The 72,089-nt window shown below is 46.4% G+C and overlaps 1 protein-coding gene across 1 annotated transcript; it reads right to left on the bottom strand.

Moving 5' to 3' along the window:
• Positions 1-5,618: 5,618 nt before the first annotated feature.
• LOC145353712 (uncharacterized) lies at positions 5,619-44,030 on the bottom strand. The gene is made up of 21 exons (XM_080204480.1): positions 43,903-44,030; positions 43,164-43,280; positions 42,367-42,504; positions 41,987-42,130; positions 40,714-40,854; positions 40,529-40,633; positions 37,297-37,434; positions 35,343-35,474; positions 35,073-35,195; positions 24,553-24,610; positions 21,968-22,041; positions 20,773-20,812; positions 19,757-19,880; positions 18,535-18,623; positions 17,434-17,534; positions 16,561-16,640; positions 15,793-15,930; positions 11,755-11,824; positions 11,468-11,553; positions 8,863-8,918; positions 5,619-5,622 (listed from the first exon to the last, which is right to left on the bottom strand). Exons 1-21 carry the CDS (start codon positions 43,976-43,978, stop codon positions 5,619-5,621), a joined length of 2,034 nt encoding a protein of 677 aa, XP_080060606.1. The 5' UTR covers positions 43,979-44,030.
• Positions 44,031-72,089: the final 28,059 nt, after the last annotated feature.

Here is a 72,089-nt window from a genome sequence, read left to right on the forward strand (position 1 = left end):
TGCCCCTGTCAGCAGCTGAGGGATGGGGCATTAATTGCCCTGAAAGGCTGAAGCTGGGGGAGGGGTGGGCAGGCTGCCCACATGCCAACCCATCATTGCATTCATCAAGGCATCTCCCCCATCCCTCCCAAACCCAACCAGCCATCGGGAAGGGAATTAGATTCTACCCCAGGAGTCAGTATAATCCACATGGTGAGGGTGATGGGGGGGAAATGTAACAAGGAGGTACGAGGCACGTGGCACGTCAGGACCCTCCCCCAGACTTGCCGGAATGCACTAGTTACAGTCGCTGAGTGTGTCCAATAGCGATAAGGTTCCACTTGGAAAACCGGATGTGTCTTATAAGTCCTCAAGATCTTCCTTGCCCTGGAATTGGAGGTCACAGGGTCAGAATGTGGCTCAAAAGGCAGGAACATAACATGCATGAATTATTCTTCATTCCTTCACTAACCGGACACGTGAGCGGCAAAGCCCAAACTTCAAAGGAGTCTTTCTCCGCCCGGGACCCCGCTTAAAGAGAGGGGTCACTCCGCCCGGGACCCCGCTTAAAGAGGGGGTCACTCCGCCCGGGACCCCGCTTAAAGAGGGGGTCACTCTGCCAGGGACCCCGCTTAAAGAGAGGGGGTCACTCTGCCAGGGACCCCGCTTAAAGAGAGGGGTCACTCCGCCCGGGACCCCGCTTAAAGAGAGGGGTCACTCCGCCCGGGACCCCGCTTAAAGAGAGGGGTCACTCCGCCCGGGACCCCGCTTAAAGAGAGGGGGTCACTCCGCCAGGGACCCCGCTTAAAGAGAGGGGGTCACTCCGCCAGGGACCCCGCTTAAAGAGAGGGGGTCACTCCGCCAGGGACCCCGCTTAAAGAGAGGGGGTCACTCCGCCAGGGACCCCGCTTAAAGAGAGGGGGTCACTCTGCCCGGGACCCCGCTTAAAGAGGGGGTCACTCCGCCTGGGACCCCGCTTAAAGAGGGGGTCACTCCGCCTGGGACCCCGCTTAAAGAGAGGGGGTCACTCCATCAGGGACCCCACTTAATGAGGGGGCACTGTGCCAGGGAGTCCGCTTAAAGAGAGGGGTCTCTCTGTCAGGAACATTCCCGCCTTCAGCTTATCGATCACTAACCCCTTCCACTCATTCGTAGCGATCAGGTAGTGTCTCGGACTCTCCTTCCTGACATCGAGGGAACAGAATATCGCAAACTCCTTGGCAATCTCGGCAGGGCTGGAACTCCAGCCACGACGCACCTTCACCAGCAGAATGGGAGGTCGCTCAGCCTGTGGGTCAGCACCTGACAGAGACTGGGAAATACAGGATTCACATCCAGAGTCAGACTCACTACATGGGTACAGCATGGGGTTAAATTCAGTAAAGCTCCCTCTACACTGTCCCCCATCAAACACTCCCAGGACAGGTACAGCACGGGGTTAGATACAGAGTAAAGCTCCCTCTACACTGTCCCCATCAAACACTCCCAGGACAGGTACAGCACGGGGTTAGATACAGAGTAAAGCTCCCTCTACACTGTCCCCATCAAACACTCCCAGGACAGGGACAGCACGGGGTTAGATACAGAGTAAAGCTCCCTCTACACTGTCCCCATCAAACACTCCCAGGACAGGGACAGCACGGGTTTAGATACAGAGTAGAACTCACTGTCCCATATCCATTAACCAACAAAAATCAATCCCAGTTATGTCATTTTAATTAACCCCCATGTTTAGGACTGTGTCGGATGGCAGATCAAGTTCCCAATTTCCATTCGCCTTTCCGTTGCCAATTGATTCCTGACATCATTCTCCAAATGGCAGAGCTCAAATTCTAAGGTTCTGCCCCCTCTCTAAGAGAAATTGAAATAAGCTGTATCGACGGACCTTACTGAATCCTGAAAGCCCTCGATTAGATCACCTCTTCATCTTCTAGGCTCGAGAGAACACAGACTAATCTGTGTGAGCTACCCTCAGATTTTAACTCTAAGCTCCACGGGATCACCCTGGTGAATCTGTGTTATACGCACTCCGATGTCAATCTCTATCCTTCCCAAGTTAAGGTGCCCCCAGTTACTCCAGATGAGATCTCAGAGCTTTCCACCAACAGCAATCCCACCCCTCAGGAACGCAGCACGCCCCAGTCCCTCCTCACAGCCACTCTGGACTCACCGTGAAAGAAACACGAGCCCGGATTAGATTGACATTGTTCTTGTGCGGTTCAACTGCAGCCAGGTACTCTGCAATCCGTGGCATCTGGGGCTCACAGACACTTGTGTGCGCGGTGGGGGGGGGGGGTTGGTGAGAATGGGGGAAGGGGTGGAGAGAGAGGGGGAGAGGGGAGAGAGAGAGGGGAGAGGGAGACGGGGAGTTGCAAAGGGGGCGGGGGGAGATAGAGAGTGTGGAGTAAAAGAGTTGGAGAGAGAAACAAACATCAGAAAAATATAATCACTGCAAAATCTGGTCATTGATCACTTTGGGGATCTTACTGTGCTGAAATTGCCTGCTCGGTTTTGCTATGTTAGATACAAACTGACATGTTGGTAATTACCTTCACAGGGGGCAAGGCAGTAACTGCTGGGTTAATGGTCGCGAAAGGCACACTGGCGGGCACAGGGGGGAGGGTCCCCCCCCACTCTCGTGGGCACAGGGGGGAGGGTCCCCCCCTCTCACGGGCACAGGGGCGAGGGTCCCCCCCCCCTCTCACAGGCACGGGTCCCACCCCCCCCCCCTCACGGGCACGGGTCCCACCCCCCCCCCCCCTCTCTCACGGGCACGGGTCCCACCCCCCCCCCCCCCCCTCTCACGGGCACGGGTCCCACCCCCCCCCCCCCCCCCCTCACGGGCACGGGTCCCACCGCCCCCCCCCCCCTCTCACGGGCACGGGTCCCCCCCCCCCTTCACGGGCACGGGTCCCCCCCCCCCCCTTCACGGGCACGGGTCCCCCCCCCCCCCCCCCCCCCTCACGGGCACGGGTCTCCCCCCCCCCCTCACGGGCACGGGTCCCCCCCCCCTCACGGGCACAGGGGCGAGGGTCCCTCCCCCCTCTCACGGGCACAGGGGCGAGGGTCCCTCCCCCCTCTCACGGGCACAGGGGCGAGGGTCCCTCCCCCCTCTCACGGGCACAGGGGCGAGGGTCCCTCCCCCCTCTCACGGGCACAGGGGCGAGGGTCCCTCCCCCCTCTCACGGGCACAGGGGCGAGGGTCCCCCCCCCCTCTCACGGGCACAGGGGCGAGGGTCCCCCCCCCCCCTCACGGGCACAGGGGCGAGGGTCCCCCCCCCCCCTCACGGGCACAGGGGCGAGGGTCCCCCCCCCCCTCACGGGCACAGCGGGGAGGGCCCACCTGACTGAGTGTGAGAACGAATCATGTTTGCTGTTGATCATCGGACTTACTTTCTCTGATTGGTCAGCAGCAGTTGGGCCAATTGCAGCAAGACTGCAAAATGAATGGGAATGAAAACATAAGTTAGTGTTGGTGTTGTAACTTCCAAAGCCCACCTCTCACCCGCTCCTGAGACCATCAACAATGCCCCCTCCCCGCCCGCCCGCCCACCTTGTGCCCTCCAGTCTCACCCCCACTCAGTGGGAGTCGGGATGAGGGTTTCATTCCCACCTCAGATAGTACAAAGGCCGATTAACTCACACAATGTAGTGCCAGCCCCTTAACTTTCCTACACTCGTCTATCGTAATACAACCTGTTTCTCCCTAAAACATGTGGCCCACTCTCCCCATTCTGGACCAAATAACATTTTAACCTAAGCAACTCTGGAAAGGGGCAGGAGGAGGGAAGATTAGTGCTGTGCTTGCCTGAGAGGGTGGCAGGGGCAGGTTCAATTAAAGTCTTACGTGCATGGATTAAAGTACGTGCATGGATACTGGGGTTCGGCAGGGGAGTGGGATTAAGTCCAATGGTCTCTCAGAAAGCCTGTGTAAACCTGATGGGCTGAATGGACTCCTTCTGCACCATCGAGATTCTATGACTTCCGACCAGGTTTTCTGAGACCATCTCCATTTCGCGGGAGAGTCGGTGAGTCTGGGCGGTGGGGCAAGGGAAATCTTCCACCTGCTACAGGAATCGCCTCCAAATTGAGCTCCAGGCTCTAGTGTGGCCCATTTGCCATGGGCCCCACACAACCTGAGAAGAGATGGGCCTAGCTGACCAGGACAATCCCACTCCAGAAACTCATCCCTGTCAGGGGGAGGTGCTACATTTTGGTCGGAAGGGTTGAGAAGCCCAAACACTGCTTGGAAAATAGTAACATTTACAGGAATAGAGGAACTGAGGAATCTTGAAATACAGGTACACAAATTATTAAAAACCGGGTGGGGATCAAGTTAATAAGATCATAAAAAGAGCACTGGGGCCTATTTTCAGAAGCGTCTTTCGCTGAAGCAGAGATGCTTCATTAAACTGGTTTCAGATGTTGATTAGATTGTACAAAGTACCGGTCTACCTTGTAAGACCACATTTGGAGCAGTGTGCATAGCTCTGGTCTCAATTATCCCTTGGTCAGATCACACTTGGAGCATGGTGCACAGTCCAGGTCTCCACATACTCAGTTAGAGCTGCATGCTTGGTTTCATTGGTCAGAACATTGAATACCGGAGTTGGAATGTCTTGTTGAAGTTGTACAAGACATTGTTAAGGCCACACTTGGAATACTATGTGCAATTCTGGTCAACCTATTATAAAAAAGATGTTATTAAACTAGAAAGATTTACTAGGATGCTACTGGGACTTGATGGTCTGAGATATAAGGTGCGCTAAATAGACTTTTATTTGGAGTGTAGGATGCTGAGGGATGATCTTATTGAGGTCTATAAAATAATGAGGGATATAGATCAACTAGATAGTCAATATTTTTTCCCAGTGGTAGGGGAGTCTAAAATTGGAGGACACAGGTTTAAGGTGAGAGGGGAGAGATACAAAAGTGTCCAGAGGGGCACTTTTTTCCACAGAGGGTGGTCAGTGTCTGGAACAAGCTGCCAGAGGTAGTGGTACAGGCGGGTACAATTTTGTCTTTTAAAAAGCATTTAGACATTTAATTGGTTAAATGGGTATAGAGGGATATGGGCCAAATGCAAGCAATTGAGACTAGCTGAGAGGTTTAATAAAAAGGGTGGCATGGACAAGTTGGGCCAAAGGGCCTGTTTCCCATGCTCTATGATTCTAGACCACACCTGGAGCACTGTGCACAATTCTGATCTTAATATACCTTGGTCAGACCACACCTGGAGCACTGGATTCAGGTAGATGTGAGAAAGATATTTTGACTTGTGAACTTGAGAACATCAATATCAACAATCACTAATATAACCAAATGGGAATTCAGGAGAAATTCCTTCACCCAGAGAGTGGTGAAAACATGGAACATATTCATATGGATATATTTAAGGGAGGGAGGAGGGGAGCTGGGTAAACGCACGAGTGGGAAAGGAATGGAAGGATATGGTGGCGGGGAATGAGATGAAGAGGGGGGTGGGAGGAGTCCTTGGAGGACAATAACAGCAGCGTGGAGGAGATAGGCCAAATGGCTGTAAGTGCCACATTATCAATAAACTGAGCAATCTTAATCCGATGAACAGACCTGTACCACAGATAAAGGCATCAAACCCGGCTTCATGTGGATAGCCTCCTTCAGCTAAAACACAACAGGAGAGTTGGAGGTTAATTCATTTGCAACAATGTTCATCTACCTGACTGTGTCTCTCAGTCCCCTCTCTCTCAGGGAGATATCTGTACGTTCACTGGTGTCTCTCAATCCCCCCCCTCTCTCTCTCTCTCTGAGATATCTGTACATTTACTGGTATCTCTCTCAGTCCCTCTCTCAGGGAGATATTTGTATACCGACTGGTGTCTCTCAGTCCCCTCTCTCTCAGGGAGATATCTGTACGTTCACTGGTGTCTCTCGATCCCCTCTCTCTGAGATATCTGTACATTTACTGGTGTCTCTCAGTTCCCTCTCTCTCAGGGAGATATTTGTATACCGACTGGTGTCTCTCAGTCCCCTCTCTTTCAGGGAGATACTTGTCCACTGACTAGTGTCTCTCAGTCCTTGCTCTCTCTCTGAGAGATATCGCGACACTGACTGGTGATTTTTGATTTATTATTGTCACATGTATTAACATACAGTGAAATTTTTTTGCGCACTATACAGACAAAGCATACTGTTCATAAAGAAGGAAATGAGAGTGCAGAACGTGTTACAGTCATAGCTACAGTGTAGTGAAAGATCAGCTTAATGTAAGGTATGTCAATTTAAAAGTCTGACAGGAGCAGGGAAGAAGCTGTTCTTGACTTGGTTAGTATGTGACCTTAGACTTTTGTATTTTTTACCCGACAGAAGGTGGAACAGAAAATACCTGGCGTTGGTGGGCTTTCTTAACTATAGTGACGGCATGGCGGGGTGGGGGGACAGGACAGGTTTTTGGTGATCTGGACACCTAAAAACTTGAAGCTCTTGACCCTTTCTGCTTCATCCCCGTTGAAGAAGATAGGGGCATGTTCTCCTTCGCACTTCCTGAAGTTGATGACAATCTCCTTCGTTTTGTTGACATTGAGGGAGATATCACTGTTGCCGCACCAGTTCACCAGATTCTTTGTCTCATTCCTGGACTCTGTCTCAGCATTGTTTGAGATCCGATCCATTATGGTGGTATCGTCAGCAAACTTGAAAATTGAATTGGAGGGGAATTTGGCCGCACAGCCATAAGTGTATAAGGAGTATAGAAGGGGGCTGAGAACACTGCCTTGTGGGGCACCGGTGTTGATGATCACAGAGGAGACGTTGTTGTCTATCCTTCCTGATTGCGGTCTGTGAGTTAGGAAATTCAGGATCCAGTCACAGAGGAAGATGCTGAGGCCCAGGCCACGGAGTTTGGAGATGAGTTTCATGGGAATAATGGTGTTGAAGGCTGAGATGCAGTCAATAAATAGGAGTCTGACATAGGTGTCCTTGTTATCTAGGTGATCTTGTTATCTAGGTGATCTAAGGTTGGGTGCAGGGCCAGGGAGATGGCATCTGCTGTGGACGCGTTGCAGCAGTAGGCAAAATGTAGTGGGTCCAGGTAGTCCGAGAGGTTGGAATTGATTTGTGCCATGACTAACCTTTCAAAGCACTCCATAATGATGGATATCAGAGCCACCGGCTGATAATCATTCAGGCACGCTACTTGGCTTTACTAAGGTACCAGGATAATGGTCATCTTCTTGAAGCAAATAGGGACCACAGATTGTTGTAAGGTGGTATCTCCATCCCTCTCTCTCAGGGAGATATCTGTACACTGACTGGTGTCTCTGTCCCTCTCAGGGAGATACCTGTACGCTGAATGATGTCTCTCAGTCCCTCTCAGGGAGATATCTGTATGTTGACTGGTGTCCCGATTCCTCTCTTTCAGGGAAATACCTGTACACTGGTGTCTCTCAGGCCTTCTCTCTCAGGTAAATATTTGTACACTGACTGGTGTCTCTTAGTCCTCTCTCTCTCTCTCTCTCTCGCAGGGTGATATCCGTACACAGACAGTCCCTCCCTCTCACATACACTGACGTCTCTCGAACATGTCCCTCCCTCCCCCACCACTCCCCCTCCCACCCCGTGACTCTCCCTCCCCGTGTCTCTCCACCTTTCCCCTGCTAACCTGTCCGTCTTTATCTCTTTCATCTCTCAGTCTCTCTCACACCTTCTGTATCTACTCCCACTCAGCCTGTCTCCTTTTCTGCATCCTGTACACTTCCTGCATTTCTTCCACCTCTTGCTTTGTCCTCCCTCAGGCCTCCGCCATCCCATCAGCAAACCCCCTCTCTGACTGCCTGTGTCTCTGCATCTCGCCATCTCTTTTTACGTGACCAATTCTCTCCCTTCGATTGTCTCCCATTTTCATTTTTCTTTCCATTCTGTCTCCTTCAAGCTCTAATATCTGTCTCTCTGTCTCCAGGTAGGAGGGGGACAGGAATAGTCAGCGGTCCCACTAACCGTATTTTTCACAGCCTGTGATGTGCTTCATTGAGGGTCCGCGCTGTGCGAGATCTATCAGCCTGCTGAATGAACACAAAGGTGGAGGGTGAAGTTGATCAGTCTTCAGTGTCAGTCTCTGTTAACCCAGCACACACTCTGCTCACTGACCTACACAAGTTCCCAGTCCAATAACACCTCCATCTGTAGTCTAGTTTTCAAATCATCATCTCACCTCTCGTGATTGCTGTTACCTCCTCCAATCACCACAAACTTATCAATATTAACCTCCTCCAGACCCTACACCCCCATTTCTGTTACCTCCTCCAGCCCCTACAACCTTCCCTATCTCTGTAACCTCCTAAAGCCTCTACAACCCTCCCTATCTCTGTAACCTCCTCCAGGCTCTACAACCCTCCCTATCTCTGTAACCTCCTCCAGCCTCTACAACCCTCCCTATCTCTGTAACCTCTTCCAGCCCCTACAACCCTCCCTATCTCTGTAACCTCCTCTAGCCTCTACAACTCTCCCTTTTCTGTAACCTCCTCCAGCCCCGACAACCCTTCCTATTTCTGTCACCTCCTCCAGCCTCTACAACCCTCCTACCTCTGTAACCTTCTTCAGTCCCTATAACTGTCCCCATGTCTATAACCTCCTCCAGCCCCGACAACCCTCCCTATTTCTGTAACCTCCTCCAGCCCCTACAGTCTTTGCATTCCTCCAATTGCAGTCTGTTGTCCCTCCCCATTCCCTTACTCCACCACTGAGAGCTGTGCCTGGGGCTCCAATCTCCAGATTTCCCTCCCTGAACCTCTCCACCTCTCTCCCGCTTAAAAGGCTCCATCAAATCATACTCTTGAACTTAGCTTTTGGTTACTTTCAGTGTTTGACCCACTGCCCTTGTTTACTTTCAATCCCATCTCCACTTACCTTTCTAAAGCAGAATGAAGGGCAAAGAGATGATGAATTTGGAGGGACTGAAATTCCTGAAAAAGACAACAAAAAAAATCATCTCTAACTGGGGGGGGGGGAACCCTCTAAACCCATCCTCTCACACTCCTGTATCTGGGGAGGTCCCACTGACCCCACCCTCTCTCACTCCTGTATCTGGGGAGGTCTCAATGACCTGATCCCCTCACACTCCTGTATCTGGGGAGGTCCCACTGACCCCACCCTCACACACCTCTCTATCCAGGGCTGTCTTATTAAAAGCCACCCTCACACACTCCCCTATCTGGGGTGGTCTTACTAAAACCTGCTCTCACTCCCCTGTATCTGGGGAGGTCCCAATGACTCCACTCTCTCACACACCTCTGTATCTGGGGAGGTCCCACTGGAGTCATCTTCATATAGTCCTGTATCTGGAGAAATCCCACTATATCCACCCTTTCGCACCCCTGTATCTGGGGAGGTCCCACCATCCACATCCTCTCACTCCCCGGTGAAAGGGTTTTAAAAAAAAATCACACAAGTTGCTGACTCTTAAATGTAGTCTCACAGGGAAGCTCTGACAAACCAGTGCTGCAACTTGATGAGAGTTAAGGAGCCCAATAGAATCATAAAATCCCTATGGTGCAGAAGGAGGCCACTCAGTCCATCAAGCCTGCATCGACAGCAACACTACCTACATTTTATCCCTGTAACCCCACGTATTTACCCTGCTAATCCACCTAACCCTCACAGCTTTGGACTGGGGGAGGAAACCGGAGCACCCAGAGGAAACCCACGCAGACACGAGGAGAATGTGCAAGCTCCACACAGGCAGTCATCCGAGGCCAGAATTGAACCTGGATCCCTGGTGCTGTGTGCCACAAAACTCCCAGTTTCCAGGCTGGCGTCAGTAACACAGTATAAGACTTCCTTTGAATCAAGTGCTCATTCAGGGATGACAGCTCCCTCTAGTCGTGATGCAGGTTGCTGCAGTGGACCAATTTCTCCCAAAAACTGTTTGGGATTTTGAGCAAGAAGTCTCCCAACCCCGGGTTAAAGTCCAACAGGTTTATTTGGAAACACAAGCTTTTGAAGCACTGCAGTGTTCCAAAAGCTCATGATTCCAAATAAACCTGTTGGACTTTAATCTGGTGTTGGGAGACTTCTTACTGTGGCCACCCCAGTATCTCCACATCATGGAATTTAGAGAGAGAAAGAGGCACCCAAATACAAAGAACAAAGAGAATTTGGGAAAAGTAATCATCCACCTCTGTGTAATTCTTCCCCAGCCCTGGTATGAATGGCCCCATATCAAAGATGGTGAACGCAGAGTGCAAACACATCCAGATGAGGATTGTCATAATAAGTTATAATGAAGGATCTTGTTTCTTATTCTAATCAAAGGGGTTGAGAGCTTGTAGTGCTCCATCACTTTACAAAGCTATAGTCAGAGAGAATGCGGAAAATTAACTGTTTAAAATCTACGAGCTGTGAGAACGCGTGTTCTGGTTTTACGTGGATGTTCGTAGATTTGTTTCATCAATCCTTGCGTTTTTAATTACAGGCAGTTTTGGAAGTTTAAAACGCAACCATAAAAAAGCTTACAGAATTAAATTTTGGTTATTGTTGTTTTAAAGCCTGTGCTATGTTTCTCTATTCGTGAATGGATAATATTTGTGGCTTGTACCGTTTTCTATCTGATATTGCGATCATAGTTTAAGTCAAACGGATAGAAGGGATGTGCAAATAATAAAGCTTTCTTTTTAAACGTTATGAACTGGGATTCATGTTTATTGGCCAGAGGCAGAATTCCAGGATGTTTTGCTGAACATGTGGGAATTTTAATCCAGGCACAAATTCATGCAGGTTAAGAGTGAAATTGTTTTAATGTTGAGTGCAATTCAGTTCAGTGAACTATTTCAATCTGGCACTGATGTAAATTCTAGTGAAGGGAAAGTATAAATGGGGCTAATAAATTGATAGCTTTCACTTGGTAATATTTGTGTCCTTGTTAATTAAGAGAACAAAATTTGATACTCTGACTGCCACTTGAAGCATTTGGACAATATGTGGAGAGATGAGTAAAGACTTCAAGATCTTTTGATAAGACCGTCTAACAGTCAAGAAGGCATTGGTGTGATATTGCAATCCTGCATAAGCGAACAGATGAGTTGCGACAAAATGACTAATAGGCCCATTCATGCAAACCCAGATAAGTGTCTAGGACCATGGAAACTGCCAATTTCCAGGCAGACATCAGTCACACAATATGCATACAAGACTTCCATTGAATCTTGTGCAGCTCCAGCTTGTAACTATCTGTTGTAACACACAACAGTGGACATGGGACATTTGTCTCATGTTATACTATCATCTATCATACTCATGTCTGAAGATTGGTAGATAAGTAAAGCAAAACACTTGCTTGATGATATAATTAGATAGAAGTGCACAGGTTGTAACTAGACATTTATACAACATAAACATGAATGTCTATGAGGGACATTCCTCTCTTGCTCACACACTGACAACACACTCCTGTATCTGGAAAAGTTGCATTATCACACACACAAGCATTTGAGATGGTGTTGGATGGATTGTTTACCTGTTTCATCCGTTTGCTGATGTGTTTGGTGTCAAAGACAGAAGGGAAGAGTTTGTGTATATTGGCCTTAAATTCAGCAAAACTCTCTGAAAACAAACCAGAGAAAGAGACTCAGGAAAGGGGGCATTGAAACGACACAGTCAGCACAGGAAGGTGAGGCAGGCAGGCTGGGTAGGCACACAGGTGGGGCAATTGGGGTGGGTTGGGGGGATGGAGATGGAGCTTGGCAGAGATAGAACAACAGAAAATGAGCCTCACGCTTTATTTATGGACAGATATCTTGTTACCTGGCAGTGATCTGTAAAACTTATCGTGAATATACATCAAGTCCAATAGCATATTGTGACCAACCAGAGGCTGCAAAGAGAGAGAAAATGATCAGACCCAACAATCTAATCATGGTTTTAGATACCATCACAGTTGGTGCAGTCAACTCCCAAAAAAGAATCCTGACTCACAGACCCTAATTTTTATTGCTTCATTCAGAGAGCATGGTTAGTAAATTTGCAAATGTCACCAAGATTCGTGGCTAGTGGATAGTGAAGAAAGTTATCTCTGATTGCAATGGGACCTTGATCATTTGGGCCAGTGGCTGACAAATGGCAGATGGAGTACAATTTAGATAAATGTGAGTTGATGCATTTTGGTAGATTGAACCAGGGCAGGACTTACTCAGTTAATGGTGAGGCACTGGGGAGAGTTACAGAACAAAGAGATCTAGGTGTACATGTTCAGAGCTCCTTGAAAGTGGAGTCACAGGTGCACAGAGTGGTAAGGAGGCATTCATCATGCTTGGTTTCATTGGTCAGAACATTGAATACAAGAGTTAGGACATCTTGTTGAAGTCGTACAAGACATTGGTGAGACTACACTTGGAATACTGTGTACAGTTCTGGTCACCCTATTATAGAAAGGATATTATTAAACTAGAAAGAGTGCAGAAATCATTTATAGGATACTGCTGGGACTTGATGGTTTGAGTTATAAGGAGAGGCTGGATAGACTGGGACTTTTTTCTCTGGAGCGTTGAAGACTGAGGGGTGATTTTACAGGGGTCTACAAAATAATGAGGGCATAAATAAGGTAGATAGTCAATATCTTTTCCCAAAGGTAGGGGAGTCTAAAACTAGAGGTTTAAGGTGAGAGGGGAGAGATACAAAAGTGTCTAGAGGGGCAATTTTTTCACACAGAGTGTGGTGAGTGTCTGGAACAAGCTGCCAGAGGTAGTAGTAGAGGTGGGTACAATTTTGTCCTTTAAAAAGCATTTAGACAGTTACATGGTTAAGATGGGTATAGATGGATACGGGCCAAATGCGGGCAATTGGGATTAGTTTAGGGGTTTAAGAAAAAGGGCAGTATGGATAAGTTGGGCTGAAGGGCCTGTTTCCAAGCTATAAACCTCAATGACTATGTGAATGAACAGAATTCCTGCACTACCAATTAACTTCTAAAATAGTAAAACATTTATTAAACATGAAAAAACTGGACAAGTGGATTACTATTTGACAATGAGTTTTTATTCAGAGGAACAACGTTAGAATTGCGACACTCCCTACCACACATCTATTTAACTTCCAGGTTCCAGAATCTCATTGCCGTTTTCATGACAACGGTCTAACAATTATTCTGATTTATTAGCATTTCCTTTTCCTGTCAAGGCCTTTTCCACAATACTTTTCTTTAAGTTCATCAAGTTTTAACTTAAAATTGACCGTTGCTAAGTTCGCTTTTACAAGTTTATCATTTAGACAGTTCAATTCTCCAATCACATGTTCCACCTTCCATGACTGATTCTCAATTCTTCTCACCGATTCCCTTTTTCCATTCGCAAAACCCGCTTTCAAATGTGAAACCTGATCTTTCTCCATTAATTGGATTTTGCTTCAGTAGCTTGCTACCTGTAATACGTGTCTCATTTTTGTCCACAATATTTCCTGAAAATTGATTTAAGATTGACATGCCTGTTGCAATACGGTTGTCACAGGTGATGGCCTAATTGCTAGATTATTAATCCAAAAACGCAGCTAATGATCTGGGGACCGGGCTTCCAATCCCACCAGGGCAGATGGTGGAATTTAAATTCAACAAATAAATATCTAGAATTAAGAATGTGCCAATGACCATGAAACCATGGCTGATTGTCGGAAAAACCCATTTGGTTCACTAATGTTCTTTAAGGGAAGGAAATCTGCCGTCCTTAACCGGTCTGGCCCAGGTGTGACTCCAGAGCCACAGCAATATGGTTGACTCTCAATTACCCTTGAAGGGCAACTAAGGATGGGCAATAAATGTTGGCCAGCCAACGACACCCATGTCTCATGAATGAATTAAGCTAATATATTACTGACTCCAGAAGGCAAATTATTACCCAGAATGAAATCTATTCCTCCAATAGGTACTTGAAGAATAATTCCTACTGTAAAAATTCCATTTACGAACTTATTTCTTAAGCTAATTTTACACAAAGAAACAGGTTCATCCCTAATGAATACTATCACCTTCTTAAATCTTTCTGGAATACAAACTGTATCCTGAGCCACCAATGATTAATCCACTCCTGCATCTCTCAAAATTTGTATACTTATTGTCAGACGAGTAAGGGAAATCCTCTCCTTTCAAAAAAAACATCCAGAACTTCTAATAGCCCTACCTCCTTCACCAGTACGTAAATAATTCTCAAATACCTCAAGACTTATTCTCCTTTCTCACGGATTCTGAGGGAGCACGTTTCACCTGCATCATTGCTGCAGTGTTCACTGCCATCTTCTACTGAGCGGCTGCCTCCCCTACTACTGCAACTGGTCTCCCATTCAGATTCCAGCAATCTGCCCAAATATGTCCCTCTTCTTACAATGGGAACACTTAGGCCTCTGAATGTCACTTCCACCCTATGCACTTTCCTTTCTGATCCCAGGTGAAATTTCCTAACCATGCCCAATTGTTCCCCCTCTTCCCAGACTACTTATTTTCCTTTCACCTGCCCACCTTCTATCCTTCTCAAATTTATAAGGATGATAGAAAAAAAACATTTGGTTCTATGGACCAGTTTGTAACCATCTGTCAGTTCTGCTACCTGCCTAGCAGTTTCAATTTTACATTCCCCCAATTAGTTCATGTCATCGGAGGTAGTGGACCTTCCAATTCTCCCAAATGAATCATTTATATATAGGCTCTGTCTGTTCCCTCTAACTTTACTGCCCATATTCAATAATCAAAATTACTTTGCTTTACCCTCTCAAAATCAACACAGGTGTGTCCAGGAATCAACTCATATGCTCAAAGGAAAACTTTCCTTACTGCATCATACTCTGAAGACACCTGTTCAGATGGAGACACAGACATCTCATGAGCTCTCCCTACCAACAGTGTGAACCAATTGTACTGGAACTCTTGGCTTCCACACGAGTGTTTCCAAGCTCCACTGTCAGGGGAAAAGAAAATACACTCTGGAATCTTCTCTTATAACAATGATTTCTCTTTGATGTTATTGCCAAGGATCCACTCCCAGGATTTCTAGCTCTCCTTTTAGAATTTCTCTGCCCTGCATTGACTCATATACTCAAGCTTCCACACAATCCCTCAGGTATCCAGAATGCCACTGCTTCACAGGTTGTATTCAGATATCACTAAACTTTGGATTTCTCTTGGATGTCTGGTTTCTCATTTTAAATCTGGGTCTTGCTGCTGTCCCTTTAATTCTGCTTTAACTTCACCCAACAGGACCTTATTCAACATCTTGTTCTTTGTCTCAGGAAGAAGGTACATAAAAGGAATAGTCTCTTTGTCCCAACTCCCCAAAATGAAATTCCAGAAACCAGGAAGTTTTAGTTTGGCAGTTCTGCTGTCCTGTCCAGCTTCTTCTGCTCCAGTTTAAAACTAAACTCAAAATGTATTCTAAGCTCGGGTGATCCTGGTTGCTAAGCAACAGCTTCTTTTTTAAAAAAACTTTTATAATTGCTTTTGCGCCATAAATGTTTAATTTCAATGCAAGCACATATTTAAATGTAATCAAAAATCACAGACACACTGGCACCTTTGTTTAACATGAAGCTAACTGATGTTTTAACTCTTTCTTACACAGAAGCACAAAATCAAACCTATGTAACACTAAACCTTACTATTAAAACCCACAAATAGAAATTTAGATTAGTTAAAACTGCCTTTGTTTCCTGACACCACAGTAAATATCCCTGTCCACTGTCCCAGGACAGGTACAGCATGAGGTTAGATACTGAATAATGTTCCCTCTTCTTCACCCTGACAGTGTGCCTCCCATTCAATCCTTGATATTAGGGAGAACTTTTCTCCGGCTGTGTGCTCCTTACCTTGTTGGCTCCAACTAGATCACGGAACACCTGGGTAAATCCTAATGCTGCCTCGAGCACCCGATCCACACGGCAACCATCTGTCACCGAGTTTTCCAACTGTGTCCGTTTGGAATAACTGACCTTCTGAACCACAACCTGGGGAGGGGCGGGGGGGGGGGAGAGAGAGCCAGGGAGCACGGGTAGGGGGGAGGTGGGACAAGGAAGAAAGAGACCGTAGGACAGAGGGAAACAGAGGGAGAGAATCCGGGTAGAAGGGCACAGACAGAGAAAGGATCAATTTTGAGTTAGAAGGGGAATAGGTGGTGATTAAATTTGGTGGTGCTTTTCCTCGGCAACATTTATGAACTGATGGCATTTCCCACCAACAGCTTCCCCTCCCTTGTTCGCTAACCCCACATTCTCACCTTTCCTCGCCCACCAGCCCCATTTCCCCGCCAGCTCCATTCCGTCCCCATTGAAATCCCCACTTCTCACAACCCTCTCCGTCCCTTCCACCCCACTACCCTCCTATATCCCTGTGCTCCATCGCAGCTGGCCCCCAGGACCTCCGCACCGGAATCCCACCCCCACTAAAGCACCCCCCACCAATTTGCCCCATCTCCTACCAGCAACCCGACCCTGCAAAACCTGCACCACTCGAGCCTGGAGTCCTTTCCATCTGCACCCTCTACTTCTCCAGACCGTCACACCTCACCTCAACAATAAATACTCTCACTTCCTCCTTGATTTCTAATACACATTTTGCTTCCAGATGTCAGCATTCACCTTGTCCTGATCTTCAATCTCAGTCCAGATGTTGGCTATCCCTTGTCTCAACACCAACTGGACCTCGAACACCTGGAGACCTGCAAGAAGTTAGAGCATGTTAACTAAATCTGCAAAAGCAGCCCTCTCAGCACCGACCCTCTGACAGTGCGGCACTCCCTCAGCACCGACCCTCTGACAGTGCGGCACTCCCTCAGCACCGACCCTCTGACAGTGCGGCACTCCCTCAGCACCGACCCTCTGACAGTGCGGCACTCCCTCAGCACCGACCCTCTGACAGTGCGGCACTCCCTCAGCACCGACCCTCTGACAGTGCGGCACTCCCTCAGCACCGACCCTCTGACAGTGCGGCACTCCCTCAGCACCGACCCTCTGACAGTGCGGCACTCCCTCAGCACCGACCCTCTGACAGTGCGGCACTCCCTCAGCACCGACCCTCTGACAGTGCGGCACTCCCTCAGCACCGACCCTCTGACAGTGCGGCACTCCCTCAGCACCGACCCTCTGACAGTGCGGCACTCCCTCAGCACCGACCCTCTGACAGTGCGGCACTCCCTCAGCACCGACCCTCTGACAGTGCGGCACTCCCTCAGCACCGAACCTCTGACAGTGCGGCACTCCCTCAGCACCGACCCTCTGACAGTGCGACACTCCCTCAGCACCGACCCTCTGACAGTGCGACACTCCCTCAGTACTGACCCTCTGACAGTGCGACACTCCCTCAGCACTGACCCTCTGACTGTGCGGCACTCCCTCAGCACCGACCCCTCAGTGTTGCCTGTTAGTGGGTAGCGGTAGGGTGGAACCGCTTTGTCACACAGTCTTGCTACTTTGCCGATCTGAGTGGCGAGGTGGTGTTGACGATGAGATTACCTGGGAGGCCGGACAGTGTGAGCGAGTCTCCCTCCTGAGCACGAGCGAGCCACTCGGAAACTTCTGCAATGATCATCTTCAACAGGTCCTTCGAGGCAGAGCTGGGGAACACGTTGAAAAGCGATTAGTTCCATTCAGAACTGAAGTCTTTCAGCGGCTCAGGACATCCCAATGTGTTTCACACTCCAATCAGCTAGTTGCAAGCCCCACTCATTGCTGTAACCACTGCCACAGATTCGAGGACAGCAAGATCCCACAGGCGACAAATTACTGATGCCCACGTCACCTGTTTGTCGTGATTTTGGTGGAGTGATAAATTCTGTCATCAGAACAGAGAAACACAAAATCCTCTCCCATTTTAAACAGAACACTAACATCTACAAGCGAATAGACAGCACCTCGGATTCAATACTGACTCTCCGGCAGCGCAGTGGCCCCCCTTGGCGCCGGCCCTCCGGCAGCGCGGTGCCCCCCTCAGTTGTTATTTGTATAACTATCAGTCCGTCTTATTTTGTTTCGAGAGTGTTTCTCCCTTCCAATAAATTTATTACTTCCTTTTTTTCTTATTTCTCACTCCAATTACAATTGCTCATATGAAGAAATGTCATTACCGTAATTCTTGACTAAATTTGTCGATGTTTACTACAATATCCGTCACTCATTCCTGCTCGGTCCCAAGCATGACACTGGTCAGGGCCGGTGTCGGATAGATCATCCAAAGGGCTAGTCGAGGGCAAAATGGGCTGAATGGCCTCTTCCTGAGCTGAGACACACTGGTTCATACATTTTAGAAGGTGGAAGAGTTGTGGAGGTGGGGCAGGTGGGGGGAGTTGCAAGGAGACCTGGCCCAGGTTCAGAGCTGGGCCTGGGAGCGGAGTTTGGGTTCTCTAGCCTCTGGTAGCCTCATCTCAGTCCATCACTGACACGTGTTAATCCTGGTCAGCTCCCAGGAGAGGGACTCTGGACTAATCCCTGACCTGGAGACAGAAGGTGCAGATTGAGGTTCAAATGATGGCAGGGTGTGACGCCTCTCCCAGTCAGACAGTCTGCAGTAACGTTTGGATAAGACCCCCGTGAGAGGTCGCTACCCTCCCTCCTTACTTGCTCAAAGGCCAGGTTCCAGCGGCGAGAAGGGCTTGGAGTCTCGATTCCTGTTCTTTGTTTAGGTACGGAATCCCCTCTCTGAAAAACTAAGGGGGAAGGAAGATCACAATCTGGAGTTCATCTTCTCCACACTCCCTGACAGCAAATCCCCACCATGGTGCGAGCCCTAAACCTGAATGTCTTCCCCAGGCCCTGTTCCCCCATGTCGACCTCCAGGCCCCACTTGCTATCAACAGCCCCCACCCTCAGGCCCCTCCACCTAGCGACAACATCCCCATCTGGGCCTGGCTCCCTCGTAACTGCCCCACCACTCCTGCCAAACCCAACCCGCTAACACACCATCTCCCCCCACCTCCACCTCTACTCCCCAGCAAGAGGTCCTATCTCTAGGTCCCACTCCCCAGCAACAGCCCCTCCCCAAGGACTCTGCTCCCTGGAGGCAGCCCTCTCCTATCAGTCCCTGCAGCCCACTGACTGACCCCCGGGATCCTGCTCTCTAACTATGGCCCCCCCCAATCCTGGATCCTTCTCCCTTGCAACGGCCCCTCCAAACCCAGCCCATTGATACACCATCCTCCAGCCCCACTCCCTAGCCATAACCCCGGGCCCACTCACCAATGACTGCACCCCCACCCCCCCCACCCCCAATCCCTGGCCTGCTCCCTTGCAATAGTCCCCAGGCTCGCTCCTCAATAACAGGCACTCCATCCCCATTAACTGACCTTCCCAGGCCACACTCCCTAACAACAACTCCCCAGGGGGTTAGACCCCAGCAATGGCCCCTTACGCTCCACCCCGTGCCCCTTGCGATAGTTTTTCCCCACCGCCCTGCCCCCCATTCCCTGGTGTTAGCAGCCACCCTGCACTACCCACCTCCCCTCCCAACCCCTCAGGCTGCCTAGGCCCCATCTTCCCAGCAACAACCTCCAAGGCCTCACTCTCTGGCAACAGCCGCTCCCTGCCCCAAGGCTTCGCCCCCCCTAGCAACAGCCCCACACCTCCCCGATCCCACCAACAGCGTCCCCCACTCCCACTACTCCCGTGGTTTCGCTCCCCCCCTCCCACAGCGTCAGTTCCACTGACAGCCCCCTCCACCATCGCCAGGCCTCGCTCCCTAACGACAGCACCCCTCCAGGCCTCAATTCCCACCATCACCCTGTGGGCCCTGCTCCCTCAGCGGCAACCTCACAGTCTCTCCTCACTCAGGCCAGCGACCTACCTTCTTGAAATCAAACCCGTATTTAGCGAGGAAAGAGCAGCTAGAGGACTGGAAGGTGAATTCGGCATCCAGGGGCCCGAAACTCGGTGGGAAAAGGTAGAAGTTGTAGCAGAGGGCAGAAAACCTGAGCGGTGAAGGAGAATTAAACAACTGTAACCTCAAAACTGAATACAGTAATCTATAATTACCTAATAGCAGGTAAAAAGTCCCAAAGTGTTTCGAAGGAATAGAAGTGAGACAAAGATTTGAGTCCGATCCACATAATGAGATGTTAGGACCAGCGGCAAATAGCTTGGTCAAATCGATCGAATTTACGGAGTGTGTTAAAGAGAGGGACAGAGAGAGGGAGAGGAAGAAGGAGAGGGAGAGACAGAGGGAGGGAGGGAGGTATCGAGATTTAGAGAGAATTCCAGAGCTTTAGGGCCCCCTCCGCAGCCACTGATGGAGCATGCAAGGTAGGAATGGAAGGAGTGCTCAGATCTCAGAGGGTTGTAGGGGCTAATGGAGCTCACGGAGATAGGGAGGGTTGTAGGGGCTGGAGGATGTTACAGAGATAGGGAGGGTTGTAGGGGCTGGAGGAGGTTACAGAGATAGGGAGGGTTGTAGGGGCTGGAGGAGGTTACAGAGATAGGGAGGGTTGTAGGGGCTGGAGGAGGTTACAGAGATAGGGAGGGTTGTAGGGGCTGGAGGAGGTTACAGAGATAGGGAGGGTTGTAGGGGCTGGAGGAGGTTACAGAGATAGGGAGGGTTGTAGGGGCTGGAGGAGGTTACAGAGATAGGGAGGGTTGTAGGGGCTGGAGGAGGTTACAGAAATAGGGAGGGTTGTAGGGGCTGGAGGAGGGTACAGAGATAGGGAGAGTTGTAGGGGCTGGAGGAGGTTACAGAAATAGGGAGGGTTGTAGGGGCTGGAGGAGGGTACAGAGATAGGGAGAGTTGTAGGGGCTGTGGAAGTTAGAAAGGTCGCAGTGGGTGAAGGGTCAGATTCTGACCTCCCAACCCCTGATGAACTGACTCACCCATTGGCTGTATCAGACTGCTGGGTAAACAAGGAGAGGCCTTTAAGGAGAAAAAAAATATTTAAAGATTGACCGTGATCAGAAAATCTGGATAAATCCACCCAGGCTGGGTGTTGTCTTCATCGCAGATTTTGTATATTATTTATTGAAAGGGGACATTACAGCACAGGCCATTTGGCCCATCTACTCCATCGAGCTTCCTCCCATCCATCTTCATTCACCAAATTACAATGTCCTTTAATTCCTTTCCCTCACATGTTTATCCAGCTTCCCCAAAATATATCTACACTCTTCACCTCAACTACTCCCCATGGGAGCGAGTCCCTGCAGTCTCCCCACTACCCCCGTGGGGGGGTTGGGGGGTCCGGGGGGGGGGGGGGTGCATTCCCCAGTCTCTCCACTCCCCTGTTGAGGGGGAGGCGGGGGGGCAGATGAGTTCCCGCAGACTCCCCACTCCCCCATGAGTGCGGCAAGTCCCCACAGTCTCTCCATGGGGGGTGTTGGGTAAGGGAGGGGTGGCGTTGGTGGGGGGGGCAAGTCCCCAGTCTCCTCACTCCCCCCGTGGGGGCAGGACCCTGCATCTCCCCAGAAGCAGGGGGGGGGCAGGGGTAGTCCCCGCATTCTCTCCACTCCCCCTGGGAGAGAGTTCTACATTCTTCCCATTCCCCTGAGGGGGACACCCCACATTCTCCCCAATACCAACACCCCCTCCCCAGGAGAGAGTTCTTCACCACTCCCTGGGTAAAAGGAAGTTCCCAATTCCCCATTTGATTTGTGTGCGATTCTCTGATACTGAAGGTCTCTCGTTCAGATTCCACCCACCAAAAACACAGAACCACCTTTTCTATTTCTGACCTCGCAAAACCCCTTTCCTTGTTTTGAAAGCCATTAACAGGTCACTCCTCCTCCTTCCATCACCCCCCACCCCAACAAATCTGCCCCCCGTTTTTTGGTCTTTCCCATTCCTCCCATGGGTTACTTTGACTTCTGCTGCTCGAGCCACAAGAGACTGCAGCTGAGGAGGCCATTTGGCCCAGTGAGCCTCGTGATAGTCCTTTCAAAGAACATCCAGTGTGCCACCAACCCCGTTCCCATCCCCTCGCTGTTCTTCCCCTCCCCGTCCCAGAAAATGATTCATTTTCCAGGAATCAGCCTGGATTCCACACCGTTCATGTCCAATTTGCCAGCCACTTACCGATCTGGGACACAGTGAACCTCATCACACTTGGCCTCAGTTTCCCGTAGCGTTCCTCCGGGGAGTCAAACAAGCTGCAGGCACGGAAACTCCAGTTAATAACTTTCTTCTCCAACCTTCCCCACATCCTGACTCCATTCCCAGCCTGACCAACTCTTGTCCTTTCCCCTCCACTCTTTAACAAGGGATATAGGCATCGCTGGCTCGGCCCAGTATTTATTGCCCATCCCTAATTGCCCCTTGAAAATATGATGCCGAGCTGCCTTCTTGAACTGCTGCAGTCCCTGGGGTGTAGGTACGCCCACTGGGAGGGAGTTGCAGGATTTTGACCTAGCCACAAGTGAAGGAATGGTCGGTATATCTCCAAAAAGGATGGTGAGTGTCTTGGAGGGGAACCTCTAGGCGGTGGTATTCACATGTATCTACTGATCTTGTCCTTCTAGATGATAACATTTGAGAGTTTGGAAGCTGCTGCCTAAGGAGCCTTGGTGAGTTCCGACAGTAGATTCTGGAGATGGTACACACGGCTGCCACTGAGCGTCGGAGGTGGAGGGACTGAATGTTTGTGGAAGGCGTGCCAATCAAGTGGGGCTGTTTTGCCCTGGATGGTGTTGTGTTTGAGTGGTGTTGGCATTGCACCCATCCAGGCAAGTGGGCAGTATTCCATCACACTCCTGACTTGTGCCTTGTAGATGGTGGACGGGCATTAGGGATTCAGGAGGCAAGTTACTCCTTGCAGGACTCCTAGCCTTGGACCTGCTGTTGTAACCACAATATTTATATAGCTAGTCCAGTTCAATTTCTGGTCAGTGGTAATACCAGGGTGCTGATAGTGGGGGACTCAGTGATGATCTTACTATTGAACGTGAAGGAAATGGTTAGATTCTCCCGTGTTGGAGATGGCCATTTCCTGGCACTTGTGTGGTGTGAATGTTCCTTGCCACCTGTCAGTCCAAGTCTGCACATTGCTCAGGTCTTGCTGCATCTGGACACAGGCTATCCCAAGCTCCTACTCTGTTCCAATTAAATTCACTGTTTCCCTCTTTCCTACACTCCTTGCCTTTAACTTGTCAAAAATCTGTTATATCTGACATTTTCCAGTTCTGGTGCAGATTTAACTTGGAGGAAACACAAACTCAGTTTCTCGCACCAGACATGACTTATTCTGCTCCATAATTCCAGCCATTGTGTTTTCCTATCACATCAGAAAATACTCCTCACTATCTGAGGCAGACCATTCGGAACCTCAAGATACAATCCCAGGCTGGTCACATCCCAAAAACCAATGAGCGTTAACTTCCACATACATTACATTGTCTGCCTTTGTAACATCCGTGTAACTGTTACCCCTTCTTTTCTCAACCTCCTTCGTCCAGATTCCTGTTCTGATCCACATCTAATCTGAGTCCTTGCAGTTTCCAATCCTGCCGGCATCAAAACCCATTCGATTACCACTCCTGTGCTCAGAGACACGGGGTCGGCGCTGAGGGAGCACCACCCTGTGCCAGAGGGTCAGCGCTAAAGGAGCACCACCCCACACCGTCAGAGGGAGGGTGCTGAGGGAGCGGCATCCCCTCTGAGGGACAGTGCTAAGGGGGCAGCACCCCCTCAGCGGGAGGGCGCTAAGGGGGCTGCACTCCCTCAGACTGAGCGCGCTGAGGGGGTAGCACACTGCACTGTCAGGGTGGCACACTGCACTGTCAGACAGTCAGCACAGAGGGTGCACTGTACTCTCAGCTGGGCGAAAAGGATGCCACAAGTTCCATTATTCTCCTTGGAGGCCTGTGGTTCAATATTTCTCCATCAGGTTACATCACAACATCAAGAATATGTTATGTTATACATCACCAAAACGTATTCTTGATATTACGTTGCTGTTTGAGAGAGTTTTCTATGTGTGAAATAGCTGCTGTGTTTCCAACATTACAATGGAAATTACATTGACTGTAATGTGATTTGGGTTTTGTGGTGGTGAAAGGCAATGGTGTAATTCTGTTCCATTATCTGCTTTAATGCTCCAGCAGATGGCAATGTTAAAGCATTGTGCAAATGTTAATTATTGATTTTGTAATTACACAAGTCACTGATTTCTTCCAAGTCAGTCAGAAGTAGCTAAAAAAATCTCAAATCATCAATCTCTCCCTTAACTTTCTCTGCTCAGTGGAGAACAATCCCAGCTTCTCTCCGACATGAACTGATGCTCCCTCATTCTTGGCACCGTGCTGGTAAATCTCCCATCATGTTCTCAAGGGAATAATCTCAGCTCCCCTAAGTCTATCCAGGTTAAAATCATAGAAACCCCACAGTACAGAAAGAGGCCATGCGGCCCATCAACTCTGCATCGACCACAATCTCACCCAGGCCCCATATCCCTCTAACCTCTGCATCTCAGGACACTAAGGGGCAATGTTAGCATGGCCAATCAACCTAACCCACACATCTCTGGACTGCGGGAGGAAACCCACACAGACAGTCACCCAAGCCAGGAATTGAACCCAGTTCCCTGGAGCTGTGAAGCAGCAGTGCTAACCACTGTGCTACTGTGCCGCCCGTTAGTTAGCTCAAACGACCAGAGCAGTCCTTACCTCAGCTGTCCAATAGGGGAGCTGCTGGAATGCAAACCTGTCAACTCCGTGTCAATCGCTAGATATGAACGATACACATTCCAGTTAGATAACATCAGTTAAACATCTCTTTTGCAAGGTTTAAACAAACCCAACAACATTCATCAGAGAAAGTCTACGCATACTCAAAATGTCTCCTGTTATAAAGCTGGTCAATGACTGATTTCACATTTTTTCCTGGCCATTAAACTGTTCAGCAAAGCAAGGATACACAACCCATCATCAATGCAGCTCCCTTACAATGTAGCACCGTCAGACGGTCAGTACAGAGTGCTGCACTGTCAGAGGGTCAGTGCAGAGAGAGTGCCGCACTGTCAGAGGGTCAGTACCGAGGGAGCACCGCACTGTCAGAGGGTCAGTACCGAGGGAATGCCACAGTCAGAGGGTCAGTACCGAGGGAGCACCGCACTGTCAGAGGGTCAGTACCAAGGGAGTGCTACACTGTCACAGGGTCAGTGCTGAGGGGGTGCTACACTGTCAGAGGGTCAGTGCCAAGGGAGTGCTGAGGGACTGCTACACTCAGTCAGAGGGTCAGGACTGAGGGAGTGCCACACTATCAGAGGGTCAGTACCAAGGGAGTGCCACACTATCAGAGGGTCAGTACCAAGGGAGTGCCACACTGTCAGAGGGTCAGTACCAAGGGAGTCCTGCAATGTTAGAGCTTGTTTCCCTAAATTACTTGCATCTCCTGCGAGGAAATAAATAAAGCATCACCACATGCAAGTGGAGCTCAGCGACTTGCATTCATAACTCCCAAACAGAGAGCTCTGAATCTGGACTCCAAGCTTTTGTTGCAGTTATGTGGCCTGGAAAACAAAATTAGGTTTTCCTATCCTTCACCAGCCTGGCCTGGTGGCTGCAACACACACCACTTCTGGCTATCTTGCCTGCTGTACAAGTTTAAACTCTGATTTAGCCAGATCCTAACAGTGAAAATGACTCTCATTCAGTGCAGCATTTCAGGCGGGTTTTTTTTTAAAAGAGTCCGGTTGGTTTTGATGCGGTCACACACCAGAGAGAACAAGTGCTGTAGACAAGCTTTAGAAGTGTCTTCGTTGAAAACAGAAGGGGAATGTAGCTGGGGAATGAATTCTCCCCCTCTTCCTGCTTAATTACAGGATCCTCACCTACAAAGTCACAGTTTGCAATTTCCTCCTTGATGTGAGGGTACATCAGCTGGAAATTTGCTGCTGTCACCTCACACATACTGACCCCTCTTGCACACTCCACCCTTCCACCGGCTCCCCCGCCGCGCCTTTTATACCTCACAGCCCGCCCTGAATGGATACATGCGCGCGAACAGCCAATCAGCGCTCGACCCCCAAGGCCCCGCCCACTTGCTCCAAACATAGTCTAAAGGGCGGGGCTTAGGCCAGGGTCAGCCGCAGGCGGATTTAAAGGGGGCGTCTGTCTGTTAGAACCACTCTCCTACCTGTGGTGGAATAGACACCACCCTGAACACCCCCTCCTCCATGCAAAGGGGCATTTGACCCTTCGCATTTGTTTCTGTTCATTCATGGAATGTGGGTGTCTCTGGCCAAGTTTTAAGTTTATTTGTTAGTGTCAGAAGTAGGCTTACATTAACACTGCAATGAAGTTACTGTGAAAATTCCCCCACTCTTGCACCTCTTCGGGCGCACTGAGGGAGAATTTAGCACCGCTAATCTACCTAACCTGCAGATCTTTAGACTGTGGGATGAAATTGGAGCACCCGGAGGAAATTCACACAGACGCAGGGAGAATGTGCAGACTCCGCACAGACGACAACCCAATAAGGGAGTCAAATCTGGTTTCCTGGCACTGTGAGGCAGCAGTGCTAACCACTGTGCCATCGTGTCGCCCAAGCCCCAGCATTTAATGCCCACTCCCTAATGGCCCGTTGAGAAGGAGGTGATGAACCACCGCAGTCCCCTGTGGTGTACTTACACCATGATGTGGAGATGCTGGCGTTGGACCGGGGTAAACAGGGTAAGAAATCTCACAACACCAGGTTAAAGTCCAACAGGTTTATTCAGTAGCGCAAGCTTTCGGAGTCTCATCCCTTCTTCAGGTGAATGAGGAGTTGTGTTCACAAACAGAACATATATAGACACAAACTCAAATTACAAGATAATGGTTGGAATGTGAGTCTTTACAGGTAATCAAGTCTTAAAAGGTACAGGCAGTGTGAATGGAGAGAGGATTCAGCACAGGTTAAAGAGATATGAATTGTCTCCAGACAGGACAGTTAGTGAGATTTTGCAAGCCCAGACAAGTCGTGGAGGTTACAGATAGTGTGACATGAATCCAAGATCCCAGTTGAGGTTGTCCTTATGCGTGCAGAACTTGGCTATCAGTTTCTGCTCAGCAATTCTGCGTTGTCGTACGTCACGAAGGCTGCGTTGGAGAACCCTTACCTGAAGATCAGAGGCTGAATGCCCGTGACTGCTGAAGTGTTCCCCGACTGGAAGAGAACACTCTTGTCTGGTGATTGTTGAGCAGTGTTCGTTCATCCATTGTCGTAGCATCTGCATGGTCTCCCCAATGTACCATGCCTCGGGACATCCTTTCCTGCAGCATAACAGGTAGACAATGTTGCCCGAATGCAAGAGCATGTACCGTGTACCTGGCAGATGGTGTTCTCACGTGAGATGATGGCACCCATGTCAATAATCCAGCACGTCTTGCAGAGGTTGCTGTGGCAGGGTTGTGTGGTGTTGTGGTCACTGTTCTCCTGGAGGCTGGTTAATTTGCTGCGGACAATGGTCTGAGGTTGTGTGGTTGTTTGAAGGCAAGAAGTGGGGGTGTGGAGATGGCATTGGCGAGATGTTTGTGTTCATCAATGACATTTGAAGGCTCCGGAGAAGATGTTGTAGTTTCTCCGCTCTGGGGAGGTACTGGACGACAAAGGGTACTCTGTCCGCCATGTCCCATGTTTGTCTTCTGAGGAGCTCGGTGTGAATTTTCACTGTGGCACATCAAAGCTGTCGATCGATGAGTCGAGCGCCATACCCTGTTCTTATGATGGCATCTTTCAGTGCCTGTGGGTGTCTGTTGCAATCCTCCTCATCTGAGCAGATCCTGTGTATACGGAAGGACTGTCCATAGGGAATGGCTTTTTTAATGTGTTTAGGGTGGAAGCTCGAGAAATAGAGCATCGTGAGGTTATCCATGTGCTTGCAGTACAATGAAGTGCCAAGGTGACCATCCTTAATGGTGATGCATATATCCAGGAATGCAACCAATTCCAGAGAGTAGTCCATGGTGAGTCTGATGGTGGGATGGAACGCTGGCAACTGCCAATATCCATATGCAATTCTACAACTCATCCGCTTCATCCTGGACCACAACATCTTCACCTTCAACAACCAGTTCTTCATCCAGACACACGGAACAGCCATGGGGACCAAATTCACACCTCAATATGCCAACATCTTCATGCACAGGTCTGAACAAACCTCTTCATCCCACAGGACCTTCAACTGACGCTATATATTAGGTACATCAATGACATTTTCTTCCTTTGGACTCATGGCAAGCAATCACTGAAATAATTATATGATGACATCAATAAGTTCCATCCCACCAACAGACTCACCATGGACTACACTCCGGAATTGGTTACATCCTTGGACACACGCATCTCCATCAAGGATGGGTCACCTCAGCATCTTACTGTACCGCAAGCCCACAGACAACCTCACAATGCTCCACTTCTCCACCTTCCACCCTAAACACGTTAAAGAATCCATCCCTACAGACAAGCCATCCGTATACACAGGATCTGCTCAGATGAGGAGGATTGCAACAGACACCTACAGATGCTGAATGACGTCCTCATAAGAACAGGAGATGGCGCTTGACTCATCAATCAACAGTTCTGATGCACCACAGTGAAAAATCGCATTGACCTCCTCAGAAGACAAACACGGGACACGGTGGACAGAGTACCCTTTTTTGTCCAGTACCTCCCCAGAGCGGAGAAAATACGACATCTTCTCCAGAGCCTTCAACATGTCATCAATGTAGATGAACATCACGCCAAGGCCATCCCCACACCCCCACTTCTTGCCTTCAGACAACCGCACAAACTCAAACAGACCATTATCCACAGCAAACTACCCAGCCTTCAGGAGAGCAGTGACCACAACACCACACAACCTCTGCAAGATATGCCGGATCATCGACACAGATGCCACCATCTCACATGAGAACACCATTCACCAGGTACACGGTACATACTCTTGCGTCTCGGTCAACATTGTTCACCTGATACGCTGCAGGAAAGGATGTCCTGAGGCATGATACATTGGGGAGACCATGCAGACGCTATGACAATGGATGAAGGAACGCCGCTCAACAATCACCAGACGGGAGTGTTCTCTTCCAGTTGAGGAACGCATCAGCAATCGCGGGCATTCAGCGTCTGATCTTCGGCTAAGTGTTCTCATAGAATCATAGAAACCCTACAGTACAGAAAGAGGCCATTTGGCCCATCGAATCTGCACCGACCATAATCCCACCCAGGCCCTACCCCCATATCCCTACATATTTACCCACTTATCCCTCTAATCGACACATCTCAGGATACTAAGTTCAATTTTTTTTTGCATGGCCAATCAACCTAACCTGCACATCTTTGGACTGTGGGAGCACCCGGAGGAAACCCACACAGACATGAGGAGAATGTGCAAACTCCACACAGACAGTGACCCAAGCCGGGAATCGAACCCAGGTCCCTGCAGCTGTGAAGCAGCAGCACTAACCACTGTGCTACCGTGCCGCCATTCTCCAAGGTGACATTCACGACACATGACAATGCAGAATCGCTGAGCAGAAACTGATAGCACAAACAATGATGGCCTCATTCAGGATCTTGGGTTCATGTCACACTATCTGTAACCCCCCAAGACTTGCCTGGGCTTGCAAAATCTCACTAACTATCCTGGCTGGAGACAATATACATCTCTTTAACCTGTGCTTAACCCTCTCTCCACTCACATTGTCTGTATCTTTAAGACCTGATTACCTGTAAAGACTCGCATTCCCACCATTATTTTGTAATTTGAGTTTGTGTCTTTATACGCCGTTGTGTTTGTGAAAGCAAGCTCCGAAAGCTTATGCTACCAAATAAACCTGTTGGATTTTAACCTGGTATTGAGAGATTTCTTAATGTGTAACTACACCCACAGTGCTACTGGGGAGGGAGTTCCAGACTTTTGTTCTGGCAACAGTAAAGGAGCGGTTGATTATTTCCAAGTCAGGATGGTGAGTGTTCGGACATTGTGATAAAATGGAAATTTAAGAAATCCAACGTATTCTTGTGGTTGTTTTTTAAAAGTAAAAACAAGCTATTTTCAAAATGAAAATGGGGAAAAAAGACAGATCAGCTGGATGAATGGAATTAAGGCTTTGATGTGCTGATTAGGTTAACAACACTGTGAACCAACGTTTACCAAAGACAAACTGGTAACAATAGGTATAGAGTGTCAAAAGTTGAACTAGAGATAGTAAAAGTTCAAAAGAGGAGAGCTGAATTTCACATTTATATTCCAAAACTTGAGGTCATACAATAAAGGTAATCAAGAAGGATTTCTGAAAAAGTTAGTTCAGATAATGGAAGATCCAAAGGAAAAACAGCTAGTCAGAGGCAAGTTCACCCTACGCAAGGGAACTATTTTGAGCCCACAGCAGGAGGAAACTGTGCCTACCCCCAACAAGCTATGCTTGAAGAAAGCCTGTTTCAAGAAGCAAATTTCTCCACCCTAGATTGGAAGCAACACTAAAAGGTATGTAGTGCCCGGTGTGGTATCCATTGCTGGATTTTGCTTATAGTTTTAAAACTTATTGGATGTTGTTTGGGGAGGCTTAGCTCTGAGATTGGGAAAATAGAGGGGGTTGAAACAGGGTAAATTTAAAGATGTTGTGGATAACCGTTAATGTGTATTTTAGGTGACTTTCTTGTTTTTCTATTTAATCAGCATTTATTTTATTTAAAGTTATCACAGAAGAGTCTGGGACAGCTTTCATTGCTGTTTACATTTTTATTCTCATTGTACTAAATACAACTAAGAGCAGGACCTCCAGAGTTCCCTTCGGGTTTTGGATTACCCAAACATTTAAAATCACTGTGCTCTTCACAGTGAGTGGCACGGAGGGGGTGGGAAACCTCCAGATGATGGTGTTCTCATGTGTCTACTGCCCTGGTCCTTCGGTTGTGGGTTTGGAACATGCTGTCTCATAAGCCTTGGAGAGATCCTGTAATGCAGAGTATTTATAGCATTGAAACGGGCCATTCGGCCCACTTAAAACCTGCTAGCCCAGAATGGAAAATCAGTAAAACTTTGGAAATGGATGCTATTTGTCTGAACTGATCTTGTAAACCTTGAAACCAGTTTGAACCAGCACCAGTCATTTCACAAGTTTTACTGGTTTTTCCTTCTGGGTGCTTTGGTGCCTTCTACGTAATCCTTTGCCCACCTTCCTCAGTTCACCCAATAAGAACTCCGATTTACTTTTCCCTTGTGTTTATCCAACTTTTTCTTAAATGTATCTCGACTATGCACCTCAACCATTCCCTGCAGTAGCAAGCTCCACTTTCTAACCACTTTCTGAGTACGGACATTTCTCCTGAATACCTAACTGAATTCCTCAGTGATTATCCTTTATTTTGGCTGCCAAGTTCTGATCTCGCCTACAAATGGAAACACCTTCCCCAGGTCTACTCTATCAAACCCCTTCATTGTATTAAAGGCCTCAGAGGGATCACTCTGTGGGAGGTCTTGCTGCAGCTGTATAGGGCATTGGTGAGGCCGCAGCTGGAGTACTGTGTGCAGTTTTGGGCGCCGCACCTGCGCAAAGATATTTTGGCCTTGGAGGGAGTGCAGAGGAGGTTTACTAGGCTGATACTGGAGTTGAGGGGGTTGAGCTATGAGGAGAGGCTGAATAAACTGGGCTTGTACTCGTTAGAGTTTAGAAGAATGAGGGGAGATCTCATTGAGACGTATAAGATGATGAATGGGATGGATAGGATAGAGGTGGAGAGACTCTTCCCGCTCAAAAAAGACAGTAGGACTAGGGGGCACAGCCTCAAGATAAAAGGGGGGCGGTTTAGAACGGAGTTGAGGAGGAACTTCTTCACTCAAAGGGTGGTGAATCTCTGGAATTCTCTGCCTGTTGAAGTGGTGGAGGCTGCCTCGCTAAATATTTTTACGACGCAGGTTGATGGGTTTTTGATAAGAGAGAGGATTAAGGGTTATGGGGAGAGGGCGGGAAAGTGGAACTGAGCAGCGACAGATCAGCCATGATCTTATTGAATGGCGGGGCAGGCTCGAAGGGCCAGATGGCCTACTCCTGCTCCTATTTCTTATGTTCTTATCAGAAAGCACCTTCCAAACCCACAACCGTTACCATCTACAAGGGTCCTTGGCGCTGTGAGGCAGCAGGACTAACCACTGTGCTACCGTGCCACTCATCTGGACCTCTTACTGTCATCTGAGAGCCACTGCTCAGGAATCCACAACTCCGTCTACGGAATTACACGGCTGGCGAAAGGAACGCTTGGGCCTCTGGAGTGACCGAAGCTGGAAGATGTGCAGAGGAGCGGGGGTTGGACGACGCTGCAAGAATCTGCTAGGTGTGTGTCCGTTAATGTGCAAGTCTCAGCCAAACCCATCCACAGTCTTAAAACTGCGATACAGTCTCTAGATGTTAAACGTGCGGTGGACTCCCAACTGAACTGAGCCCTTCCGCCACCCTGTCCAGGCAGAATTTCACATTGTCCTTGTGTCTTTAAAGATCCCTCGGGAGCTCCACAACTTGTGCCATCTCATGGAAATTATCTTTGCACGTTTCCACTCTGTGTGGTGGCGTTCCCTGAAAGGGCTGCTGCTGCCGTATACCCTTCACTCTCTCGCTCTTGTCAACCACCCAGACACAATGTGCTGCTCCTCCCTGTTATCTGGAAGTGGCAGGGGAGCCTCCAGTGGAGGGCACCCTATGTGGGAGTCTTCCCCTTTACCATTGGGGATTTGGTGTAGAGCATCTCGCGGGCAGCCATCCCATGCAAGATGCGATGAAGGTGGTTCAGGGACCTCCCAGCCTGCCTGTCTCTTCTGTGGCCTTGAGGAGTCAGTGTCCTCGTTTATCGAGGTTGCCAGCAGTTGTGTTTTTTTGACTATTTGAAGGGTCTGCTCCTCAGGTTTTGCTTACACTTCAGCCCCATGTGTTGGCCACCTGGGTGTGGAGAGAGGTGGTGGGAAGACCTCCTCCCGGAGCTGGCCAAAGGGTTTTAACAGATCCAGGCAGCAGGCTGTGGAGGGTATCATTAGACCTGACTATCTGCCCCACTCTGTGGTTGCGGTCGCAAATGGGTGTCTCTGGACAGGGAGCATGTGCTTCTGCCCATACACTTGAGGCCTCCAGCCATTAGTGGGCACTGCAGAGGCTGAACCCAGTCACCAGTCCTGAAAACATTGAAGAAAATTTCTAAAATTAAATTGAAATTAAGTTTTTTTGTCTTTTGGTGACACTGCACAATAGGAGCTCCACAGTTTTATATCCAGAATATATTATGTGAAGAATCTCTGCCCTCTCTGCACTAAATTGATGGGTTTTTTTTAATGAGGTAAATGAGAAATGCAGCGAAACATCTTGGAAACATAGAATAAAACCTTTAGCATGATCCAGAGTATACTGTTAAACACTGACAATTTATTGCAAAGTATATACACTTACAGGTTACAGTAAAGTTTACCGATTCCCATTCTGATTGTGATTAATGTCTGATAATTGCATCAAATTTACATATTGCAAACTGAAATAATCCCAAACTACAATCTCCAATTGGAATGATTAATGGAACTCATGTACAGTATCTGGTGAACGAACCACCTTCCTCTTCCAAATCTCAATCCCTTACAATATTTTCACCGGATCAACCTATGTCCACAGCAGATCTAATCTAGATACTGAAGAGGAGGCAGTGGTGTAGTGGTATTGTCACTGGACTAGTAATCCAGGGAACCCGGGTTTGAATCCCACCACGGCAGATGGTGAAATTTAAATTCAACAAAAAATCTGGAATTAAAAGTGAAATGATGAGGTGAAACCATTGTCGATTTTGTAAAAATCCATCTGGTAATTAGTGTCCTTCAGGGAAGGAACTCTTACCTGGTCTTAGCTACTGCAGACTCACAGCAACGTGGTTGACTCACAAAATATCCTTGGGATGGGCAATAAATGTTAGCCCAGTCAGTGACATTCACATCCCATGGAAGAATGAAAAAAGCACTTCAGTGAGGCCCAAAGGCAAGTTCCATTTCCAGAAAGAGAGATGAGATAATGACAAGAAAATCTGTTTTTGTGGTGTTGGTTGAGGGACGACGACAGGAGGGAGAACTCCCCTGTTCACTTTCGAAGAATCTTTTATCCATCAGAGGACAGGTTCAGAATCAGTTTAACCTTTCATCTGAAGGACAGAACCTCTGACAGTGCAGCACTCCCTCAGTACTGACCTTCTGATAGTGCGGCACTCCCTCAGTACTGACCCTCTGACAGTGCGGCACTCCCTCAGCACTGACCCTCTGACAGTGTGGCACTCCCTCAGTACTGACCCTCTGACAGTGCAGCACTCCCTCAGCACTGACCCTCTGACAGTGCAGCACTCCCTCAGCACTGACCCTCTGACAGTGCAGCACTCCCTCAGCACTGACCCTCTGACAGTGCAGCACTCCCTCAGTACTGACCCTCTGACAGTGCAGCACTCCCTGAGTCCTTTACTGGTTGCGTAACCCTTGACTTTGTGCTCACGTTCCAGGAAAGGAACTCAAACCCCAACATCCTGACTCAGAGATTAAAGCATGACTAACTGAACCATGATGAACGTGGGGGAATATCTGTGCAGATGCAAGGAGTGATTATTTTGCAGGACCAAGTACAAGGCAGGAACTTGTCCCATGGATAGGTCTGTACAGAGAGTCTATACCAAGAAATATCATTGAGAGATTCGAACCAAACTAAATATGGGGATCTAGAAATGAGATATAGTTTGAAATTAGCAAGGGAAGTCACCCCCTGGTTGTAATACAATCATTATCAGATCATTATCTTAGAGCACAGAAAGAAGCCACTCGGTCAATTGTGTCTCTTCTGGAAATTCGTAAGTGTCATCCAGTTATTTCCACTCATCCATAGCTCTGTGAATTCCTCTTTCTAAAACAGTTATCCAATTCACATTTTCAAAGCTCCGAATGAAATTGCTTCAACTGCTCTTCCTGTGAGGGCACCCAACATCACAACATTGAATAAGACAGAAAAAAAAAATTCACCTCGCCTCTAATAGAACCTTCGAAAAATTTACTACAGCTAAGACTGAATTTCCCAGAGCCCTGATTAAAACAGACACAATATCAGACCGAATATTGTCAGGATCAGGTGGGTCATGGTATGAGCTGCTGTAATCTGTGCTGCATTCCTCCCTGGACTGACACTCCCACGATTACACCCATTCCCCGTGCAGCAGTAGAAGTCTTGCTTTGGCAGGATGTTATAAAAGCTCAGCACACGTGGGTTGTTGCAGATACTCTCAGAAGCACAGCCTTTAATGAAGCCATCTCTGGAACTCTCTAAAAGAAGTCAACAATAGAATGAAGCAAAATTGACGAAGTAAAGTTGCTGTTACATTGTTGTTAATTTGGTGTTGCACTGATGTTCTGCCATTGTGGCGTCGACGTTCTATTGCATTTATAGATGAATTAACATCTTAAACCTACCTATCGTTGAGGAGTGGAGGCATCTCGTTTGCTTCCCGACACACCTCACCAAAGCGTTGGGATCTAAACAGTTCCCGGTTGAATATCGTGTGCATCCATAACATTGAAGGCCATTAAAGGTCTCTGGTTGCCCTGACAAACAAACAGGAAAATTCTGGTCATATTCCTTCAACTGCGTCCAAACAAATCAATTTATACATGCTGTGTTTGGAGATCTACCTTGGACAGCCGTACAGATTGTATTACATTAGCTGTGACATTTAGTATTTCCGCACCCTTATCCTCCAAAATTCTGTTCTATTGATCTTATCTGGACAGAGTACAACAGACTTTGATCCAGACCATCGTAAGAATTCTCTATTCAGTCTTCATGATCTTGAATTTTTATCCCTTCCCAAGGAGTTCCAGGAGGGGTACGGAGTCTACATATTGTGGTTAAAAAGGATTACAATTGTATGGGACAGGCTGGGTGAACAAAAGGTGCATAATTTCTCATTTGTATTGTTTTCTTTTAATGACTTTACCTGCCTACCCCTGTAACTAACTCCATCCCTTACAACCCTCCCTCTCTCTATAACCTCCTCCATCCCCTACAATAACTTCCTCCAGCCAGTCCAACCCTCCCTATTTCTGTAACCTCTTCCAGGCCCAGTAACTCTCCCTAGCTCAATAACTTCCACCAACCCTTCCAACCCTCCCTATTTCTGTAAACTCCTCCAGCTCCTACAACCCTGCCTAACTCTGTAACTTGCACCAGCTCCTACATCCCTCCCTATCTGTAACCTCCATCAGCCTCTACATCCTTCCCTATCACTGTAACCTCCTCCAGCCCTTACAAACCTCACAATCTCTGTAACCTCCTCCAGCTCCTATCTCTGTAATTGTCTCCAGCCCCTCCCACCCTCCCTATCTCTGTTACCTCTTCCAGCTCTTCCTACCCTCCCTATCTCTACAACCTCCTCCAACCCCTCCCACCCTCCCTATCTCTGTAACCTCCTGCAGCCCCTACAACCCTCCCTATCTCTGTAACCTCCTGCAGCCCCTACAACCCTCCCTATCTCTGTAATTGTCTCCAGCTCCTCCCACCCTCCCTATCTCTGCTACCTCCTCCAGCTCTTCCTATCCTCCCTATCTCTGTAACCTCCTCCACCTCCCCACAACCCTCCCTATCTCTGTAACCTCCTCCACCCCACCACAACCCTCCCTATCTCTGTAACCTCCTCCAGCCCCCCACAACCCTCCCTATCTCTGTAACCTCCTCCAGCCCCCCACAACCCTCCCTATCTCTGTAACCTCCTCCAGCCCCCCACAACCCTCCCTATCTCTGTAACCTCCTCCACCTCCCCACAACCCTTCCTATTTCTGTAACCTCCTGCAGCCCCCACAACCCTCCCTATCTCTGTAACTTCTTGCAGCCCCTACAGCCCTCCCTATCTCTGTAACCTCCTCCACCCCCCCCCACAACCCTCCCTATCTCTATAACCTCCTCCATCTCCCACAACACTCCCTATCTCTATAACCTCTTCCAGCCTCTGCAACCCTCCAAGACCTCTGAGGTCTGCCATTTCTAGTCTCTTGAGTACCCTCCGAATTTGATTGCTCCAGCATTGGAGACCGTGTTGTCAGCTGGTTGAGCCTTAACGTCTGGAATTCAGCCCCTAAACCTTTGCAGAGATTTATCCCCCAAAGGCTGTTTAAAAGCAACCTCTCTGGCCAAGCATTTTTGTTCCCTGGCATCATGTCTCCTTAACATTGACAGTCCCGCCAGATAGTGAACTGCTTTGGCATGTTTGGCTATATTAACGTTGGCATTATGGGATCTGGAGTAGAATAGTGCAATTGGGTTAGACCATCAGAGAAGGACTGAATGGCCTGCTCCTTCACTGTAGGAAGTTTCTAACCATTTGACATGGATGTAAAGTTGAAACTTCCTGTCTATGTGTTTGGTCCATACCTGTGATGGTGCCAGTGTTGCAGTTGTCAGATTCACAGCATCTATCAGTTCTTTCCACTGAGAATTCACCAGCATTAAAGGACAGAGTTCCAAAACAATTTCCGCACCCCTTCAGCTTTTCCTCTGCAGACTGGCTTCCTGTGAAAATTGAAGCATGAATTTTATTCAGTTACAGACTGGGAGGACTGTGCAACCTGGTTTCTGCCCCGTCCTCCAGAAGATGGTCCATTCATACAGTACCTCCCCTTTAAAAGCAGCTGTCACCAATCTTCCCCACGCTGGCGTCCTTCACCAGTAACACAGAATTGATGGAGACAGACCATTCGGCCCATCGTAGTGTTGCTCCAGACTAATTTCCTCCCACCTTACTTCATCAGACCCCAATGCGGGCACTATGATCATTTTTACTAAGCTGTTTCACACCATTGAAAATGCTGTGAAATCAACGATAAGAACAGTTCTCTGTCTGAACAGATCCCAATGATGCTGCAGTTACTGGTTATTTCCACTACAGGCACTGTTGCTCTCTTGTACCCTGAACCATGATTAGAATCAGCCAATAATAGAGTAAGGAAAGAGGCCATTCAGCCCCTCATCCCCATTCCAACCCAATTATACAACTCTTATGTGATCATTTTAAATTCATGACATTTCTTTGAGTTCCCTCCACAGACTTTGCCCCTCCCTATCTCTGTATCCTCCTCCAGCCCCAAGAAACCTCCCTATCTCTGTGTGCTCCTCCAGCCCTTACAACCCTCCCTATCTCTGTGTGCTCCTCCAGCCCTTACAACCCTCCCTATCTCTGTGTGCTCCTCCAGCCCTTACAATCCTCCCTACCTCTGTAACCTCCTCAAGCCCCTAAAACGTTTGGTACCTCTATAACCTCCCCCCACTTATAGCCACTACAAACCTCTCTATCTCTGTAACCTCCTCCAGCCCCTACAGCCCTCCCTATCTCTGTAAGTTCCTCCAGCCCCTACAGTCCTCCCTATTTCTGTAAGTTCCTCCAGTCCCTACAACCCTACCAACTCTGTAACCTTCTCCAGTTCATACCACCCTCCCTATCTCTGTAACCTCCTCCAGTTCATTCCACCCTCCCTATCTCTGTAGCCTCCTCCAGTTCATACCATCCTATCTCTGTAACCTTCTCCAGTTCATATCACCCTCCCTATCTCTGTAACCTCCTCCAGTTCATACCACCCTCCCTATCTCTGTAACCTCCTCCAGTTCATACCACCCTCCCTATCTCTGTCAACTTCCCCAACTCCTACAACTCTCCCATATCTTTGATTTGATTTATTATTGTCACATGTATTGGGGGTACAGTGAAAAGTATTGTTTCTTGAGCGCTATACAGACAAAGTATAGAGTGCGTAGGGGAGAAGGAAAGGAGAGGGTGCAGAATATAGTGTTGCAGTTACAGATAAGGTGAAGAGAAAGATCAGCTTAATATGTCACTGGACCATTCAAGAGTCTGACGGTAGCAGGGAAGAAGCTGTGCTTGAATCGGTTGGTACATTTTTTTCAGACTTTTGTCTCTTTTTCCCAATGGAAGAAGGTGGAAGAGAGTATGTCTGAGGTGCGAGGGCTCCTTGATTATGCTGCTTACATTCCTGAGGCAGCGATAAGTGTAGATGGAATTAATGGATAGGAGGCTGGTTTGCGTGATGGAATGGGCTATGTTTACAATCCTTTGTAGTTTCACATACCAAACCGTGATGCATCCAGAAACAATAGTTTCCGTGGTGCATCTGTAAAAATTGGTACAAGTCGAAGTGGATACGCTGAATTTCCTTAGCCTCCTGAGAAAGTAGAAGCATTAGTAAACTTTAACCATAGCATCGGTGTGGAGGGACCAGGACAGATTGTTGGTGATTTGAACACCCTATAAATCTGAAGCTCTCAACCATCTACACTTCATCATCTTTGATATAGACAGGGGCATGTTTTCTGAAGTCAATGAGTACCTTCTTTGTTTTACTGACATTCAGGGATAGATTATTGTCATTGTAACATTGCATCAAATTCTCTACCTCCTTCCTATACTCTGTCTCGTCATTGTTTGAGATCTAACCCAGTAAGGAGGAGTCATCAGCAAACTTGAAAATGGAATTGGACAGGAATTCCAACATACAGTCATAAATATACAAGGAGTATAGTAAGGGGCTGAGGACACAACCTTGAGAGGCACTGGTGTTGAGAATAATAGTGGAGGAGGTGTCGTTGCCTATTCTCACTGATTGCAACCTTTGTATTAGGAAGTCTAGGATTCAGTCACAGAGGGAGGACCTCAGCCCTAGGCCACAGAGTGTGGAGATGAGTTTTTTTGGGATAATGGTGTTGAGCTGTAGCCAATAAATAGGAGTCTGACATAGGTGTCTTTGTTATCCAGGTGTTCCAGGCTTGAGTGTAGGGCCAGGGTTTTGGTGTCTGCTGTGGACATGTTGCGCTGATAGGCAAACTGTCGTGGATCCAGGCAATCTGGGAGACTGGAGTTGATATGTGCCATGACTAACCTTCTGAAGCACTTCATAACGACAGATCACTGAGCAATAGTCATTAAGACATGCTGCCTAACTTCCTTTAGGTACAGGGGTGATGGTCATCTTCTTTAAGCAGGTAGGAACTTCAGATTGGAGAAAGCTCATAAGTTAAAGATGTCTGCAAATACTCCCACCAGTAGCTCCCCACAGGATCTGGGTACTCGTCCGGGTACCCCATCTAGGCCAGTTGCGATCTTGTCACCTCCCCGAGCCCCTGCAGTCCTCCAAGATATCTGTGCTCCTCCAATTCTGGGGTCTTGCACATTCTGATTTCCATCGTTCTACCACTGGTGGCCCTGCCTTCAGCTGCCTGAGGTGGAACTCTGGAATTACCCCCCTGAACCCTCTCAGCCTCCTCATGTAAGATACTCTTGAAAGTCTAACTCTGCAACTAAGTTTTTGGTCACCTGTCCAAATATCCCTGTGAGTACTGACAGCAGGAATTTTCCAACCCCACTCACCTGTCCTACTATCTCCCTTACTGACTCAACATCAACATTGTTTAACAATGTACCTGTGAAAATCTCTTTACACCTAAAAGCATGGCTACAGAAAGATGTTGCTGGTACGTTACTTGAAGCTCCATATGCATCAATGTACTGCAGTAACATTGAATCTAAAAGTATGAACTGTTAACGTTTTGAAAGATCATTGATGCTTTTAAGCACCGTTTGCCCAAGGTCACTTACTGATAACTTGTTTGACATAGGCTGTTATGCAGCTTGAAGAGATGCATTGTATTGGAGTGGAGTGACAGGTTCCAGGCACCCCTAAACAGGAGTGACATTGTCGTCCTTAAGTGGAAGAGAAACAGACTATTAATCTCAGTGGCTTCACACACTAATTTCAGTATCCTGTGCTTAGTAATCGGTACCTGGGAGGGTGTTGCCCTTGTTGCACAGATTCCCCTGACAACACTGGATGTCTGAAGTGGGTTGTACTCCGAACAATGATGATTCGGGGAATTGGCAGGTGCTCTCTGATAGACATCCTTTGACAACAGCGCGCCCCCCAGCTGTTGGTAATAGAAAGATAAAGATTATTTTTGGCCATTCTGACGGTTGTCTCTCTTTAGCCAAGTCGCAGCTCCCCTGAGGAATTCTGGAAACTGCACAGTGCTAAAGATCAAATCAAAATCTTCATATATTTACAAAAGAAATCCAGCCCCACAGACTGGGATTGGAATTCAGGTGAGATTTGCACTTACACAATGAGAATCCCCTCTCCATGCTCTTCCCAAACTTACTCTGAATCTACAGCACAACACAGGCCATTCAGCCCGTCAGCTCAATGTCAGCCTTTATAATGCTCACAGTCCCCTTCCCATCTTACTTCAATTGAACCTGTTTTAATAAAGCTTCCTGTTCCTTTCCTCTCTTTTGTCCTGACTGACTTCTGACCTGAAATGAATTTGGGTGATTTTCACCTCTGGCTCAACTGGATGCAAACTTACAGATCAGCCCTGCCCCTAATTTAACAGAAACCTCATTCACTTTCCCTCGGAAATTGGAAACCAACCTGGATGGGTAAGGATGGCAGAGGGTGTGGAATGTTAAGTGCGTGTTTGTTTGCAGCCTGTAAATTGCTCCAACCCCTTTCAATCCTCTGTGACGCAGTGGTAACGTTCTGCAGTCCCTATAACCCTCCCTATCTCTGTAATCTCCTCCAGCCCAAACCTTCCTTACCTGTGTAACTTCCTCAATTCCATTGAACTCTCCTTATTTCTGTAAGCTTCTCTCCTACAACCCCCAGATCTCAATGCTATTCCAATTCTGCCCTTTTGCATATTCCCAGATCTCCATCACTCCGCCATTGGTTGCTGGGTGCTAAACTCTGGGATTTTTCCCCTTCTAGCTTGATGATACACCAAATGTTACGTTCTGAATCAATCTGATTGATTCAGTTAGATAAAAGTGATACGGAAAAGTTATTTTGCTGATTCCATTCCTAGAATAGTTTATTGATTTATGAGTCACCCCATCTCTCCAAGTATAACTGAAAAAACATTTCATAACTCACCTGGAAGTCACACCTCAATCTGACTCACATTCAATTCTCTGAAAGATCCCTTTCATCAAACGAGAGATCTCTCCTAATCCAGGAGACATTTTAACTCTTACCAATGATATGTCAACAGGGAAGCTTACTAGTGGGTAGTTGAGTATAAGAGTAGCCACAGCGATTCTGAATTCCTACACATTTCACGATGCTCGTATTTAGGGCACAGGCAGCAGGAGAATCACTCTGACATGCATAACACTCCAGACCATTCAATGTTGTATCCTCTTCCACTGAAATAGGAACACAATCTATTAATAATTTCAGAAGCACTGTCTTGGGGACGGAGATACCCAAGTTTGTTAATTTCATTGAGAAGTATTTAGTGTATCATCAGTTACACAGAACCACACAGTACAGGAAGAGGCCATTCAGCCCATCATTCTCATGCTAGCAGCATCTTCCCCAGAGCTCTGCAATGCAGATCCATTTGTGGGTTCTGACTGGCTTGACGTGGTTAAGACCTTACCTTTGTGGCTGACATTGTTACATAAGTCAGAAGTGCAACATCTGGATCCTTCGAAATATGCAGATGAACCTGTGTTGAATGAAACAGGTTTGAGACAATTCCCGCAGCCTTTGGTAATCTGTTTCATAACATTTGAACCTGGAAACATACAGAGTTTGATTATGTTCAGCTCGGTATAACAATCACTCTGCCCATCTATCATTCATCTGTACATCTCTTTTTCCATCTATTTACTATCGATTGGGTGGCACAGTGGTTAGCACTGCTGCCTCACAATGCCAGGGACCCAGGTTCGATTCCCAGCTTGTCTTTGCAGAGTCTGCACATTCTCCCCGTATCTGCATGGGTTTCCTCCTGGTGCTCCGGCTTCTTCCCACAGTCCAAAGAAGGTGCTGGCCTAGTGTATTGGCCATGCTAAATTCTCCCTCAGTGAACCCAAACAGGCATCAGAATGTGGCGACTGGAGGATTTTCAAAGTAACTTCTTGCAGTGTTAATGCAAGCCTACTTGTGACATTAATAGATAAAAGTTAAAATTGTCTGCCAATCTTTCTAACTTTAATTCATCTATCTATCTGACTTTAATTCATCTACCTATCTATCATAGATAGATGAATAATGCTGGAGCATTTATGGATAAATGCTCACTGTCTCCCTACCTACCTATCTGTTAGCCTGTCTTTCTGTCGATCTTCCAATTTATCTGTGTTTCTGTCCATCTCTCTATTTCTCTGTTTATCCACTGTTGTACCTACGCAGTATAAGGAAGATTTATCAATTATTTGGAGGCATTCTTACCAACTCTTGTTGTGTTCACAAAGGTGATGCATTTGTGGTTCAGATTTGAATTGCAGACCACCTGCTGCAAACAGTTTCCGCTTGAACTCACACACCCGTAACATGTGAGAGTTAGGGCTAGAACAAAGCGAACAAAAATAATTATCAGTCACTGTCCCATTTGAAAATGGGCACTTGGGGGAGTGCCAGGGATATTCCAGATTGTTTGAGAGGTCGACCACAGATACAGTCGCTGCAGTAGCACAGGGAAACACAGCATCCAATTGATACACAGCAATACCCCACACAGAGCAATGAGATACATGATCAGAGAAATTTAATTCCATTCTGTTCCATGAGTGTTCTGCCTGAAGGCAGGTCCTTGGTTAAATATTGGTCTGGGACTCACCTGTCCCTTCATTGTCACTGACTCAGAATTCTGGAATCGCCTTCCTAGCAGGACTCCGGGTGCACTTACACCACATAGACTACAACAATTGAATAGAAATGCTGACTACCACCTTCTCAAGAGCAACTAAGGCTGGTAACAAATGCCAGACTTACCAGCAACAGCCATTTCCAATGAAAAAGTTACAAAAGCATCAACGTATCATTGGTATAATAAGCATTGCTTTAAAACACTCTCCATATGGGAATAGAATATCATTTACATGTACAATGGTGCCACTTAGTTCACATTTTCTGTAAAAGAATTAACCTATAAGTGATCAATAACTGATAATTTAATTAAAAATCTTACCTTCAGTCACTAGAGCACAAAAGATTAAAATGCCAGAGAATAATTTCATCTTGTTTCGATCTTTGATATTCCTCATGCAGAGCAGAGACACAAACCTCTCGCCTCACTGCTCTGTCGATGGTGTCTATGAGTTGGCAAATATATCCTTGAGGGGGTGTAACCAGAAGGAGAATTTCCATCTTCCTTGGTGGCTTTTCCAGCTAGTTTCACTTTCAGCATAATGAGGTGTTTGTGTTGTAATGCATCCCCTATGGAGGTGTTGGATGATGAAGTGTTGTAATGCCTACCCTATTAGACACGGCTATTTCACTCCTCAGGGGTGCGGGGGGACAGGTGGGGTGATGGAAATGCATAGCATGCAAGCAGGCAAGGTCCACCAAGTTTGGTAGGACGCTACAGGTAGCCGAGGAGGGCACATAAAGTAATGAGCAAAGAGGCTCGGAGCAATAGAGATTGTGGAGGTTCCGATATCAGCCGGGTCAACTGCCTCCAATAGTTGTGGAGGGCCAAAGGCCCAGTTTGATGGGAGGAGATTGGCTTTGCCAAATTATATCAGCTAGAAATCTTCAAGAACGATGATGAAAACTTCTATGGCGTCTTAAAAAAGTATCAAGACAAGTGTTGCAAGTTGAGTTAGGCAAGACTCAGGGCCTAAAAGTAAACAATTACGTGGCTCCTGAGGTGATGTCGAAATTTTGCAGAGCCTGATTTGTGCCCTTTGCCTGACATGAGAAGATTGAGTCTGAACTCAAGCGGCTGGAAGAACCAGACATCATCAAGCCTGTGCCAGTGGTTAAGCCAGATAGAAGAATCGAGATCTCTGTGGACTACATATTAACTATGAATCAAACAAAATTAGATTGATATCCAGTGACAAAAACTGAAGACTTGCACATCAAATTAGCAGAAGGCTTAACTTATACTGAACTTGATACGAGCCATGTGTATGAATAATGAGGATTAGTCAAGGGATTTAGAGAATTTGTTACAATCAACACCCACAAAGGCTTACACCAGTACACTCAGCTACCCTTTGGAAACTCACTCGTGTGTGCAAGTTTCCAGTGCACAATGGAAAGTCTACCACAGGACTTAATGAAGGTGGTTGTCTATTTAAAAGATCACAGGAGCATTCGAACAGGAGCATCTGGCAAATCTCAAAGAAGTTTTAAAAAGATTTCAACGGGCCGGAGTGAGGTTAAAAAGGGAGTAATGTACATTCCAGGCTCAATGTACTTAGAGTTCAAAGTAAATGCAAACGGGCTACGCCATCTGGAAGAGAAGTTAAAAGAAATTAAAAAAGCCTTCAGAAGTGTATCAGAATTGAAATCATTTTTAAGAATGGTGAACTATTATGGTGTGGTACTATAATCAGGGCCTAGTTTTAAGGCCAATTAAATTGGATATCCTAAATTAAAGAATTGGGCATATTAAAATCAAACAGTCAAACCTCGAGCAGGCCAGTTGTACAATACACAAACCTGTCTGCGCCTGACCCATCAATCACCCATCAAAGGTTGTTGCACCCTGCTGTGATGTGGATATGCCGGCGTTGGATTAGGGTAAACACAGTAAAAAGTCTGACAACACCAGGTTTAAATCCAATCAATGTATTTGATAGTAAATTCACTAGCTTTCAGGGTTAGTCCCTTCATCAGGTGAATGGAGAGTTCTGGCCTCAGACAGCGCATATAAAGCACAGACAGTTTAGAGATTACTGATTAGAATGCGAATCTTTACACATAACCTGCTGTTCAAGTCTTAAAGGGGCCGACAATGTGAGTGGAAGGAGCACTGATCACAGGTTAAAGAGATGTGTATTGTCTCCAGACAGCACAGTAAGTGAGGTTTTGCAAACCCAGGCAAGTCACGGGGGTTACAGATAGTGTGACATGAACCCAAGATCCCTGTTGAGGCCGTCCTCATGTGTGCAAAACTTGGCTATCAGTCTCTGCTCAGCGACTCCACGCTATCATGTGTCGTGAAGGCCGCCTTGGAGAATGCTTACCCGAAGGTCAGAGGCTGAATGCCCGTGACCACTGCTGATACAGGAGATCATTGCAATCCCATTGAAATGCACCGGGCTATTGTTAGAAGCCCAGATCGGGCCAGACGTTCTGTCACCGAGAATTCCTGCTTATTTGATAACGGGTTACATGTAAGCAACAGCATGGAGATGGACGCCTGGGGGCGGACTCTGGTATCCTGTCAGACAGACATCAAGAAAGCCACTGGGTATCGGAACCCTCTCCTGGGACCTCATTGGCCGGAAGCCAGAGAAGTTTCTGGAAAGGCCAGCAGGCAGGGGGATAAAGGGACACATTTCAGACACACCAGCGGCGAGACTCGACAAAGGAGGCGACCTTGACCATCTGGAAGATTGACCAAAGAAAGAAGGAAGGAAGGAGGTAGGAGGAAGGAAGAAGCTGCCATCGAGATTCACCTTTGTGACGAGAGACCAGAGAGACTCAGAGAATCGAGCCTGCAGTTTAACCCATCCATCACTGTGGGTAGTATACTTGAATCTGGGGTATCCTTTTGTTTTATGTGAGTAATTTAAGGATTAATAGTGTTATTATTAATAAATTTGTTGAACCTTTACTTGTGGTTTGTCCTTTGCCCATCTTGCAAATAAAGACACCGGGGTAAAACCTTAGAGTAAGCAAACTGGTCAAAAGTATTTGAGAATTAACAGGTACAAGAATGGCCAATTCATTCTTAATCTTTCTAGTGTTAGCACCCCTTCACACACTGCTGAAGGAGCACCAGAGGTGGTATTGGAAAGAGTATCAGAAACAGGCCTTCAGACAGGTTAAACTGGCTTTGCAGTCGCTTAGTCTCTCAGCGGTGTTATTGTGCAAGTTGAAAGTTAATACAGAAAGGCCTATCACCTACACCACAAGAACTCTTGACAGATGCTGAAAATGTTTATCTCAGTTCAAAAAAGAGGGCCATCTTCGTCGTGAAGAAGTTTATGGTTAGCATTTTGCAATAATCACTGAGCACAAACTTCTATTCCATTCTTCCCATAGCTTCAGTGTGAGTCGAAGCCTGGGCTCTTTTGCGAGCCGACCATGAGTATACTTTTCAACATAGGCCAACCATGCACATTTCAAAAGTGAATGTTTTGAGCCCCCTTCCCCTGCTTGAAAGTTTACCACCTCCACGGTATCACCCTTGTTCGATACATTGCCTGTGTCGGCAAAACAGGCCAAGTTTTGGACCCAGAAAGACCCCATAATATCTCGGGTCCTCCCCGACTGGCATTATGATGACAGGTCTGAGCAATTCAGGCCGTTCCAGGTAAGAAAAGAACAAATTAAGTTGTGGGGACGGCATATTATTATGGGGAGCAAAGATGTTTTTATTTTCCCCAGTCCTGTTAGAAAATTATTACAAAAATTATATTGTGTCATTCCTGGGACGACAAAGATGAAAATGCTCACAGCAAGTTGTGTGTGTGATGCCTGGAATAGAAACCGCCATCAAGGATCTGCTCGAGCAATGTGACCAATGTCAAATGCAAACAAGAATTGCTGTCTGCGGTCCTACCACACCCTAGGGAGGGCTGGGCTGAGCATGGGCCTGACTACATGTCAAGTCTGTGGGCCCATCCATGGCCCCCATGTTCCTACTCAGTATAGATGGACGCGCATGGAATGAAGTCAGCAGCGGTCAACCAATTGCGACAGACATTCGCCACTGTCTGGTTGCCTGAGTTGCTCGTATATCTGTTAATTTAACTACTTTCACCAGTGAAGAGTTTCTCCATTTCATGAGGATCAAGGACGCTCAGCAAATTTGAAGTGCACCCTACCACCCTGCTTTAAATAGAGAGAGCTGCCCAAACACCCAAAACCGCCTTGAAGAAACTGTCATCAGCCTGAATACCAGCCAAGCTGGCCCATATCCTGCTCGCCTATAAAACAACACTCCATGTGTCACACCTGCCAAATTACGAATGATATTAGAACAAGACTGGATCTCATGTTTCCGAATTTGGCCCAGAAAGTAGAGGCAAAACAAAACGCAAAGAAGAAACATCGCAGTCCGACAAAACCGGAGACAGCATTTGAGGTGGACGATTTGGTACATGTAAAGAAATCTGGTACTGGTTCAAATTGGATTCCTGCAGCAGTTGTGGTCAGAATAGGTCCAATGTCATATCAAATAGATGTCCAGGGAAAAAGGGTGAAGAGACACTTTGAGAAGAAGAGAATCACTCAAAGATGTAATGAGGCAGTCCATCCATCGCATGCCTGTCAGTGATACTGCTCCAGGTGAAGGTAATGCACCAGCAAACTCTCCGAGGAAGAACCAAGTCACGTTCCAGAGGCAACTGGAGAAAGTATCTGCACTGACACACTCTGGCAACTTGAGAGCCTACCCATTGAGGTTCAGATCAAAGTCACTTCTACTGCTGGAACCCCTGCTAGTGAATTGTGATGCTTCCAAAGGATCAGGAAGTCCTTGGACCAACTTACTTTGTAAAGGACTGTGTTTGAGATCCATTATTAATTATTGTACATAGTTTGATTGCTTTGGAAATATATTAATCAGGAATTTAAAGGGGGTGAGATGAGGTAGGGTGTGCCTTTAAGGGATGTGTTCTGGGACAGTCATGTGACCTGTTCAGCCAATCGGGCCCCATAACAATATGCCGTCCCCACAACTTAATTTGTCTTTTCTTACCTGGAACGGCCTGGATTGCTCAGATCTGTCATCATAATGCCAGTCGTGGAGGACCCGAGATATTATGGGGTCTTTCTGGGTCCAAAACTTGGCCTGTTTTGCCGACACAGGCAATGTATCGAACAAGGGTGATACCGTGGAGTTGGTAAACTTTCAGGCAGGGAAAGGGGGCTCAAAACGTTTACTTTTGAAATGTGAATGGTTGGCCTATGTTGAAAAGTATACTCATATTCTGCCACCAATCCTGGGGTTGAAATGGGTTTCCCCTGCAGTTAGGAGTCTGGAATTGTGGAGTACAGTAGGGTTCATGTAACTCTCTGTGAATAGTTACTCACCTCTAATAAACCGTTTGTTCATTAATCTACTTGGTAGTTGCCTGCCTTTGAAGTTACCTTATCCCTTACTACTGGCATGTCTTGGGGGAGCTCACCTTTTTCTCAGTCTGCTACCTCTGCTTCCAGTGGACGCTGGAATCTGAAACCAAAAGAGAAAACGCTGGAAAACCTCAGCAGATCTGGCAACTTCTGTAAGGAGAGAAAAGAGCTGACGTTTTGAGTCCAGATGACTCTTTGTCAAAGCAAAAAGGCACAGAAAGCAGCAAAGGGTTATCTGGACTTGACACACCAGTTCTTTTCTCTCCTTACAGATGCTGCCAGACCTGCTGCGATTTTCCAGCATTTTCTCTCTTTGGGGTCAACATAGAACCCTACAGTGCAGAAAAAGGCCCTTCGGCCCATCGAGTCTGCACCGAACACAATCCCACCCAGGCCCTACTCCCATCCTACACATTATACCCACTAATCCCTCTAACCTACACATCCCTGGTTACTAAGGGGAAATTTCTTAACACAGCCAATCAACTTGACCTTCACATCTTTGGACTGTGGGAGGAAACCGGAGCACCTGGAGGAAACCCACGCAGACATGAGGAGAATGTGCAAACTCCACACAGACAGTGACCTGAGCCAGGAATCGAACCCAGGACCCTGGAGCTGTGAAGCAGCAGTGCTAACCACTGTGCTACCGTGCTGCCCACGTGATGATCTGATCATCATGATCATCTGTAATCTTCCATTGCCTTGATGGTTATAAGTGTTTTCTTATCCTTTAAACTCTATTAAACATTTTATGTCAAAGGGGTACCTGATTCTAGATCATAGCTTATCACCACTGGCATGGTTCCAATGTCATGATGTGGAGATGCCGGTGTTGGGCTGGGGTAAACACAGTAAGAAGTCTGACAACACCAGGTTAAAGTCCAACTGATCTATTTGATAGTAAACTCACTAGCTTTCGAGGTTCCCCTCTTCGTCAGGTGAATGAAGAGTTCTGGCCTCAGACAGAGCACATAAAGCACAGACAGTTTACAGATTACTGATTCGAATGCGAACCTTTACACCTAACCTACTGTTCAAGTATTAAAGTGGCCGATAATGTGTGTGGAAGGAGCACTGATCACAGGTTAAAGAGATGTGTATTGTCTCCAGACAGTACAGTGAGTGAGATTTTGCAAGTCACAGGGATTACAGATAGTGTGACATGAACCCAAGACCCCTGTTGAGACCGTCCTCATGTGTGCGGAACTTGGCTATCAGTCTCTGCTCAGCAACTCTGCGCTGTTGTGTGTCGTGAAGGCCGCCTTGGAGAATGCTTACCCAAAGGTCAGAGGCTGAATGCCCGTGACCACTGAAGTGTTCGCCAACAGGAAGGGAACAGCCTTGCTGAGCAGAGACTGATAGCCAAGTTCCTCACACATGAGGACGGTCTCAACAGGGATCTTGGGTTCACGTCGCACTATGTGTAACCCCCGTGACTTGCCTGGGTTTACAAAACCTCACTTACTGTGCTGTCTGGAGACAATACACATCTCTTTAACCTGTGATCAGTGCTCCTTCCACTCACACTGTCAGCCACTTTAAGACTTGAATAAAAGGTTAGGTGTAAAGATTCGCATTCTAATCAGTTATCTGTAAACTGTCTGTGCTTTATATGCTCTGTCTGAGGCCAGAACTCTTCATTCACCTGACGGAGAGGGGAACCCCGAAAGCTATTGAGTTTACTATCAAATAAATCGGTTAGACTTAAACCTGGTGTTGTCAGACTTCTTACATGGTTCCAATGTCTCAGACGATGGTCAGATTGCCAAATTCAGTTCTCTTAAGAGTTTGCATTTTGAACAATTTTAATCGAGGGATTGAGTTTAGGAGTCGGGAGGTAATGCTGCAACTTTATAAGACCCTTGTCAGGCCTCATTTAGAGTATTGTGCGCAGTTCTGGTCGCCTCACTATAGGAAAGATGTAGAAGCTATTGAGAGGGTACAGAGGAGATTTACAAGGATGTTGCCTGGACTGGGAGGCATGCCTTATGAAGTTAGGTTGAGGGAGCTGGGACTCTTTTCCCTGGAGAGACGAAGGTTGAGAGGCGACCTGATAGAAGTTTACAAAATGTTGAGAGGAATAGATAGGGTGGACTCTCAGAGGCTATTTCCCCAGGTTGAAATGGTTGCTACGAGAGGACACAGATTTAAGGTGCGGGGAGGGAGGTTCAGAAGTGATGTTAGGGGTAAGTTTTTCACTCAGAGGGTGGTGAGTGAATGGAATCGGCTGCCGTCAGTGGTGGTGGAGGCGAACTCGCTGGGGTCTTTTAAAAGACTTCTGGATGAGTATATGGGGTTTAATGAGATTGAGGGTTATAGATAGGTCTGTAGGTTGGTAGGTGTTGATGTGATCGGCACAACTCGTGGGCCGAAGGGCCTGTTTGTGCTGTAGTGTTCTATGTTCTATGTTCTATGAACAAATAAACAACACATTTTATCTTAATAATTTCCTCATACCTTTCTACATATGCAGTAGAACTACATACCAGCTTATCATAGTCATCTTACCTCAAGGGATGTTATAGTCCAGTAACATATTATAATGGGTTTGAAACAAAAATCAAACATTCAATTGATTCCAGGTGTTTTTTCGTTGCCTCATTCCCTGAAACAGCATTCTCCTTTTCTCAAAAGTAACCATTAGATTACATAAGAACATAAGAAATAGGAGCAGGAGTAGGCCATCCAGCCCTTCGAGCCTGCCCCGCCATTCAATAAGATCATGGCTGAACTGTCGTGGCTCAGTTCGACATTCCCGCCCTCTCCCCATAACCCTTAATCCCCTCGTTTATCAAAAACCCATCAACCCGCTTCTTAAAAATATTTAGCGAGGTAGCCTCCACCACTTCAACAGGCAGAGAATTCCAGAGATTCACCACCCTTTGAGTGAAGAAGTTCTTCCTCAACTCCGTTCTAAACCGCCCACCCTTTATCTTGAGGCTGTGCCCCCTGGTCCTACTGTCCTTTCTGAGCGGGAAGAGTCTCTCCACCTCTATCCTATCCATCCCATTCATCATCTTATACGTCTCAATGAGATCTCCCCTCATTCTTCTAAACTCTAACGAGTACAAGCCTAGTTTATTCAGCCTCTCCTCATAGCTCAACCCCCTCAACTCCGGTATTAGCCTAGTAAACCTCCTCTGCACTCCCTCCAAGGCCAAAATATCCTTGCGTAAGTACGGTGACCAAAACTGCACACAGTACTCCAGCTGCGGCCTCACCAATGCCCTATACAGCCGCAGCAAGACCTCCCTACTTTTATATTCAATCCCCCTCGCTATGAAGGCCAGCATCCCATTCGCCTTCCTGACCACCTGCTGCACCTGCAAGCTGGGTTTTTGCGACTCATGCACAAGGACCCCGAGGTCCCTCTGCACCGCCGCCTGCTGCAGTTTTTCTCCACGTAAGTAATAGTCCTTCCTACCATTATTCCTACCAAAGTGGACCACCTCGCACTTGCCAACATTAAATTCCATTTGCCAGTTCCTGGCCCATTCGCCCAGCCTATCTAGATCCTTCTGCAGACTCTCCACACCCTCCGCACAATTTGCCTTTCCACCAATCTTGGTGTCATCAGCAAATTTCGACACCATACACTCGGTTCCCTCCTCCAGATCATCTATATAAATGGTAAATAGCTGAGGCCCCAGCACCGACCCCTGAGGCACTCCACTAGTCACCAACCGCCAATCCGAATAGCACCCATTAACCCCCACTCTCTGCCTCCTATTTGACAACCAGTCCTCTATCCATGCTAACACCCTACCCCCAACTCCATGTCCCCTGACCTTCTGCAATAACCTCTTGTGAGGTACCTTGTCAAACGCCTTCTGAAAATCCAGAAAGACCACATCCACCGGCTCTCCTCTATCCACCGCCCTAGACACGTCCTCATAGAACTCAAGTAAATTTGTCAGACATGACTTCCCTTTAAGGAAACCGTGTTGCGTCTGCTCTATCAAGCAATTCCCCTCAAGATGCCTCGCTATTTCCTCCTTGATGACGGATTCTAACATTTTACCTACAACAGACGTTAAACTAACCGGCCTATAATTCCCCGCCTTTTGCCTGGCACCCTTCTTAAACAACGGCGTAACATTAGCCGCTTTCCAATCTTCCGGCACTTCCCCGGAATCCAGCGACGTCTGGAAAATAACCACCAAGGCATCCACTATCACCTCCGCCATTTCTTTCAGAACCCTCGGATGCATTCCATCCGGTCCTGGGGACTTGTCCACAATCAGCCCCCCCTCCAGTCTGTCGAGCACCGCCTCTCTAGTAACAGTAATGTCATTAAGACCCTCCAGTCCTACCACCATTCCATCTCTAACACCCGGCAAATTATTCACGTCCTCCTCCGTGAAGATAGAAACAAAAAAGTTATTCAAGACCTCAGCCATTTCCCCATCCCCTACCACTAAGTCCCCCCTTCTCATCCTCTAAGGGTCCAACATTCACCCTAGCCAGCCTCTTCCTTTTTATATACTTATTAAAACTTATAAAAAGATTGTGCCTGGCCTTTTCGTTTTGAAAGTATCCCAATTTTGGAAAGCGCGCTGTTGAGCTGACTGCAAGTGTATTTTAAACCTTTCTTTTGTTTTAGCACAGAGACTTGTAGCCGTTTGAAGTAACAGTCAGTTATTGTCAAACCTTAGAAAATAAATGTTCCCTTTCCACTTTGGGATCAAAGCACAAATCTTCTTAAAATGTTTCTAATCCAATGTCAACCCAACTTGGGATCAATTCTCAAGATTGCAATTTACAGTATCAGAATTAAAATGGTCTCCCCGCCCTTCATGTGAGAATTGTATAGTGACTTATCAACACATCGGGCGAGAATTACTGGACCTGTTCGCAACGGCTGCAAATCCTGTTACGGTCACTACATCTCCCGAGAGAGACATAATGGGATTTGCGCCAGCAAGCTCATAGGTTTGAGATCTTCCCCAGCCCCCATTGGCGGTGTAGTCGGGTTCACAGCTTGATGGCGCAGTGGTAGCACTGCTGCCTCACAGCGCCAGGGTCCCGGGTTTGGTTTGCGGCTTGGGTTACTGTCTGAACGCCCAACATCTGTGAGAGTTTCCTCCAGGTGCTCTGGTTTCCTCTGAAAGACAATTCTCCCTCAGTGTACCCAGAACAGATGCTAGAGTGCGGCAACTAGAGGATTTTCGCAGTAACTTTGTTGCAATGTTAGTGTAAGTTCACTTGTGACACGAATAAATAAACTTTTTAAAAGCATGCCCAGAAAGGGGCCCCGTGGAATGCTTGCAACCCGAAGGAGTGATGTCACACCGATGCGATTTGTTAAAACCAGTCAAGGTGATGATGACAGGGGTGTGGAGATCCCTGGAGGCTGAGGGTGAACACTGAGCATTTTTAAAATATTCATTCACGGGTCATGGAGGAAGGAAAAGTTTAAAAGTTTATTTATTAGTGTCATAAGTAGACTTACATTAACACTGCAATGAAGTTACTGTGAGAGAAAAGTCGTTGTTCCCTCTGAGAGAGGAACAAGCCCTCACTTAATGGGGTGCAAAAGGTGAAAGGGACAGATGGGGTCCTTTTGTGTTTGGACCGATCCTTGTGTGATAGGATCATAAGTGAGATTAAGTAAAGTGCACTGTTTAGAGTTTAAGATGATGTGTTACGGGCTGTTCTGCCGTGGCGAACGACACAGACGAAGAATTGTTTCTATATTCAGTTAAAATATAAAGCTTGCACTGTTTGTGATATTTGTTGTGAGTTTTGTGATTTATATACCTCTTGGGATTCAAATCACTGAGAAGGAACAGGGAGTTACACAATAAGTCACTCTTCACTGATTGAATTGCTGGGATTATCAGTTAATTGGCAAATGAGTGGCTTGTATCCAACAAATATCTCACAGACTGAGCCGGAATTAGGAGTCCCAACTGGTCACATGAAGGCCAGGTGAAGTGGGCGTAGGGAACACCAATTGGGGCAACTGGTCTGTGCCAACTCAGTTAAGAAAACGGGAGCTGGTTCGAGTAAAATTCCCCAGAAGGGAAGACCAGCTTACTTTATGTTTCAAAACTGCAGTCAGTCATCAATCAGTGACCTGCAAAATTGGGTAGAATCATAGAACCCTACAGTGCAGAAAGAGGCCCTTCGGCCCATCAAGTCTATACTGAACACAATCCCACCCAGGTTCTACCCCCATATCCCTACATATTACACCCACTAATCCCTCTACCTTACGCATCCCTGGACACTAAGAGGCAATTTCTTAGCATGGCCAATCAACCTAACCCGCACATCTTTGGAGAACGGACCAAGGGTAAGAATAATTTTTTCCCCACTTGATGGTACATTCAACCTCAGTAGAATTAACCTATCTAGAAGAATGCCTTTTGAGCAGAGATCCCGGGAAGGAAGGAGAAAGAAAGGGAAAATTGGTCAGCTTTTGGAGATTGGAAGAGGGGGGATGGCAGACTATATTTTAAAAAACACGGTATGCATCAGATATTTTGCCAATCGCAAAACAAATCAATGTGTTGCCTGACAAACCATGAATCCGGGGAAAACAGAAAAGGTACAGGCTGCCTCTCATCCAAATCCAACAGGATCCTTTGTAAACATGCAAATAAATTTTACTGAGTTACCCTATGTGTGGGATTTAAGTGTGCATTAGTAATTATAGATGTATTTTTTTAGATGGATTGAAACCTTTGTGATGCTACTACTATTGCTAAATATTTGCCAATGAAAGATTGTGCCACGATTTGGCATACCTGTACAGATTTCAAATGATAGTGGATCACGTTTTACTGGAACAGTTGTGAAAGAAATGTGCCGAGCTTTGCAAGTCAATCAGCATTTTCATTACAGTTGTCACCCACAGTCAACTGAACCGGTAGAGAGATTATAACGGAATGCTGAAGAACAAGCTGGCAAAACTGTGCTGAAACCAGACTAAAATGGGTTGAACTGTTGTCAGCAATAAACAGAATAACTGGGTTATCACTGCACAAAATCGTTGTGGGACGAGCCCCCAGCATTTGCCTTTCTCTGCACCACTTACTGTTAAGCAGATGGATATCCACAGAATGGAAGAAAAAATGCTAAACTATTGTATTGTGTTAACGAAATGTATTTCTAGTTTCCATTCCCGGTAACAGAAACTCAGGGTGACCCTGCAGAAGGGAGGTGCCACGGCTTACAACAAGATGACTTCATTTATGTGAAGGTGTTTAAAAGAGAGAATAGCCTTCACCCAAGATTTGAGGGCCCCTCTCTGGTCTTGTTGACCACCTACACTGCGATCAAGGTGAAGGAAAGACCAACGTGCATCTCACTGCAAGAGGGCTTCAGGTCCCGAGGAAAAGGAATCATCAGCCCCACCAATGGGCATGAAGACTCTATTTTCTTGTGACATTTATAATACCTGAATTGCACACAAATACTTTCATGTACCTGGCATACACCTACGCCAAAGGCATCAACGCTTCCAGCTGTTGGGTGTGTACACATGTGTCGACACGCTCAAAGGGAGGTACTCCTTTAAGATCAATTCCTTGCACTGAATCAGAATCAGCAGAACGGTGGCTAAATAAGAAAAGATCACCCACAATCAGAACAATAGTAGTACTTCTTAAGGAAGGACTAAAGAATAACAAGGAATATTGGGAATCAGTATGAATAAATTTAAGGGATGGTTCCAACCTAATAATAACCTTTCTCAGAAGCCCCCTGTCTTCTTCCTTACTAACACAACAGGACCAGGGAGACCCAATGGGACAATTTGTCTGGTTACTGTACAGACAGCTGGGTGGAATGCAGGAACAAGTAAATGTGACCATTCACTAATCTTCACATCTGCAACCACTATAACTGAAGGAGATGGTATCATTTTACGAAGCTTAAATGGAACATACTGTGTGTGTGGACACAAAACATATCACTGGAAGTCATTAAATTGGGAAAGGTCATGTTACCTGGGATGTGTCATACTTTACGTCCATCATTTGCCCTCCCTAACACATCACCCCTTTTATACAAAACAAAATAAGAACAAAGAACAACCCAGCACGGGAAACAGGCCCTTCGGCCCAACGAGCCCGCGCCGCCATCTTAACAAAGCGTTTTCCTACGCCTACCTTGACCTGTGTGTATGTGTGTGGTACCCCCATTGGAAACCAGGTTAAGGGGAGAATAATTTAGGGACAATTTGTTACACCAATCAGCCTAAAAGCACATCTTTGGGGTGTGGGAGGAAACCGGAGCACCCGGAGAAAACCCACGCAAGCACGGGGAGAATGCACAAACTCCCACAGACACAGACCCAAATCCATGTATCTGCACAGCTAGCAGTGGTGGTCGCTGAGCTGTTGTGGTGCCCATCTGCTGGTCCAGTTTTAAGCGCACACAACGACGCGAAGTACTAGGCCACTCTCGAAACATCCAAGAGCAGCCCACGCACGACCCACCGTGTGCATGCCCCTCGTTTGACAACAAGGTGGACCGACACACCTGCGGAGTAAAAGAGACAAAACATCAACACATGTAGCATTAGATTTCCAGCAACGTCCCGAGGCTCTGACCCTTATTTAAAACCGTCTTCTATAACCCTCCATCCCTGTTTCACTCATGTGTCTATCTAAGTAAACCTTAAACAATTCCAACGTGCCTGCCTCCACCACCTTACTTGGCAGTACATTCCATACCCCCATGACCCTCTGTGTGAAAAACCTCCCTCTAGTATCCAAATTATACTTCTCCCCCCTCACCCTTAGCTCGTGACCCCTCATGATATTTGTCTCCAATCTAGGGAAAAGCCTGCCACTGTTTACTCTATCTATACCCTTCATTATTTGATACACCTCTATCAGATCCCCCCTTAATCTCCGTCTTTCTAAGGAAAAGAGCCCCAGTTTACCCAATCTTTCCTCATAACCCAGTCCTTCCACAGCAGGCAGCGTCCTGGTAAACCTCCTCTGCACTCTCTCCAGGGTCTCCACATCCTTGCGGTAGTAAAGTGATCAGAACTGGACGCAGTACTCCAAATGTGGTCTAACCAATGTTCTGTACAACTGTAGCATTAGACGCCAGCTCTTATACTCTATACCCCTTCCTATAAAGGCTAGCATTCCGTAAGCTTTCTTTGCAACCTTCTCCACCTGGGTTGCCACCTTCAGAGACTTGTGCACTTGCACTCCCAGGTCCTTCTGCATTTCTATACTTTTAATTGGTCTACCTTTTATCATGTAACTCCTCCCTGTATTATTCCTTCCAAAATGCACCACCTCGCATTTATCAGGATTAAATTCCATCTGCCATCTATCTGCCCAATATACCAGCCTGTCTATATCCTGCTGTGTCACCTGACATTCCTCCTCGCTATCCGCCAATCCTGCCATCTTGGTGTCATCTGCAAACTTGCTGATCACACCACATACGCCCTCTTCCAAGTCATTTATATATATTACGAAGAGAAGAGGTCCCAGTACTGAGCCCTGCGGCACACCACTGGTGACAGACCTCCAGCTTGAAAAGGACCCTTCCACTACTACTCTCTGTCTCCTATTGCCCAGCCGGTTTTCAATCCATCTAGATACCAGTCCCTGTATCCCATGTGCCTTAACCTTTTTTACCAGCCTACCGTGAGGGACTTTGTCAAACGCCTTACTGAAATCCATATAGACGACATCAATGGCTCGTTCATCGTCAACCATTTTTGTCACCTCCTCAAAAAATTCTACCAGATTCGTAAGGCAAGACCTCCCCTGAACAAAGCCATGCTGCGTATCCTTAATCAGATCGCAACGCTCCAAATGCTTATACATCCTATCCCTAAGAATTTTTTCCAACAATTTTCCTACCACCGATGTCAAACTCACTGGTCTGTGATTACCAGGGTTATCCATACTACCCTTTTTAAACAGCGGTAACACATTATCTGTCCTCCAGTCCTCTGGGACCTCACCTGTGTCCCAAGAAGAGACAAAGATTTGCATCAGAGGCCCAGCAATTTCATCTTTCACCTCCCTAAACAGCCTAGGATAAATGCCATCAGGCCCCGGAGATTTATCAGTTTTTATGCTACCTAAAAACCCTAACACTTCCTCCCTCGTAATGGATATTTCCTTCAACTGGTCTACAGCTCCCTCCAAGACATTACAAGACACCAAGCCCCTCTCCTTCTTGAATACCGACGCAAAGTATTCATTCAGGATCTCCCCCATTCCCTCAGACTCGATACATAGTTCCCCTCCTTTGTCCCTAAGAGGACCTATTTTCCCTCTAACCACCCTCTTGTTCCTAATATAAGAGTAAAATGCCTTTGGATTTTCCTTAATCCTATCAGCCAAAGCAATTTCATGCCCCCTTTCCGCCCTTCTAACTCCCCTTTTGAGCTCCCTCCTGCTCTCTCTATATTCCTCCAGTGCTCTCTCCATTCCCAGTAGCTTAGACCTAACATATGCCTCTCTCTTCTTCCTGACCAAGTCCTCAATATCCCCTGTATCCATGGCTCTCTAATCCTGCCTAATGAGTCTAAATGAGTCCTTCCAGAAACACAACAATTCTTCTTTACGCTTTTACCCTCTGTCATAGTGGGATTTACCTCAGTCGAAATAATAAAGCTAGCTAAGTTATTAGAATGGGCAGCATGGTAACAGTGGTTAGCACTGCTGCTTCACATTGCCAGGGACCTGAGTTTGATTCTCGCTTTGGGTCACTCTATGTGGAGTTTGCACGTTCTCCCTGTGTCTGCGTGGGCTTCCTCCAGGTGCTCCGGTTTTCTCCCACATTCTGAAAGACATGCTGGTTAGGTGCATTGACCCAAACAGGTGCCGGACTATGTCGATTCGGGGAAATTCACATTAACTTCATTGCAATGTTAATGTAAGCTTTACTTGTGACTAATAAATAAAACTTTAAGTGGTGGCAAATGATACTACAAAAGCTATAAAAGGGTTAAGCAATGAGATGACAGCCATAAGAACAGTGACTTTACAGAACAGGATGGCCCTAGGTTATTTGTTCGTGGAAAAAGGTGGGACATGTGCTGTAATAGGGTCTGAGTGCTGCACATACATCCCCGTCCATTCTGAGGAAATAGTTTAGTGGACCATATCCCAAAGGAGGTTAAAAAGTTTAAGGAACCAGGTTGTTGGGGAATTTTTGGTTGGGCGGTGGAGATGGTTAGGTGTAATAAGTAAGTCCCTGGTACATGGGTTAATCATATTTTTGGCTGTTATCTGTTATTTGCCATAATAAAGTGTTACTGTGCACAACTTGGAAACAACAGTTATTCCAGGAGCTGCAACCAGCCTGATAATAATAACTCCAGAACTCTCAGAGAATGCAGTAGGCAAGGGAATGGAGAGAATTTACAAGATTCAGATAGACTGAAATTGTTGTCCTTGAGAAGGACAAGGGGAAGGAATGTAGAAAGATAAAAAAGAAAGGGTGACTATAAGATTGGCAGGCTGTGCTAGGGGTTTTGTTTAATCAACTCAGATGTAGAATTCACTTTCAATCAATGGGGAGCAAGTTTGTTAGTAATTGTTGGACTGAACCGTGCTGGGACCAGAGTGCTGGCGAATCGAGTAAAGAGGACTGTAGACAGGGCTTTAAACTAATTGGGGGGGGAGGGTGCGAGGGTAGATGATGTTACGAGGTCTAAAGTTAAAGAGAGGGTACAGGTAAGGGAAGAGGCCGAGGATGTCCCAATAATAGAGGGAGTAGGGGGCGTGAGTATGGTTGGTGGCGTTACGGCAAATAGGGTCCAGGTGAAGGCTGGGATGAAAGCGCTTTATCTGAATGCACGAAGCATTCGGAATAAAGTGGATGAGCTGGTGGCGCAGATCGGCAAATGGATATGATCTGGTGGCCATTACAGAGACGTGGCTGCAAGGTGACAGGGACTGGGAGTATCAAGTGTTTAGGAAGGATAGGCGGGAGGGAAAATGGGGGTGCGTAGCTCTGCTGATTAAGGATAGCATCAGGGTCGTAGCAAGGGATGATATTGGAGCCAAGGAGCAGAAAGTGGAATCGTTGTGGGTGGAGATTAGGAACAGCAAAGGGAGGAAGACGCTGGTGGGTGTCGTCTATAGGCCCCCGAATAATGATCTGGAGGTGGGGCGGGCTGTTAACGCGCAAATAAATGCGGCGTGCAGGAATGGGACGGCCATAGTTATGGGGGATTTCAATCTGCATATTGATTGGTCGACCCATGTTGGATGCGGTGGGCTCGAGGAGGAGTTCTTGGAATGCTGCCGGGATAGTTTCCTTGAACAGTGTGTGTTAGAGCCGACGAGGGAGCGAGCTATCTTGGATCTGGTATTATGTAATGAGGCGGGTAGAATTAGGGACCTTGCGGTGAAGGATCCTCTTGGGGAGAGTGATCATTGTATGGTGGAGTTTCTGGTGCAGATGAAGGAGGAGAAGGTGGGTTCCCGGACACGTGTCCTTTGTTTGAATAGAGGGGAGTACGGTAGGATGAGAGAAGAATTGGCGAATGTGGACTGGGGGAGCACGTTGGAGGGAGGGTCTGCTGAGGAGCAGTGGAGGATCTTTAAGGAGATCTTTCTTGGTGCTCAGCAGAAATTTATTCCGATGGTCAAAAAGGACCGTAGGAGGAGTGGTAATAAGCCGTGGATAACGAAGGAGGTGAAGGAAAGTGTTAAATTAAAAGCGGAGGAATTTAGAGTAGCTAAGAGTAGTGGGAGAGAAGAGGATTGGGAGAGGTTTAAATGTCAACAAAGATTGACAAAGAAGTTGATAAAGAAGGGTAGGAGAAACTATGAAGCTGGGCTAGCGCTTAATATAAAAAAGGATAGCACGAGTTTTTATAAATACATAAAAAGGAAGAGGCTGGCTAGGGTGAATGTTGGACCCTTAGAGGATGAGAGGGGGGACTTAGTGGTAGGAGATGGGGATATGGCTGAGGTTTTGAATAACTTTTTTGTTTCGGTCTTCATGGAGGAGGACGTGAATAATTTGCCGGGTGTTAGAGATGGAAAGGTGGTAGGACTGGAGGGTCTCGATGACATTTTTGTTACTAGAGAGGCGGTGCTCGACAGACTGGAGGGGCTGATTGTGGACAAGTCCCCAGGACCGGATGGAATGCATCCAAGGGTTCTGAAAGAAATGGCGGAGGTGATAGTGGATGCCTTGGTGGTTATTTTCCAAACGTCGCTGGATTCCGGGGAAGTGCCGGAAGATTGGAAAGTGGCTAATGTTACGCCGTTGTTTAAGAAGGGTGGCAGACAAAAGGCAGGGAATTATAGACCGGTTAGTTTAACGTCTGTGGTAGGTAAAATGTTAGAATCCGTCATCAAGGAGGAAATAGCGAGGCATCTTGAGGGGAATTGCTTGATAGAGCAGACGCAGCACGGTTTCCTTAAGGGGAAGTCGTGTCTGACAAATTTACTGGAGTTCTATGAGAATGTGTCTAGGGCGGTGGATGGAGGAGAGCCGGTGGATGTGGTCTTTTTACTGTGTTTACGCCAGTCCAACGCCGGCATACCCACATCATAGCTAGCTACAGCCAGATTCGGCAGGAACTTACAGACACTGATGGGGAGAGGTTGTTTGAGGGTAGGTCCACGTTTGGCATGTGGGAGTCTTTTAAGCGACAACTGATAAGGTTGCAGGGCAGACATGTGCCTGTTAAGAGAAAGGATGGGAAAGGTAGGATTAGAGAGCCGTGGATAAGTAGGGATATTGAGGACTTGGTCAGGAAGAAAAGAGATGCGTATGTTAGGTGTAAGCAACTGGGAATGGAGAGAGCGTTGGAGGAAAACAGAGACAGTAAGAGGGAACTCAAATGGGGAGTTAGAAGGACGAAAAGAGGGCATGAAATGGCTTTGGCAGACAGAATTAAGGAAAATCCAAAGGCATTTTACTCCTATGTTAGGAACAAAAGGGTGGTTAGAGGAAAAATCAGTCCTCTTAGGGACAGAGGAGGGCAACTATGCTTAGAGTCCAAGAGAATGGGGGAGATCCTGAATGAATACTTTGCACCAGTATTCACGAAGGAGAGGGACTTGTTGTCCAGTACTATCTTGGAGGGAGTTGTAGACCCATTGGAGGAAATATCTGTTACGGGGGAGGAAGTGTTAGGGTTTTTAGGTAGTATTAAAACTGATAAATCTCTGGGGCCTGATGGCATTTATCCTAGGCTGCTTAGGGAGACAAGAAAGGAAATTGCTGGGCCTCTGGCGCAAATCTTTGTTTCTTCTTTGGACACAGGTGAGGTCCCAAAGGACTGGAGGATAGCGAACGTGGTTTAAAAAGGGTAGTAGGGATAACCCGGGTAATTATAGGCTGGTGAGTTTGACGTCAGTGGTAGGGAAGTTCTTGGAGAGGATTCTTAGGGATAGGATGTATACACATTTAGAGCGTTGCAATCTGATTGGTGATGGGCAACATGGCTTTGTAAAGGGGAGGTCGTGCCTCACGAATCTGGTAGAATTTTTTGAGGAGGTGACAAAAACGGTCGACGAAGGACGAGCCGTGGATGTCATCTATATGGATTCCAGTAAGGCGTTTGACAAAGTCTCTCATGGTAGGTTGGTGGAAAAGGTTAAGGCTCATGGGATACAAGGACAGGTGTCTAGGTGGATTGAGTAACAGGAGACAGAGGGTAGCAGTGGAAGGGTCTTTTTCGAGTTGGAGGTCTGTGACTAGTGGTGTGTCACAGGGCTCAGTACTGGGACCTTTGCTATTTGTAACATACAAAAATGACTTGGAAGAGGGAGTAACTGGTGTGGTCAGCAAGTTTGCGGATGACACGAAGATGGCTGGACTTGCAGATAGTAATGAGCAGTGTCAAGCAATACAGCAGGATATAGATAGGCTGGTATATTGGGCAGAGAAATGGCAGATGGAATCTAATCCAGATAAATGCGAGGTGATGCATTTTGGAAGAAATAATGTAGGGGGGAGTTACACAATAAATGGTAGGACTGTTAAGAGTATAAAAACGGAGAGGGACCTAGGGATGCAAGTACACAAGTGCTTGAAGGTGGCAGCACAGGTGGAGAAGGTGGCGAAGAAGGCTTATGGTATGCTTGCCTTTATAGGAATGGGTATAGAGCATAAAAGCTGGCGTCTAATGTTGCAGTTGCATAGAACGTTCGTTAGGCCGCATTTGGAGTACTGCGTCCAGTTCTGGTCACCGTCCTACCGGAAGGACGTGGAGACCCTGGAGAGAGTGCAGAGGAGGTTTACCAGGATGCTGCTTGGTATGGAAGGACTGAGCTATGAGGAGAGATTGGGCAAATTGGGACTGTTCTCTTTAGAAATACGGAGAATGAGGGGAGATCTAATAGAGGTATATAAGATTATGAAGGGTATAGATAGAGTGAACGGTGGTAAGCTTTTTCCTAGGTTGGATACAAAAATTACAAGGGGCGAGGTATAATTCAAAGAAGACAGAAGGTAGCAGTGGAAGGATGTGTTTCTGAATGGAGGGTTGTGACAAGTGGTGTTCCTCAGGGATCAGTGCTGGGACCTTTGTGTTTGTAATATATAAATATTTGGAGGAAAATATAACTGGATTTATTAGTAAGTTTGCGGACGACACAAAGGTTGGTGGATTTGTGGATACTGATGAGGACCATCAGAGGATACAGCAGGATATAGATCAGTTGGAGACTTGGGCGGGGAGGTGGCAGATGGAGTTTAATCAAGACAAAAGTGAGGTAATGCATTTTGCAAGGTCTAATATAGATAGGAAATACACAATAAATGACAGAACCCTTAAGGCAAAGAACCCTTTGATAGGCAAAGGGATCTGATCACTGAAAGTGGCAATGCAGGTGGAGAAGGTAGTCAAGCAGGCATATGGCATGCTTGCCTTCACCAGCCAGGGCATTGAGTTTAAAAATTGGGAAGTCATGTTGCAGCTTTTTAGAACCTTAGTTAGGCCGCACTTAGAATTAAGCACTTAGTGTTCATTTCTGGTTGCCACATTACCAGAAGGATGTGGAGGCTTTGGTTAGGGTACAGAAAACATTTACCAAGATGTTACCTGGTATGGAAGGCATTAGCTATGAGGAGAAGTTGAAGAAACTTGCTTTGTTCTCACTGGAGCGACGGAGGTTGAGGGGAGACTTGATAGAAGTCTACAAGATTATGAGAGGCATGGACTGAGTGGATAGTCAGAAGCTTTTTCCAGGGTGGACGAGTCAATTACTAGGGGGCATAGGTTAAAGGTGTGAGGGGCAAGGTTTAAAGGAGATGTACAAGGCAGTTTTTTTTTACACAGAGAAGTGAGTGCCTGGAACTCGTTGCCGGAGGAGGTAGTGGAAGTGGATATGGTAATGACGTCTTTACAAGTACATGAAAAGGATGCGAATAGAGGGATATGGTCCCTGGAAGGGTAGGGGGTTTTAGTTAAGTCAGGCAGCATGGTCAGTGCAGGCTTGGAGGGCTGAAGGGCCTATTCCAGTGCTGTAATTTTATTTGTTTGTTTAGGATGTCTCATTTCAGAGTTATGTTCTTTGCAGAGATAACAGACATGAGTCTGTTAACCTGGCTGCTTACTAAACGTTACTTAATAACACAGTATGAGAATGACTAGATCCATAAAATTCAATTAATTTATTGATTTATTGGTAATTTCATACAATCTCCAGCAACAATGCCTATTAAATCGAAGTACAATAGCAGTCAGGAAATGATGGTGCTCGATTTAATTACATATTTCAAGTTACATTTATTTTAATGCTGTTTTAACAAATTAACAAATTTAACAAATTAAATCTTGTCAGAAACGTATGTGGCTGAGGTCAAATAGTGAAAAAGGAATCTGCCACTTTGAAGAGTGTATTCGTATCTTATCACCATTCACAGCAATGTTCCGAATATCACAACTGTCAGGATGGAAAGAGTAATCCCAGTACCTGTGAAAAATAAACACATCAAATATTACTTGAAATCAATGAATCAAAATACATCTCCCTGTGTTAAATGCAACAATATCCAGAATTGCAATGTAACAACAATAACTCGCATTTATATTACACATTTTTCTTTGTAAGATAGACTCCAAGGGGTGTCATAAGGGAATAAATAAAATTTGACAATGAGCCACATGAGGAGATATTGTAGACAAAACACTGACCAAAGCAGCATCTTCAAGGTTGATTTAAAGAGAAGGGTGAAGAGATTTAGGGAAGAAATTCCAGCGTTTAGTGCCTGATAGCTGAGGATATGGCTGCCAACAATCAAACGATGGAAATTGGGTGATGAACAAGAGGCTAGAATTTTAAAAGTGCAGAGATCAGTTGAGGGTTATGTGATTAGTGGGGATTACAGTTACGGAGAGGTGAGGCCATAGAGGGATTTCAAAATTGAGGCAGAAACTTCAAAATTAATTGCTGGATTAGGTGCCAGTATAGGTAGTGAGCACATTCAGGACCAATCTAGTGAACCTTCATTGTACCAGCTCCATTGCAATTATATCTTTCCTGAAGTACAGAGACCAAACTGCACAGTACTCCAGCTGTCATCTCATTAAAGTCCTGTACAACTATAGCAATACTTTTTTATTCTTGGACTCCAGTCTTGCAATAAAGACCAACATGCAATTTGCCTTGCTCATTGTTGTAGCAGAGTGGTATCTTTCTATGTTTCTTGTCTGAATACACATACAAGTCCCTCTGAGCATCATCAATTTGAAGTTTTACACATTTTAAGATATCTTGTCTTCATATTGTTGCCACAAAAGTAAATAATCTCACACTTTTCCACATTATGCACCATCTGCCATTTTGTTGCCCACTTAATCTTTCTACATCTCTTTACAGCTGCTTTGCACCTTGTGTTCCCACCTAGCTTTATATCATCAGCAAACCCTGACACATTACTCTCAGTCTCTTCATCTAGGTCACTAATAGATTGTAAATAGCTGAGATCCCAGCACTGATCCATGTAGTACTTCACTAGTTATAGCCTACCACCTTGAAAGTGACCCATTGATCTGTACTTGTGTCTATTAACCAATCTTTCATCCATGCTAATATACGAGTTGCACCTCATTGAATATCTTTTGGAAATCCAATTATACATTGACAAGTGCATTGTTAAAACTTTGTTAATAACAGATTCCAACAATTTTCTTACATCTCATGTCAAGCCAACTGACCTGTAATTAATTCCCTGTTTTTTTTACTCCCTCCTTTCTTGAAAAGTGCTGTCATAATTACTAACTTCTGATCCATTAGCATCTCGGGATTCTGAAATATAACCTGTGCATCCACTATATCTGCAGCTACTGGGAATCACAGAATACATATACCACAGGAAGGGTATTCAGCACATTGGGTATGTGCCAGATTTCTCTGAGAGCCAGTCACCCCTCATCCTCCACCCCATGGTTCTCGATTTTTTTGCCAATGGAAACATTTTCTCCCTATCTACTTGGCCCAGGCACACTATGATTTTGAATATCTTGATTTTCTCTATCTAGGCAAATCTCAGATTCTTTAATCTAGCCAAGCAACAGAAATTCCTCAGCCTGGAATAATTTTTAAAAATCTTTCCTGCACCCTCTCTAATATGGTCACATCCTTCTTAAAGTGTTGTGCCCACAGCAAGACACCATTCCCCAGTTGAGATTGAACCAATATTTTAAAATAAAGGTATATTTAAATACCTTTTGTGCCCCTGTTTATAATGCCCAGCCTGCTTTATTAACCATGCTGTCAGTCAGCCCTGCTCCTGTTAGTGATTGGTGCACATATACTCCAAGATAATTCTACTGTTTATATATACATACTTGATGTGCTGAATTGTATCTTCTCATTTTTCCTACAAAAATGAATCACTTCACACTTTTCTGCATTATATATCATCTACCAGTTATCTATCCATTCCACCAACCTGTTCATCACTATCCTCCTCACGGTTCATAATATTTACATGTTTTACGTCATCTGAAAGTTATGGATTTGTGCATTGTATAGCCTAGTCAAGGTCATTAATATGAAAAAGATAGGAATCCTACACTGGAGAATGACTCTATAACATTCCTCTAAACCAGAAGGCAGCTGTTCAGCACTACTCTCTGTTTCCTGTGACTCCACAGATTTTATATCCATGTTGCTATTGTCCCTTGCATTCCATGAGATCTAACATTGCTGCCAAACATGTTCAATTACATTTTATCAAATGTCTTTTGGAAGTTCATGCCCAACACATCAACAGCATTTCACCCACCAAACCTCTGTTACCTCAAAAAAACTCAAGCAATTTAGTTAAACACTAACAAATGAATGCTGGTTTTCTGTAATTAATCCACATTTGATCAAATGACTCTTTGTCCCAAATAATTTTTAAAAGCTTCCCTAAAACCTCAGTTAAATTGTTTGGCCCTTGGTTGCTGATCTTATCAATTCACCCTTTCTTGATTAAGAGTTTAACATTTGCAATATCTCAGTTGTCTGCCACCTCCCTAAATAATGCAAGATTATGGCTCCTCTATTTCCCCCTAACTTCCCTCAGTATCCTTGGATGCATTCAGTTGATCTTGGTAATCTATCAAATTTAAGTACAGCTACTCTATTTAATACCTCTTCTTAATTCATTATTACCCCCTCTATTACTATGACTTGGGCAACACTTTACATAGAAAAGACAAGGTACTCATTTAGTATTTCAGGCATGCCCTCTGCCTGCATGCATAGGTCCATAATCGGCCCAACTCCACCTTTTATCACCCTCTTAAGCATACAAAAGATGATTTTTTTTTAAAATGTTAGTTGACCATTTCTTCTCATACTCTCACTCTTTGTTTCCTTTATTTGTTTTTACAGTTCCCCACTGAACTTAATATTTAACTTGAATCCCAATTGTGTTATCCATCTGACATCTATCAGATGCACCCATTTTTCTGCCTTATCTTATTCTACCTCCATCATCTATGGAGTTCTGGTTTTGTTTATCCTACTTCTCCCCCTCATTTGAATTCACCTTTACTTTGTCTGTGACCACTTTGACGAGATTGAGAGGGTTAGTGAGGCACTGCAAATTTGGTCCAGCTTTAGGGGAGAAGTTAAGAGATTGTTTGTGGGATGAATAGCCTTGTAATACAGAAATAGCTGCTGACTGAGACTAAAGGTGGCCCAGGTGACAATGGACTGAGCAGGACTTAAATGGTTCACCTCATTGGGTAGAAATTCGTTTAGGACCCAAGTGAGGGTGCATCAGGTTCTGAGAAGGTCAGTATCGCTTGTTTCCAATGTGGGAGAGAGTATTCCCAAGAAACATGCCAGTGCAAAATTACAAATGTTACTGATGTAAAAGGAAGGGTCATTTACAAGCATGGTGCAGAATGAAGCAGTCAGGATAGAATTTGCAAAAAAAAAATGGTTAGTTTAACTCCAGTAAAAAAACTGGATGAGGAACACAACAAGGGATCCAAATCGTATCCTTTAAACCAGGTTTAATCCAATAAAGTGCGTCCTATAAAACAAGCCTTGATAGTCAATGGCAGATTTCTTAAAATGGAATTTAACACAGGCGTCACGGCCACAGTCACAATGGAGCAAGCATTCCAATACCTTCAGAAAAAGTCTGTGGCCATTGAGATTGAGTGATTCAGAAACCATTTTGTCTACTTATACAGGGGAGAAGTTGAACACAGTATGGTCAGCCACTGTTATAGTATCCTAAAGAAACTAAACACTGCAACTACCTGTTCTAGTTATTGAGGGTCACAGACTTTCGTCTCATGGATTGACTTTGGTTGAAGCAGATGAAATTAGATTGGTTGGAAATATTAAATATTTGGGATGGAGGGAGCTACTGTGAAGATACTCTTAAGATTTTCCAAAAGGAACTGTGGCGAGCTAAAAGGGGCTAAAATTAAAATGTATTTAATCCTCGAGGTGCCTGAATTTTTTTGGGCCTCCCCATACCTTATGCATTCCATAATGGAGGTGGAGCGAGGATGATTATTAGACTTGGGTATCATAAAACTTGTACAGTTTTCTGAATGGGTTACGTCTATGATCCCTCTACACTAAATTAGCAAGGGGCCTTAAGTACGCTAAATTAGATTTCAATTTTGCCTATCAGCAACTGGAGTTGGATGAAGATTCCCAGAGATTCGTTACCATCAATGCCCACAAGGGCCTGTACCAGTACACATGCTTATCTTTTGGAGTCTTATCGGCCTGTCCCATTTTCCAGCTCACAATGGAAAGTTTATTGCAGGTCATTCCTAAAGTAGAAGTGTTCCTGGGTGACGTCTCAATAATGGGAACGTCCTCTTAGAGCAAACTTAGAGGGGATTCAAAGAAGATTTAAAGAAGCAGGCAAACAAGAGAAATGCACTTTTCAGGTGGATGAAGTTACTTAGATTACCAGATAGACGCTAAAGGCCTGCATTTTTTGCGGGATAAAGTTAAAACCATAAATGAGGTACTCTGCCTAAAAATGTATCAGAGTTAAAACTGTTCTCAGCAACAGTAAATTATTACAGCAGATTCTAACAACCCATGTTTACACTTTTAGCCCCACATCACCAACTTTTGAAGAAATGCGAAGGAAATGCTAAGGAGGCACAAAAACAAGGGTTTGCAAAAGTAAAGCAAAGTCATCGACATTGCTTGTACACTTTTATCTGACCAAGCCATGATGCATCAACACCATATGAAGTGGGAGCAGTTTTGTCCCACAAGATGTTAGGTGGAGTAGAAAGGCTAATTGCATTTATGTCAAGAACATTATCAGATGCTGAGAAAATGTATTCTCAGATTGACATTGGAAGTCTGGCAGTAATTGATAGTGAAGAAGTTTCATCAACATATATGGTAGACACTTCACTATGGTATCAGATCACAAGCCTTTGTTGTGATCCAATTATTCCAATGCCACCAACTGCCTTTGCGAAGATGCAGAGATGGGTTCTATTAGTAGCTGTGTACATTTACTCTTTCCAGTGTAGACCAGGAATATAAATATCGAATGAGGACACACAGCTGCAACCCTCTGCCACCAGTGCCACAAGAAATAGTATTGGTGCTGCACCTGATGGAGACTTTGTTAATTTCAGCTACTCATATAAAAAAATTGATTGAAAGGGATCCAGTATTGTCAAAAGTTAAGAGAATGGTGAGGAAAGGATGGCTATACGATGAGTACAGTTTAAGGAAGAAAATTCTAAGTGCTGAACAAGCAAGAAAACGAGTAAGTTTCTTGTTTATTGGGTAAGCTTGAAAATACAGTCATATGGCACTTAGTACAAAAGTAGTGCCAGGATGTGATTCTCACCAGTGGGAGAGATGGGAGGGAGGGAGAGCCTGAGATGGCTGCAGGGCTCTAATGATGTCAATAAGCTGGCGCCTCGATCCCCCCAGTGTACTGTGAAATCTCCTGCCACTGCACACCCCCCATCCCCCCTGCCTACTAATTGGCTCACTATATTGATCTATCATGCCCCATGGACATTGGGGGATGATAGACTGCTGTTGCCAGTCACCTCGGCCTGCAAGTTTTCCTGCCTCCCTGATTGTTCCCCTGGCAGAGTTACCCCCTATCCCTTGTATCGTGGCAGAGTTCCTGGCTTCCCTCCCACCTCTGCCCACTCCATTAACACTGCCTTGGCACAGTCAGGAAGACCCTTTGTCAGTGCTGACTTGAAATGTTGACTATATTCTCTCTACACAGATGCAGTCAGACATGCTGAGATTTTCCAGCATTTTCTGTCATTGTTTCAGATTCCAGCATTTGCAGTATTTTGCCTTTATATACTTGTCTAACATCTCTGCCATTGCCCATGATAATCTCTCCTGCTTGTGCTTTAAGGGATGTGTAGGTATCATCACTCAGGCTGCTTATTTGCATCTCTGTAACATTATGCAACTTTGCCCCAGTCTCAGTTCATCTGCTGGTGAAACCCACATTCATATTTTGACACCTTCACACTTTACCCTCTGCTGCCTGTGTCTTAACTTGCAACATATCCCATTAGCCTATCACCAAGGGCTTGTTGACCTACATCAGACTCTGGTCAAGCAATAATTTGATTTGGTCCTGTTTCTGACCTCACCCAATCATAACCATTCACCATCAGCAGTCATACCTCCTATTACTCAGTTGCGAGCTCTGGAATTCCCTCCCCATGCCTCGCTATCTCGTTTT

Source organism: Carcharhinus amblyrhynchos, chromosome 16 (assembly GCF_965287045.1).
Source record: "Carcharhinus amblyrhynchos chromosome 16, sCarAmb.v2.hapA, whole genome shotgun sequence".
Lineage (NCBI taxonomy): Eukaryota > Metazoa > Chordata > Chondrichthyes > Carcharhiniformes > Carcharhinidae > Carcharhinus > Carcharhinus amblyrhynchos.

Bases quoted from the DNA above. Each gene is read 5' to 3' on its own strand.
- LOC145353712 (XM_080204480.1), bottom strand. From the start codon at position 43,978: ATGAGGAATATCAAAGATCGAAACAAGATGAAATTATTCTCTGGCATT. The intron at 19,881-20,772 runs GTGAGTCAGTTC...TTCACCGCTCAG, and splicing joins CAGTCTGATACAGCCAATGG to GTTTTCTGCCCTCTGCTACA. The intron at 16,641-17,433 runs GTAATCTCATCG...AACTTCTTGCAG, and splicing joins CACACTGTCCGGCCTCCCAG to GTCTCCAGGTGTTCGAGGTC.